The sequence below is a fragment of the Chaetura pelagica genome, unplaced genomic scaffold (genome assembly GCF_000747805.2).
Source record: "Chaetura pelagica isolate M959 unplaced genomic scaffold, ChaPel_1.0 scaffold125, whole genome shotgun sequence".
NCBI classification, from domain to species: domain Eukaryota; kingdom Metazoa; phylum Chordata; class Aves; order Apodiformes; family Apodidae; genus Chaetura; species Chaetura pelagica.
Window position 1 is genome coordinate 110,284 of NW_009953392.1, and position 51,353 is coordinate 161,636.

The following is a 51,353-nucleotide window of genomic DNA, read 5'->3' on the forward strand; positions in this document are numbered from 1 at the left end:
GGCGGGGGGGCGTGGCTTAAGGGGAGAAGGGGGCGTGGCCACAAGCAGAGGGAGGCGTGTCCGTAAGAATGAAGGGGGCGTGTCCCCCAGCCAAGCCCCGCCCCCCCATGGTCAATCAATCAATCACTCCCCATAAAAACCTGCAGACTCTTTTTATTAAATTCTCCCGTTTTCATCTGTACAGAAAAGAAGAAAAAAAAAAACAACAAACCGAACAAAAAAACGAAACAATGCACATTATTATGTTCAGCATCTCGGTAACAGCTCAAAATTACACAGCGTGGGCGTGTAAAAAAAGAAACAACAAAACAACCCCCAAACAAGGATTTATACACAGAAACAATTTACAAAACCAACAAAAAAAAGCCTCGTTAATGTCACGTTTGGAAATAAAACCCAACGGAGACTAAAAGTTGAACCAGCTGCTGCTGTACAAGGGGAATGTGCTGGGGCTGCCTGAGGCGGGTGGGACACGTGGAGCCTGGTTTGGGTCCCTCCGAGCAGGGCAGGTCTGGCCCCAGCAAGGACCCTGCACCAAGATCAGTTCCTGGGAGAGGCCTCTGAGATGTTCAGCCTCATCCTGAGGAACATCCTGAACACCAGGGCAGCCGTGGGAGTGCACAGAGATCTGGTTTTAAATAGGGACAGAAGCGAAAGGCTCTGGGGTTCACACTCAACGCACTCGCACACCTCAAAACTAAACCTTTTCTTTTTAAAAAGAACAAAACTAATAAAGCAAAAATCAAAAAAAAAAAAAAAGGTACGAAACCTTCTCTCGACTAAATGATAAAGTTGTGTTTTAACAGAAGTCACCATCCAACTTGAACACAGCTTCTCTATGACGTGACGGGATCCGAGCGATCCCCCCTGGCTCGTCCCATCCCTCCACACCCACCCTGCAGTTTTCTGATCTTGGAGACATTCACTCTTATTATTTTTCACTGTGGACTCTTTCAGAACAAGAAGCATGGATTTATAAGTGTCAGATTCCAGGTGAAATGCTTTAGTTTTGTTACAGAACTATTTGAACTTCACAAGGGCCTTTCCAGCGACACAGACACACGGGTCCTCAGCTCGCTGGACAGTACCTGAAGTGCCAGGAATTTTGTTCCTACCCAGAGGAATTCATCCAGCAGGTGAGGCAAGAGAATCCCAAGTGGAAACTCAGCAAAAGATCACACCCACTAGGCAAACAATAAATAAGCTTATTAAGGTCAACAAGGATGAACACTAAGGGGCCAGCAGAAGTAACAAGGTACATGTCACGCGTGGTCCCACTTAGCCATGTCATCCAAACATGGGCCATCATTTAGGAAACAACTCGTTCATCAGCAGCAGGAGGGAAACTGGGAGCTGCCTGCCCTGCTGCCTCCCAGCCACCTACCCCTTCCATCCATCCCCAGGAGCTCGCCAAGAGAAGGTTTTGTGATGACAAGGAGAAAAACCACCCCACCTCCCGACTTGCATCGGGCAGACTTCTCCACCAAGAGCCACGAAGAGGAAGGGGCACCCCAGGTTTTGTCACACCAAGACTCTTCTCTTGGCTGATCACAGCTATTTTTAGTGCTCCTGATGAGATCAGAGAGGTTAAAAAGGCTTCCTCAAGTTCAAGGCAACTGCAGTGTTTCTTACAACCGTTTCCTTCTTTCCCCCCCCGAACAGAAAATGGTCGCCTGCAGGCAGGAGGTTGCGTTGGCAACAGCACAAGCAGGTTATTTTTGGAAGAGTAGTTGTCTGAGCTTCTGTGCTATTGAGACCTCTAGATTTTTAGGTATTAAAGGAGGAGGCCATTTCAAGACTGGGTCTGGTAGATTTCTAGTCTGGTCATCAGCAGTGGCAGGAGGCCCCGTTTTAAAATGTGAAGGAAGAGAGGGTCATGATGAATGACAAAATGGCCTGGGCCCTTTGTCAGCATCACACCTTTAAAATGCAGGACCATGCCCTTACAGTGACAAAGGACACCTGAGGGAATCATGAAGAAATGTATTTAGGATCTGCTTTTGCTTCAGAGGGCCTCCAGACACACCCCTGTGCCACCATCCCAGAGCACACACACCGCAACCGAGTTCCCAGGCACAGCAGCACCACTGCCCAACACCACCACAGGCCACACAACTCCTGACCAGACAACCTTAACCTCCTCCAAATCAAAACAAACAAACCAAAAAACAACCCAGAAAGCCTTATCTCTGAAAGTAAAGCCACCTTCAGAGCTAATCAGGGTTTACATTCAGAACTATGGCTACAAACCTACAACTTTCACTGCACTGTCATTTGGGATTTAGTGGAAGATGCTATTTCTAGACAATAAACCATCTAAATAGGCTTTTCAAGCTAATCAGGTTACAAAACGCCTTTCCAGAAAGTGGCAACAGTTCAAAAACAACAACAAAAAAAAAGCCCTCTGATGGCAATTTCATGACACCTGATAGACACTGTGAGAAGCAGAATTGGCGCCAAGCAAGAAAGGCTGCAGAGATCCTGCCTCCCTGCCAACACACCCATCTCTACAGCAGCCATTCCTGCCCTCTGTCAAGTGGAACAATACACACCTACAACTGCCAAACTAACATTTGTGATGTTAGACACCTGTGCTACCTCAAGAGACACAAAACTGTTCCTCTTCTGCTCCACTTGGCACTACCAGAGGGCCAGAAGCTCCTTTAGCACCACAGGAAAAGGGGTGTGAGAGAGAGAGAATTCAGGCTTGATTTCTGCTCTACCACTTCACTGCCATCTTACCACACACCAATTCTCCACCAAACCTTCAAGGCTCAGACATCCCCTACTGCTTGCCTCGTGTTCATGGTACTTGGGACATAAAACCAGAAGAGTTTGTGAAGGACTCACTAGCACAGGAAGTCTAAGACTGTATCGCAGCAAAAGCAACAGTCCGTTGTGTTTGCCATCCTGCACCCAGAACTGGCTGGTCCACACTCAAAACCACCTCCCCTGTTCTTCTAGAGAACAAGGTGGAGAACTTGAGTGTCAGGTCTTCCCCAGCAGGGCACTACCCGGGCAAATAAAGTCAAGGCTCAAGCAACAGCCCAAGTTGGACAGTTTCAGGCACGGGAATTCACAGCAGCACAGGCAGGTGAGCACATTTAGAAAATGAGTTAATCCCACTGCACACAGGAACTGCTGTGCAGTTACCTCTGGAGTTCACCAACATGCTCACTGTTCCAGCACCTGGCTTAGGACCTCCTTGCCCCCTTGGACTTAAGGAATTAAGATGATGAAGAGGCCACAACTACCAGTGCAGCTTTTCTAAACCACGTCCTTTAGGCTCTCTGTGCAAGTATCACGGTCTGGGAGTGTCAGGACATCCAGTGTGAGTGCACACACTGATGGTAACCATGTGAAAACTACTTCCCTTAAAGATCTGGACATTTCTGCCTCTCATACAACACTTCCATCCTCCCATCCACATGTGCTTGGCCTTCTGGACCAGCACCTGGGTAAAACATCCCATAAAAGTTCCAGCTGCTACCCCTTGTAGCCTTGGAAAGGAAGAACACTCTCCAGTGCTACCTTTCAAACCCTGAAGACCCAGACAGGCCAGTTACAAACCACCACACTAGCCCACCAGTCACCATTGAGCAGACAGAGCATGTTGAGTGTTGAGCTGCTTTCTGCACCCCTGACAAGAGCACTGGGCTGCCAACCTGCCAACACCACCTGCAGACAGTCCATTCAGAAGGGTGACAGCTCAGCAGCAGCCAAGGTCAAACAAAAGGAGTGTTAAAAGAGTTTTTACTGCATTGTTGCTAAGAAAAAAAAGCTCAGCCAGTGACTGATCAGGGCACTTGGTGCCTCCTGGCAGCAGCACTGGACACTACTGACAGGCTCTAGGTGCCTACACTGCTTTCATCTACCAAACACAAGGTGTACAGCTCGTGAATACTGGATCCTGGTCAGTGCTTTATTCTAGAGTGGCAGAGGAAGAAAGGGAGGACACCTTTGCAGCCAAAAAAATCCACAGTAACACAAGCAGGATATTCACTAGGTGGGTGACACCACTGACTGGTGTCCTCAGGTTGTCCAAGCCTATGCTCTGAAGATGCTTTACAGAAGATGAGCAAGATGTCCAAAACAAGGCCAACTGTGGTGTTAAGATGCAATTTACCCATTAATTTCCTGCCTCAACTTCAGCCAGCCACAGAGGATGACTAGATTTCAGTAGGAACCAAATCATAAGAGTCAAGTGTGTCTTCCTTTAAAAATTGACTTAAAAACTCCTTGAGCTGCAGGTCACAATCAGTCTGGTTTGGAGAGTGAAGGCAGTTCCAACAGTACAACAGAGACTTGTCTACAGGCAGGTCAACAAGAGTCTGCTAACAAAGGGGTAACCAAAGCTGCTGGCTGGGCTGCCAATGTTGCACACAAACTTTCATAGGATGAAGATGCTGTGGATGAGATCCAGGATGGGAAAACTGAGCCAACACCTGCTGCTGTTCTAATTATTTTTTTTGTTTGTTTTTGTTTTTATTCTCCTCTCACAAGAAGGGGTGGGTAGACTATACAGAGGAGGAGGGCTGTACAAAACTGGGCACTAGGCAGGCATTTCTTCAGCAGGCAATCCAGGCTCTACCTGTCCTTGAGCTCTCTTGTCACCCGCTTGGTGATGCGTCCACACATCAGGCCGATGAGGAAGAGTACACAGATGCCAACTGTGATGACTGACAGGATGTAATTCTTGGATGGAGAGGTCATAACTTGCATGGCAAGGTCAGAAAAGCCTTCTGCTGGAGCAACCTGGGGGTGAGAAAGGAATAAATGAGCCAAGCTGCACCTCCACAGAATCATTCTGGTTGGAAAAGACCTTTAAGATCATTGAGCCCAACCATAACCCAGCTCTACCAACCACTAACCCAGCTCTACCAAGTCCAATGCTAACCCATGTCCCTCAGCATAACATCTACACAGCTCTGAAACACCTCCAGGGATGGGGATTCAACCACCTCCCTGGGCAGCCTGGGCCAGTGTTTAATGACCCTTTCAGTAAAGAAATTTCTTCTAATATCTAATTTAAACCTCCCCTGGGCAACTTGAGTCCATTTCCTCTTGTCCAGATAACTCCCACCTCCTTTTTCCTTCATCCCTCAGAGCAGGAACTAGTGCCCTGCTTGATGGCACACATACAGCAGGACACAAAGTCAACTCTTTCTCTCAAATCTTTCTCTCTCACCCCTGTGACCTGTTTAAGTGCTCCACATCCCACCTCCAACATGTCCTAACAAGTCAGGAAGCTTTTGCAACCTCAGCTCTAGGTTTCCACGTGAGCCTCAGTGTTTATCAGGTTTAGTCTCTGGTACTGCTGTTGCCTCCTGCCATCACCAGGCTCAGCCTGAACCACAAACCAGCAGTTCTGCAAGGACTCATCTGAAGAACTGCTGCTCAGCAGGACAGTGTCACCACAGGAAGTTGTGCTCACCCTGTTTCCTTGCCTCAGACCTTCTCTAGAGGAGGCCAAGCCCTGTGTGCAGAACAGTTCCAGTGACAGTTTCACTCTGCACTGCTCAGAATGCATCCCAGACACTGAGAGACACGACACACAAGTTTTTTTAAAAAAAGACCAGATTTCAATTTTCCAGCACGTTGAACGTCAGTGACAGGAACTCCCTGAGAGTGGGGAGTTTTTCAGAGGCAACATGAAGCTCCAGTGCTAACGAAGGAGGAAGCAGTTCCCCCAAACCCTGCAGAGACTCACCTTGGCAGCATAGCTCCACATTTCAATACGATCATTAAGGCGTTTCTTGCACTCAGGCTGCAGCCTCACCCTCTTGTCTTCCAGAGCTTCCATTAAACAGGACATTTCTGTAGGGTGCAGAAGATGGTGTGAGAAAACAAAACATGCCATGGAAAGGCCGCTGGAAACACATACTAAAATTCTACTGGTGGTTACACAGCTTCCTGAACAGCCAGTCTGGCAGACTAACTGCCCTTTGAAGGTAGCAATTTCACTAAGACTTGAGATTTAATGCTGTGGTTTGAGGTGCACAGAATTTTGAACTCCAAAAATACAGCATATATCCAAAATGCAATTCATGTGATCTTACAAAGGCTTCTAAATTTGCACCTTCAGTGAGCTGTACTCATCAATTCCATGTCACTGCCCTTGAGGGAGAAGTAAGATCCAATTCAGCTCAGGAAAAAAAAACAACAACACACCATATCTTCTCAGGCTTGTTAGGAGTTTCTTTTGATCAACAAAATGTTTTGGAAAGATTTAACTTCCTGAGTTTTCAGAGTCCTGTGCAAAGGAAATGGGAACACAATGCTCTGGGTGCCCATGGAGAGCCTTGGCTAATTCATCAACTCTTTTATAGGCTCATAGGAGACACTGATACAACATTTTGCATTTTCTACTTACACTGCCTTACTTGAATGATCCCTAATTGGATCCTTGCAGTGCAGAGTTATTTTCTTCAGAGCAAACAGGCTGCAAACTTTACACTAACTCCAGACTTTTTAAACACAACTGTCAGTTCAAACACTGGGAGGCAGATCCCTCTCTAAGCTGCAGACTTCTGAGTGCAAACATCTTGGAACACACATCAAAAGAATGAGGACAAAACAGGAATAAATAAAGGATATCCAGAACTTCAGGAAGGCATTTAGTAACCAGATAATGATCAGGAAAATACTTGGTTGCTATTTTTAATGCCAGATAAACTCAGAAAGATGGGAAAGTTCAGAGCTTTTTCCCCACTAGCTTTCCTCAAACAGCCACACACACAATCCAACATACAACAGTAACAAAGTGCAGGAGCTTGACCTCAAACAGGAAAGGAATGAGTTAGGAAATGTTTAAATAAATGATGTTTCAAGTGGTTTGAACCTGGTGAACTCAGTCTTAGGGGACTTGGAACAGCTAATGAAAGTCTCCAAGCCTCTAGCTGCTATGTGAACTTAGAAAATGTAGTAAAGATTACCTAGCCTCTGGGAAAGAAAAAACTGGTGTATTTAAGCAGAGAAGAAAAAAAGGAGGATCAAAGGACCTGAGTTTAATTTTGGCTGTCAAAAGTCCTGAAACAATGAAGCTAACCATGGACAAAGACTGACATAAAGAAAGAAGGACCAAGGGATTAGCTAAGAATTAATCTTGTGAAACCAAATTGATTTGCCTCTGTAAGAGAAGCAGCTTGAGCTCCAGGGAAACTCTTGATGCAGACTGATAGAAAACCACCTGGTTTACCACCAAGCTGTATCTTGGGTGAAGCTGACACAGGGTGGGAGTGAAACCTCACCAAAAAACTGGTCCATCTACTTCAGCCTGTGTGTATTAAAAGCTTGTTTTCAACAGGATTGATATCTGAGGAGGGATTTTACAGAAGGATTCTGGACCTGGGATCACAGACAATTGTCACCAATCACCTGAATGATGGAATATAAAATATTCAATCTGCAAGGATATTGTACCAAGATTGAAGAATTGGTCCCACTTTGGACACAAGGAAAGACTTCTTGATAGCCACCTTCTAGTGGCATCTACCACCTCTGCAACCATTCCACTTCATCACCCACAGAGAAGTGGTGGAAAGGTCTGGTACTTAAGCTGCATTCTCTTCCCAGCATGAAAGCCCTCACAGCTCAGAGGTTACACAGGCAAAGCACAAGCACTTACGGCGTCCTCTCCCTGGTGGAATGGCAGCACAGTGGTGTTTGATGTCCAGGGCACAGGCTGTGTGGAGCACTGGGTCAACAAATATATCTGCTTTGCTTTCTTTCAGCATGTTGAGCACCTCCTGGGGAGAGGGGAATGACAAGAACATCTCAAAACAAAGGAGAGAGGACAAAACTCGTGCTGCTCATTGTTTCTGAAAGGTGCATTATCTTTTTAAGTCCAGGCTCATGAGAAAAACACTGTACCTGGAGGAGGATTAAATGTTCTGGTTTATAAAGGTTACCATAGTTGTGGCCATTAAAATACCTGTATTAATCTAAAATACAAAGTCAATATGACAGGGTTAGTTCAGTCAGAACTGAAATAAGGTGCCAGAGCCACAGGGGTAATTCATACAGCCCTTGCTCATAGCTTGGCCACAGCCAGCACGTGGAGAGCCTGCAATGGAGACAGCAACCCAAAGCAGATTACTAACAAGAAACCTGAGGAAGCATAATCAAGAAAGGATTGAAGCCTGGAATTGTAAAGGAGGCATTGGCAGCCCAATCTGCACTGGGAAATGGAAACTGAATTGAATTGCTGCAGGTCAGAACTGAGATGGGTACGGAAAGGTGCAGAGTTTTGGCTTCTCACTAGCTGGAATGTGGCCTGGGCTGTGATCTGTAAAAATGACTGATTTCTGCAGGGACAGGAGGGTTTTTCAGAGCACGTTCAATTCCTCTCCTTTACCTTCTTGCACATTTCTGTTTTTATTTTCAGCAGGTTCACTTTCAGACATTCTTCCACCTGCCCAGTCTGCTCCTGAGCTGCTGCTTCTTCCGCACACAAGTTGGAAATCTATTTTGAGAGAGGCATTTTAACCATAAGTAGCTCACCACAATTATTCTGCCTTTCAGCACATTTAGATGTCAACACATCAGTTCATCACGGGGTTGCAGGGGGAGAACACACCATGCAAATCTTTCCCTCCCTGAATCCCCAGAGCCAAAGGCAGCCTGGCTCATGCAATATGCATACCCTTCCCAACCCAGCAGCAAGAAGTCAGTATCACTGTACTGAGGGGAAAGCAGGGAGAAAAACAGCCCAGAAATTATGTTAATAAGAAAGAAGCAATACTTGAGACACAGCTGGTTCAGCCATTAGAAGTGAAAGCTCAAAATCCAGCTGTATATTCCAGTGAAGGCTGATAAGACCAGAGAACTGGCACGTTTTTTTTTCCAAAAAGAAAAGCAGTATTTTTCCCTAGCACTGATGAGATCCCAGATGAAAAAATTCACTTATTTTAGCACTGGACAGGAAACTGTAAATCTTAACACACTGGACAACAATCCCAAGCAGAGAACCCGCCTGGCTAGAAGCTGGTTTTGCTAATTTCAATGATCAGGCTAAATTCTGTTTTAAGAAACAAAACCTGTTTCCCAAAGGGAGTTTTCATCCTGCTGAGCTACTTCTCCTACCTCCTCAGAGCAGTGCATCTGAAGTTGGGGATCCAGCCGATAATCTAGAGCTGATTCTTGGATTATCACTCGGATTTGGTCCTCACAGTCTGGAGAGAGACGCTACGAAGCAGAGAAAGTCACTGACCCACTCAGTCACCTCCCTTCTCCCAAATCAATCACCTTAACTTCTGCATCCTTTAATACTTGCACAGAAGCATGAAAACTCATTATGTGCAGCCTGTTCCACACACTCAACATGCCACAGGTGCATCCAGTGCCTGTTGCTCAGCACAACCCTGCCCAGCCCCTCGTTCGGATGCCCCAGCTCAACTCACCTGGTCTGCGTATTTCAACTTCAGGCACGAGATGACTTGTCCTTCCAACTCTGTGTCATCCTTGGCCCTGTTCAGGATATTTTGGCAGAATTTTGGGATGTCTGCTTTGCATGCCTTCCTGAGCACTGGATTGAGGCGGTAATCTAAGCAGGAAAGATGACAGAACCTCACTGGAGCACACACCTCTGCAGGTCACAGAACACAACACTCCGAAAAAGACCGGACAGAAACTTCCCGGGTGACATTTTTAACCACCACTATATTCAATTTTGGGGAAACCCGGTATTTTTTCACACCCAAATTTTAACTTCAGGGCTTAAGTGGAGGCAATAACACATGCTGACCCTCAAGAACTTGGCTGCATAAAGTCAGTGTGTGCCCTAAAAACCATGAAGGAGACTAAAACCAAGTGAATATTCTTCCAGCCATGCAGCCCATTCCACAGGCAGGGAAGTTTTTCCCAGCTCAGGCAGGGAAGTTGTTTTTTCCAGAAGAAGGTACCTGTGTTCTGTGTAATCTGGCGCTTGGTAATCATCTGCTTGCACTTAGGATCCATCACTTCACTGTTCTTGTTCTGTTTCAAACACTGCAGCATGTTTTTGGAGTCTGCCTCTGGGCAAAACCGCTAGGAAAAAAAGAGCCCAAACCCCCAATTTCATCAACTTGAAGCAAAAACCAAGAATAACCCAACTATAATTATGGAAGAAAATCACCTGCCCAACCCAGGGGAATACAGACCCATTCCTTAGCCCAAACAGATCCTACTAAAGAGTGCAACATGAGCTGAGCACTGAGCTGACACTCCTGACTGGTTTCAAGGCACCAGTTTGTGCTGGCAGCACCAAAAGCAACTTGCTTCTATTTTCTGTTCTTCAGCCACAGCACACTTGGTAAGAAGTACCCACCAAATCAGGTCTCATCCACAACTACTTTCATTCCCCTTTTATTTTAGAAACTAAAAAGGAAACCTGAAGTCTAGACACACCCTGCTGGTTTATGGACAAAGTGACAGGTGAAGACTTCAACAGGAACACTCAGGACAAAGTAAGACCAGAAGAAGAGAGAACAGCTCACTGAGCCTGATTTGCCCATTCCTGCCCTGAATTAGACAACAAATTATAACAATTATAACTCTTACAAAAAAATTACAGTTCTTGTACTATAAGAATTAGAAGAAAAGTGAAGCAGTTTATCCAAAATTCAGGCCAAGGGACCGATTTCTTTTGTTAAAACAAATTCTGTGAGTGTGAGATGAGGCTGCTGCATCTTCTAAGCCTCACCATTTTGGTGAGATAAGTTTTTCTTATGAAAGCATGAGTCTGTACTGGAGAGCAAGGAGTTCTCCAGATGTTCTGCTCTGGCCACAATATGGAGGAATCAAGGCACACAGACCACACACATCTCAGTGCTCCAGGCCTTGCCATTCTGTCTTAATGTGCAGAAGTGTCTTGTATTAACATTCCCTTCTGCTCTTCACATGGGACCACTTGAATCCAGCATTTCTAATTTGTAGTTTTGCATAATCTTGCCTGCTGGAGCAGCTTGAGGAAAGCCTGAGTGCCCCAGGTCAGCAGTGAGCTGAAGAGGTGACTCCTCTCTGTAATCACAACTTCTTCACCTTTGCTAGAAGCCAACCCAAATCCAAAATGATCAGTGAAAACGTTAGTAGAAGCCTCAGCACAGATTTCCTCCTCAATCTGCTGTCAGCTGGGAAGAAATGTACTAGTGCACAGGCTTTGATGAGATACTTGGAGGAAGTTGAAAGAGAAGAGCCCAGAGGAAACCTCAGCCTGCCTCAGAGTTAAGAAGTGGATTACTTGGCAAAAAAGCAATCCTGCTTCCAAAACAACACAGCAGCGTTGTAACAAACCTTTAGGGGAAGCTCAAAAAAAGCTTAGATCCCAAGCTCACCCTCTTATATCAGTACACTACCATTATTACCTTGATCATCTGCTTGCAGACTCTCATGAGAGTGTAGTCCAGTTCTGGATCCATCATCTCTGTCTCTTGCAGTTTGAACACCTTCTGGTGGCACCGGGTACTCAACTGCTTCTTGACTTCCTTCAGGCATTCAATGATCTGCAACAGCATGACACTGGTTTGTGAGTCACGGAGTGGTTCAGGTTGGAAGGGACCTTCAAGATCATCCAGTTCCAACCCCCTGCATGGGCAGGGACACCTCCCACCAGCCCAGGTTGCTCCAAGCCCCATCCAACCTGCCCTTCAACACTGCCAGGGATGGGGCAGCCACAGCTTCCCTGGGCAACCTGGGCCAGGCTCTCACCACTCTCACAACAAAGAATTTCCTCCAATGTTCAACCTAAATCTCCCTCTTCCAGTTTTAATCCTTTCCCCCTTGTCCTCTCCCTCCCTGCCCTTGTCCCAAGTCCCTCCCCAGCTTTCCTGGAGTCCCTTCAGGTACTGGAAGCTGCCCTAAGGTCTCCCTGGACCTTCTCTTCTCCAGGCTGAACCCCCCAACTCTCCCAGCCTGTCTCCAGAGCAGAGATGCTCCAGCCCTTGGATCATCTCTGTGGCCTCTTCTGGACTTTCTCCAGGAGCTCCATATCCTTATGTTGGGGGCTTGTGGACGTGATAGTCACATGCTGCTCAAAATGCACTGCTATATGTTGCCCTGCAGCCACCTTCACCTGATTCCTGCAGTTCAGTTCTCAATACCTGCATTTTATCAAAAATCATTATCAAAGCTTATTTCCAGGACTTGTTTTAAGCTGTTCATCTCCTACAAAGACTTAATGAACTAAGAAGGGCCACCTGGACTTGCTCCAAACCCCCAAACTTCATCTTGCAGACATCATGGCTAAGAAATTTTGAACAACATTCACGGTGACCAGCTGCTAACAGCTTAAAACTAGGATTAACCAGGGAATGAACTGCTCCCAGCCTTGCAGATACCCAGCACGAGTGCTTGTTAACCAGTGGGGGAAAAAAAATGTGCTCCTAAACACCAACAAAGTATTTCAGGAGTGGCAAAATGAAAATCTAACACTGCAATCAGAGGGGCAAAGGTGTTCCTCAAAGCTGTTCTGAAATCCAGGTACAAATGAAATTGTAAATTATTAATAAAATCCATTACCTGAGCATTGCCATAGGGCACGTTTTGGCAGTGATTCTTGATGTCACTTTTACAAGCCTCATACAGTTCTGGCTCAAGCCTGATATCCTCTGTCTGCAGGAGAAATTACAGTAGGAACTTTTAAATAGGACTCTCAAGACTAGTTCACTTTGGCAACCTATTAACTAGAATCCTCTACTCACAAAAAGCAACTCCCAGGTCAGTTTCTTTGAATTAAAGGGCCAACACCAAGTGGTGTTGAGTGGGAGATCCACTGAATGGATTTCAAAGTTGATCAGCTGGCTTTTTACACTGAAGAAAGGCATTAAACTGAATTCTAGACCTGGCAAATTGTTTCCACTGTTCCTCCTGAAAGAGCATCATCACAAGTGTCCAAGACAGCTAAAATAATTTCATGTGAAAGCTAAAGGACATACTCATAACCACTCATCTTTTGGGTGATCTGGAGGATGTGAAGGAGGATTTCTGCCTTAGCAATGCCCAGCATCTGAATTCCTTTATACAAAGGCAGAAGTGCTGCACTTTCTGCTATGAGCCTACTTAAGGTGAAGCTGTAACACTCAATATCTACTGGACAAAGACCTCCTGAGTTCATCCCTGCAAGCACTGCAGCAGGAAGCTGAGAGGCAACCTTGTCTACCAGAACAAAAACTGCTCTTATTTATCCACTGCGCAACTTGGGGCAGCTGGAGTCAAGTTGCTTCATCTCCGTTTGTTTCCTCAGTTTGTAAAATGATGCTTTTATTCTCTCCTGGAGGACTTCAAGGATATCAGCATGTGTAGCACATTGGTATCTAACACTAAACATAATCACTTAGAGCTGAAATTCCCATGAACATTTAGCTTGCCTTAGCCTCCATAGGGCTGTACTTAAGCAGAGAATTATCACTTTCATCACGAAGGACGATTGAGCCTCGTGTTCTAAGACGAGTGGGGAAGAAAATCCCAAATTAGATCCATCTAAAAATGAGCTTCCTTTTTTTTCTTCCCCAAGGTGGGCATATCAGGAAGCTTTAATTCAAGGACCTGGCTAGAAGAGCAGGGAAATGAAGAGTTTTCTGCACGTTTACCATTTCTAGCTCCTCAACACGCAGCTGCTTGCGGCACTTCAGAGACACCCTGTGCTCCTTGGCGTCCTGCAAGGTGTCGTTGCGCACAGTTGTGCTCAGGCAGATCACCACATCCACCCTGCAGGGAAGGAAACAGCTCTTGACTCACACACCCTCCCCTCAGACCAACCAAAACTGGTGTTGGGTCACCACATCAGGAGGGTTTGACCCCAAGAATCCAAACGTAACCAAGTTCCGTGCTTACTGGGTCCAGCTCTGCGATCCCAATTAAAAGCTATAAGTGATGCTGGCTAATTGGGAGTCTAGAGCAGCAGAGCAGTCTCACCACACCCCTGCTCAGCAAAACCTCTGCTCTTTAAATCATGTGGGTACTTCAGAAAAGCTTTACTTTATCTCAGAAATAGATGAAGGCGGCATGAGAATCACGGAATGTGTGAGGTTGGAAGGGACCTTGAAGGGTCACCTAGTCCAGTCCCCACCCATCAAACGATCCTTTTGCCTTATGAGAAGGGCATTTCTATCATAAAATGCAAATAACTCTTGCTATCCACTAACAGGACTGACCTTGTGTGTAATTCAGCCCTGCATCATTGCTGTAGCCCATTAAAAACCCCTTTATTTTGAAATTAATAAAACCAGTTGCAACAAGTGGGATATGTGCCCTTCCCAGATCAGCAACTGGAACAGTTGGGAGCCTGCATCTTAGAAGACAACGAATCCAGCAAGGATATAAAACATAACAGGACATGCAGTGCCATTAATTATCATTATTAGCTATTTTCAGGGCAAGGAAAATAAAGAGGACAGGCAAGAGTCAAGCAGAAGTCATTTTCAAGAGGCAGATAATGCCTCTGCCTTAAGCATCTGTAGAACACCAAGGGAAACCACCCAAAACAATCAGTCTTTGAAGGAAGTCCAGCATTTTCTGTCCTTCCATGACATATCCCATAACTTTACTACACATTTATACAATCCAATTGCTGGTTGGTCAAGTGTTACATACTTCTTTTTGATGTTGGGGCAAAGTTTCAGCACATCCTCCTTGCAAGCCATTTTGAACTTGTATGAGAACCTAAAATCTTTCATTTGAACCTGGAAGAGAGAAATGAGGGGGAGGGGGGAAAACCAAACACCTTTGGTCACTTGTAGGAAAAGAAATAAATTACAAGTGTGGCCCAAAAGAACATTTGTTGAATCATAAAACCAGCAAATGCTTTTGTCCACTAGTGATTAATGTGGAAACAAAGGGGGATGCTGAAGTGCTGGAGAAGCTGGGACTTGATATGCCAGGAAGGCAGGAGGGCCTGGAAATCAATCATCTCCAGAAGTGACCAGTTATGACCAGACATGCAATTATAACTGTCTAAATTCACAAAATAACAGTGGGAAATCCATCTCCAAGAAGGAGGGGTTTCATAATGAGCTAATTCCTGTCAACACCCTCAAGGAACAGGAGAGGCTTCCACTGTTAGTGCAGGAAAGTGCTGCTTACCAGCTGGAAATGAGTAACTCCGATCGCACATTTTTCATTCATTTCCTTCTGGTGTTTGTTCTGTATTAGACACTCCATCAGGTCCCCAGAATCAATCTGGTTATCTGCAACCTCCTGAAAAAGAGAGGGAAAGGCTGACAAATGACCTACTCTTAACAAGTCATGGTTTCCATGCTCCTCTAGCCCAGAGTGACCAGGAAATACGAGAACTTACAGTCCCACGAACGGACCACGGAAAGTTGTACCAGGAATATTTACAGCTATAGCCCAGAAAAGAATCCTCTCCCTGGCACGTGCACAGTTCAGACTCAGAGCACACACTGCAGACACTCACTGCTTACACATTGCAGTGAGATGCCTTCCCTGCTATGTAACTTACTCAGCCCTGAAGCAAACCAGGCAGTTATCTCAGCCATGCTGAGCAGCTGCACAGAGGTGGGGCTGGAAGCCCTGCCTGCAGGCAAGGGGGAGGGCAGAAAAGGTTTAGCTTTTCACCCACTGGAAAGAGCAATTTTTCCAATTACAGGGCAATTTCCACCTTCAAATTCTAGCTTTTAGCTGAAGGCTCTGACAACAGCAGAGTTATGAGATGGAACTAAGGATTTTTGGTTTATGGTGGCTTTTTTTTTTCTTTATGAGTGACTTTTCTAACTGCTTACACCTGGACTTTTGAAGTGTGGCAAGTACAGCAAGAACTCATCCCTAAAAAACTCCAACCTTTCCCATACTGTGTTTATTTCCCCCCAGAGCTATTCACACTATCCCACAGTACTCACATGGCAGAATGTCTGGATAATGGGCTCACATGCCCTCATCAGCAAGGCTTCAATTTGGATGTCCTGCAAAAAACATGCAAGATTTCATTCTCACAGGGAACGGCCAAGAAAAAAAGGCCCTGAAAAAACCCCCATGATAACAAGTTAAACTCAAGACAGTTAACAGGGTTTCAAAATTGCAATCCAGCCAGCTTTGTCTTTCAGTTCTGGAAATCCTAGGATTCCTTTTTGTCAACAATGTGGCAAAGAGAAGCCTTACAGCTCCAGGGAAGAGCCAGGTCTCCAAAGAAACCATTGCTTGGTTATTTCAGCCAACCTTCTCCAAACTGGATGCTAAAGCACTAGAAATCACCTTGTGCCCAGGCAGGAGTTAAGGATGAATCATCATTCTGAACAAATAATTTTGTAGCCAGTAAAAGGAAGCTTTCCCTAGGGCACAGTGTAAGTTTTAAGAGGTATGGGGAACAATCTAGGGCAAGGCAGTCAAATATACAGCTTCATAAAATAAGCCAAGCTGCTGACCTCACTGAAAACCTCTCATGATGCACCTGACACTTACTTCTTACTAATTTTTTGGGACAGGGGGAGGGAAGTTGCAATGTGGTACTCAAAACTACCTGCAAGCAAGACCAAAAAAATTGAAGTTCTGTGAAAGATTTTGATTTGTACTAAAGGTACCTGGGTTACCTGGATAAAAAAGCTTCTGTGCCAGAAGTTATTTTAAGCAAGAGAAATGTCAAGAACAGCCTAAAATCCTGAATCACTGTTCAATTCTCTTCCTCAGAAACCCCACAAGAAAACTTGCAGTGTAAGATGGTCTCTGACCCCAGAGAGCTGCATTTCTGCAGCTGCTCTAGCCTCCCTTTTTTTCCATCACTATCAGGATGACATGGTAACTAGACATGCCCAACTATTCCTTTTATTCCAGGCTGAAAACCACTCACCTCAGACTCCAGCTCAGTGAGGTTCCCAACTATGTCTCTGCAGTCAGACACCAAGTCATCAAGATGGTCCTGCAGGCATTCCAGCTCCTACAAAACCAGACATTTCACTGTGTGATCCAAGAACCCAACTGGATAATTTGAGCTTGAAATACTCTAACCTAGGTGAAACTGCCCTCCTCCTTGTAAAGTCCTAAATCTCATTTAATCCCACTCCTCTACTGGCACTCCTAAAACACATAGCAGTGATTGAGAATGTTGGTCTAGGAAGTCACCCCTTGCTCTCAAAAGCTGCATGATGTGCCTTCACTTCTGGAATATCACATTTACTTTGCCCTTCACATAACCATAATCAGAGGTTAATTACCCCAACTACAACCTAGATAGATACCTCAAAATGGTGGATGTCCTACTGCATTTGCTGCTGAATGGCTCCTCCCCTCCAGCCACTCTGGGGCAGAGCAAATTAACATGAGAGTATTTGTTGCAACTTTGTTAAGTAGTAGCAGATGTTAGTTCAGTTCTGTAGAAACACAGGAAGCCTGGCAGCACTTGCCAAATGGAAATGGGATAAAGTTTATGTGGGAAATGTCAAGCTTATAACAAATTCACAAATAAGAGCAAGGGTGGGGTTGCTTCATTAATGTCTCCTTCTTGTTAACTATCTCCTTTCCTCCTTCTCATTCTGCTACACAGGTGGCTGCCCCATCCCTGGCAGTGTGGAAGGGCAGGTTGGATGGGGCTTGGAGCAACCTGGGCTGCTGGGAGGTGTCCCTGCCCATGCAGGGGGGTTGGAACTAGCTGATCTTTAAGGTCCCTTCCAACCCAAACCAGTCTGTGATTTTATGATATTGAAGCCATGCAAAGCTTCTTTGTATCACCTCCAGCTCTCAGTCTAGGAGATTATGTTTCAACCTGCATGAGTTGTTAACATATTCTCAGAGGGTAAAAAATGTTCCTTTAACCCCTTTTTTTTTGCCCTTCCCTGTATCTGAGCAGTGTTCCTGTGTCCAGTACCTGCCCCGTCTCAGTTTTCTCACTGCACCACTTCCCCAGGTCAGTCATGCACTTGTCCTGCAGGGCTGGGTCCAGCTTCACATCCATGGCACGCTGGTGGAGGATCCTCTGCACCTCTGCTCTGCACTCCCGGGATAGCTGCCAAGAAAGCCAAGAGCATTTACCAGGTGGAGTCTTGAAATCTGCCCAACTTTTGTGGTTACTCTCACCACCTCACCTGTCGTTGATGCTGATGTGTCGAGAGTGACCACAAATGCCATCAGCACTTGCAGAAAGCTCAGAATTCACCCCCACCACAAGCCACCTGGGCTCCAAGAGAGTTTGGAGCTCTGTAATTTCATGTAGAGGAAGGTTCCTTTCATTCCACTAAAATAAACCTTATGATCTTTAAACCTTCAACTTTTGCTTTTGAAATGAGATGTCCAAGCAGCTGCCATGGATTATCTTCTTCTGGGGAAGAAAATCACAACAGCCCAAGCTCTCAAGACCAAAAGGGAGGCCCAGAATAAGGCAACACAGACCACCTGTAATTTCACCTCAGCAATCCCCAGCATTTGCAAAGGCTGAGGGAGAAACAAATTGTAGGAAATCAAGGGATACTGACACGGTGCTTGTCCAACCTGAAGCTTAAAACTTCTCACATTTAAAAATGCAACCCCCTGGAAGTCACCTGGCATTTTGTGGGCAGCATTGGAAAAAGAAAAAGTACAGATCTAACCTCTAATGAGTCTGCTTTTCACACACTGAATTTCAAAATGGCAGCTGCTCTCTTAGCCTACTTTCCACAAGAAAAGCACATTGAAGAGCCTTTTCTCCCTCTGATAGACTATTTGCAGGTTGCCTATTGATTTCTTTGGTCAGCACTAACAGAAAATGGAATTTAAAAGTCTCAACTCAGCAGACTGAGAAGCTGCATTAAAAAAAAAAAAATCCCTAAAAGAAAGATGCTTTCAATCAATACTTGACCTCTGCCACAAAAGACCTTTTAAATCAAGCTGTAGAAATTAATTTTTAAGGGAGGCCATTGTGACAACTCACCAGCTCCTAGGGCTGTGTACACTACAGTGCCAAAGAAAAGGAACCAAGCACCCAGCTGCTTTCAGGGGGGTGCCAGGATAGAGGCAAAAGGGCAGGAAACTTGGAAAAAGGTAGCTCTGAACCAAACAAATGTCATGATGGTGGATCTCCAGATTGCAAGGCAGCAAGTCAGATCCCTACTGCCTTCCATGCAGCATAACCACAATCACCAGTAGAGTGTGCTCCAAAGAATTAGAAAGATGCTGTAAATCAATAGGAAGAATATAATGGGTTATAATCAGAAGTACCCAAATCCAAAATGAATGAGGAACAGCCTAGAAAAGCTGGGCTTGGAACTCCTTTTTGCATAAAACCCATTTTGCAGCTATGCTAGCTGTCTACAAGGAATCACATTCCTCGTTGGAAAGACAAGGAGGAGGATCTGCACTAGATCTAAACAGAAAAGAGTCATAGAGCAGTCAGGGCTGGAAGGGATCTCTGAAGGTCCTCTAGTCCAACTCCCCTGTAGAGCAGGATCACAAACAGTAGATCCCACAGGAACATGTCCAGGTGGATTTGGAATGCCTCCAGAGAAGGAGGCTCCAAAACCCCTCTGAGCAGCCTGTGCCAGGGCTCTGTAACTCTTGTTAGATATACCCAAGGTGTTGTCAGCACATAGTTCCCCCTGCAGGCAACTACTGTCACACCTTGACGTGGCTATTTTGCCTCACCAGAACACCACAAACCTTCCAGGCACACTTGAGGAGGACAACCAAAGCAGTCAAGTACCACCTGCTTCAAGTGCTTTCCAGCAGCTTTGGTGAGTTCTTGTGGTTTGAGCGCAGTCATGTCCAACCTCCCAGCGTAGGTTCAACCCTCCTGCCAGAGATCAAAGAGCAGCAGTTGCTCTCCAGCACTTACCCTCCTCCCTTGCTCCTCTGTACGGTAGGCATGCCTGTACAAGCAGGAGAAAACAGCCCCTGGAGGCATCAGATCACTCATCATGGTCTCATTCCAGCCACGGGTATGGCAGAGGCGGGAGGCGTCTCCCTGGCACTTGCGGTACAGGACGGTATCCAGCCTGCAGACAGAGAGGTCCTCACTAGCACCTCATCCAAACCTCCAACCTGCCTCATATTCTGAAATGCTTTTGAGGCAGAGAAACCCAATTGCAGTTCCATGCACCACCCACTTCAGCTAACCAACAGGTGGCAAAACACTTGCCACTCCATTTGGAATCAACTCCCTAACGCTGCACAAATACACAAAGATCTTTCATTACAGGTTCCACCTTCAACACTTCTTGAAGCCCCTCCCGTGTTCTCCTGCAGCACACCAGCCAAATGCTGACTCAGGAAAAAGAGAAATCAGCCCCTTGATGTCCCTAAAGCAGCAGGAAGGGAGGCAAGTACCACGTTTTGCTTGTATGACATTCTCCATGCATTTTGTGCTGCTGCCATTTTGAAACGCCAGTTTCACAAAAATCTGGCTTAATTATGGGCTGCCCTGGGTCTGAGCTAACTGAAGACTCAGCACCCTTTGTGTTTTTGCACACCAGAAAACTGCAGAACCTTTCAGATGATGTCTAATTACATTGAAGCTAAGTGAGATTATTGCCAACTTTTCAAAATGGAAGCGTCGTTTTCCACCACACTTTAGAAGACAAACACCAAGTGGCATCAGTGGACACAATTACACAGAGAACGATAAAAAAGTCAGAAGAAATCCCTCCCTCCTCCATTCATCTGTGCTAGGCACACATTTATGCAACAGTTTTTGTAAGGCAGTTTTAGGGAACAGTGGTTAAACAAGAAAAATGAGCCAATGTTGCCCAGCCCGCAACATGAATGAGAATTATCTTTATTCCCAGCAAAATGAAAATACTCAGCCTTCCTTCTTCCCATCACTTAAGTTTGGTGAAATCAATTAATTACCTGTTGGAAATATGACACAAGCAGGAGTGAAGGGAAACAGGAAGAGAAGGGAAAAAGCAAACAACCTAGAGGGTTTTTATCTCCCTATGGAGGCAGTTGTTGAGATGACTAAACAGTCACAAAGCCCTGAACTCTGGTCATGGATTTGAAAAGCAGAAGGTTCACAGGGCATGTCAGCTCTTAATTCCTGGCCATGCTGCCCAGAAATGAGTCAGATCTTCCTCATGTTTGATTGGAATACCCTTTGCAGTAACCTTGCCTTGCACTCCCTGTGGTCACCAAGAACCATTATTCCACTTCTTGAAGTAACCCTGTTTGATGGATCCTCTTTCCTCACCTCTCAGTCTTCTCCAGAAGAAAATCCCAAAACTTATTCTTTCCTCACTGGTCCTGTTAATCAAATTTATCCTCTCCTCATCTGAATCCATCCAGATACAGGCTCTGTATATATTTTAAACCAAGCAGTGCCACCTTTGGATGAGAAAGCTGGCAAAGCAGTGCTCCAAAGGGCATCACACCTGCTCTCCTGGCTGGAATCACATCTAGAGAGTCTGAAAACAGGCAGAAATGGAAGCAGGGATCCTCTCACACAATGGCTCTTTGTTATATTCAGTAGCTTGGCTTTCTTAACTCCCATATTGTAGCACTTAGAGCAGATAAAACCAGCCGCCACCTGCACAGAAAGTGACCTTCAACTTCAGTAAGGCCAGAGAAACTTATTTTCATTAAAGATGCATTGAATTTGAGACATCAAACTGGAGATGCTCTGTAGAGCTGCATGACTGGTGCACATCACACTTCAGTTTTTCTAAGCAGCTTTTGATCCTACTATCCCAGAGAGTCATTAATGCCTACAGACCTGCTTAAAAGTCCTCTTTTGAACACATATGCCCAAGGAACTGTTTATGGATACAAACACCAAACACAAGCACCAAGTGAGGATAAAATCATCCTTTCCAGTACTCACTTCCAATCACGAGATATAAAATACTGGAGCTCCAGGAGCCTATGCTCACAGTCCTCCACCATCTTCTCAGTGTACAAGTGCTCCATCAGGCAAGACAGAATCCTGCAAATAGAAGAAAAAACCAAAAGTTAGGACGTGGTGTTATAGCCATGCTGGGCTTCCTTGGAACAGTGCTCCAGATCAGCCTTTCCACTGCACCATAACTAAGGTGTTCAAACACAGTGAAGCTGTCTCTCATCCTTCAAAAAGATTACACCTAAACCACCTGTACACCACATCTCTACCCTCTTGAACTCTAGTGTTCTAGTTATGTCAGCAAGGCTGATATATGACAAAATAATCATCATCATCATAGAATCAACACAGACTGGTTTGGGTTGGAAGGGACCTTCAAGATCATCTATCTCCAAACCACTGTATGGGCAGGGACACCTCCCACCAGCCCAGGCTGCTCCAAGCCCCATCCAACCTGCCCTTCAACACTGCCAGGGATGGGGCAGCCACAGCTTCCCTGGGCAACCTGGCCCAGGCTCTCACCACCCTCACACCAAACAATTTCCTCCTCATGTCCAACCTCAATCTCCCTCTTCCAGTTTTCATCCCTTCCCCATTGTTCTCTCCCTCCCTGCCCTTGTCCCAGGTCCCTCCCCAACTTTTTGGAGCCCCTTTAGGTATTGGAAGGCTGCTAGGAGGAATATTTAATAATAAGCAATGTTGTATAATCAGGAATATTTTCTATAAAATCTGTGTCAGGATACAGTATCTATCAGACCTGAAGACAAAGAAGACACTTGTCTCTGCAACATGAGTTTATGTGGCCTTTTAAGGCTTGTTACTTTGCTAAAGACTTCTGTAGTAAGAGAAATGAGCACATTAAATGTTACAAATTTAATCCCAAGTGCCTGAGATAGCTACATCCTTCACTGCCCTGTTAAAAACAAACTAGCCTGCTGATGCTGCAAAAAGGAATCATAGAAGGGACCACAGAAGGTTGGAAGGGACCTCGAAGATCATCAAGCCCAACCATAACCCAGAGCTCAGCGAACACCTCTGCAAGACTTGTGAGTTCGGAGTCTGTTCTTTATGGATGGCTTTTATTACCTACACTGGTCAGTCAAGACAACCTTCATGGGTGCCCCAAGAGAAGCAAAGCTCCACTGCACCCCAGAGCCACCTACATGGGGTCCCCAGAGCGGATGTGCTTGCAGGCAGTCTGGATCACCGACTCGCAGGCCTCGTTCAGCGCCCGGTCGATGCGGTAATCGGCGCCGGGGTCCGTCTCCTGAATCAGGGTTTGGAGCTGGAAGAAAAGAAATTGTTGTGGATAGGAAAGCAAATTTGTAAGCATCCAAAGTGAGCATGCTTGCAATCAGTGTGGCTATTCTATGGCATGAATCACACGAGGTAGGGACTGGAGGCTGAGGGAACTGAGAACTTCTTGTTCTCTACAACTCTCCAAGAGGAGGTCGGAGCAAGTGGAGTCTCTTCTCCCTAGTGACAAGCAACAGAACAAGAGGAAATGGGCTCAAGTTGCACCAGGGAAGGTTCAGATTAGGTATCAGAAGTTTCTTCATTGAAAGGGTCATTAAAGATTCAGATTAGGTATCAGAAGAAGTTTCTTCATTGAAAGGGTCATTAAAGACTGGCCTAGGCTGCCCAGGGAGGTGGTGGAATCCACATCCCTGGACGTGTTTTAAAGCCACGTAGATCTGATGCTGAGGGACATGGGTTAGCACTGGACTTGGTAGAGCTGGGGTAATGGCTGGGTGAGGTGGGATCTTTCCCAACCAGGGCAGTTCTGTGACTCTGAGGTGCAGGGTGCTCTGTGTGCTGGGCAGAGGGCAAGGAACTGGCACACCTGGGCACACCATGGATCTGACTGTCCTCAGCTGTGCCTGTCCCTGCCAGAGCAGACACGGATGAATGGTGCAACACCAGGCAATAAGCTCTGAACCCTCATTATCCTCAGGAAGCAGCCCAGGAACGTTGGGCAAGACCAGTTGCACACCAAAGATCAACTGTACACCTGGACCACTTGTATTCCAGTTGACAAAATGGAACTGGCAAAATCTGAATACTATATTTCTGACCCATCCTCATCCCATATGGCTGATGATAAACCTGGAAATTTGTCCCACTTCCATGAAGATGACCTGCTGTTCTACACTGAAACCCAAATCAGTGTTTAAAGACCAGTCGCCCAACTACAAACAAAGCTTAAAACCATGTTTTAATTGTCTGGAAGGGACACAAAAGTTCTGTTGAAATACAGGATAAAATGGCCCATTCTGCTGGCCCAGGGAATCCCAATTCCTCAGGATATGCCTGGTCTAGCTTTTGGAAGCAAGGGCAACCAGAATTTGGTCTATATTAAACAACTTTTAATATGTAAAAAGATAAAACTATGTGATGATTACATATAATTTTAAAACTATATAAAACATCATATATATATGACCCAGTCTGGCTTTCAAAGAACCCACATCACAAGGCAACATGTTTAGAGAGAAATCAGTGCTCCTACCCCCCCTCCCAGCAGCCAAGGGAGAGAAAAGCTTCTTACTGCCTGCTGACAGGTGAGCCCCACGTTGCCCTTTTCTCCCCGGACGACCTTCATCAGGCAGTGCAGGGTGCGGCCCTTGCGGTGCAGGCCCGAGCAGTGGTGCTCGATCTCCCCTCGGCAGCTCAGGATGATCTCTGGGCTCAAGGAGAAGTCCTCCATCAGCATCCTTCGGTAATCCAGCATCTCCCCCTGGCACTCACTGCTCACCTGGCGGCCTGAGCAGAGAGGAGACAAAAGGAGTTGATATTTATGCTTTGCAGAGTTCTACTCGACACGTGGCACCATCCCGCTGGTTGAAGAGGGATGATGTCCCCATCCCTGGCAGTGTTGAAGGGCAGGTTGGATGGGGCTTGGAGCAACCTGGGCTAGTGGGAGGTGTCCCTGCCCATGCAGGGGAGTTGGAACTACATGATCTTGAAGGTCCTTTCCAACGCAAACCATTCTATGGCCACACTCTGGACAACATCAGACTGCAAAACATGTTCTGGAGCAGATGTACTGGGATTAACTCAGTTGTTATGTGGAGTAATGTGTCCAGTTCTGGAGCCTCCAACATAAGAAGGACATGGAGCTGTTGGAGTGAGTCCAGAGGAAGCCATGGAGATGATGGGAAGGCTGGAGCAGCTCTGCTCTGAAGACAGGCTGGGAGAGTTGGGGTTTCAGCCTGGAGAAGACAAGGCTCCAGGGAGAACTTAGAGCACCTTCCAGTGCCTGAAGGGGCTCCAGGAAAGATGGGGAGGGACTTGGGACAAGGGCAGGGAGGGAGAGGACAAGGGGGAAGGGATTAAAACTGGAAGAGGGAGATTGAGGTTGGACATGAGGAGGAAATTGTTTGGTGTGAGGGTGGTGAGAGCCTGGCCCAGGTTGCCCAGGGAAGCTGTGGCTGCCCCATCCCTGGCAGTGTTGAAGGGCAGGTTGGATGGGGCTTGAAGCAGCCTGGGCTGATGGGAGGTGTCCCTGCCCATGCAGTGTTCCTCCCAGGCTCTGACTCCTGCACGAGCCACGTGCTGCAGAACCTGTCTCACCGTGAAAGTGGAAGTTAATCCCAGCAGTTTTCTGCGTGTAACTCAGGGAAAACACTTGCCTGACTGCAGGGAGAAGGAAAACCAAAACCCAACCAACCCACAACCAGCACACAGAATTTCCACATCAATGAGAGTTAGTCAAGCTCACAGACACACTGACTGTGTGCCCTGGAAGCTTGTCCCTTTGGTGCCAAGGCTATGCAGTCCTGCTGCTGAACTCCACCCCATCCAGCTGCACACCAAGGGGGAACACAAACAGCTGTCCAGTGCAGCTCTAGAGGATCTAAGGCGTTGTTTTACTTGTTATGGTTATTTCAGAGAGAATCTTTAGCATGGTCCTATCATAGAAGACCCTCTAATGTCTTTAGGATAGCTGCTGTTGTTAGGACATCTCCAGCTTACACCAACTTAAATGAAGAAATACAATATTCCCACCTTTACTGTCCTTCTATATGAGAAAAACTGGAGTTAAAGAAATTAAGGCATTTACCCACGTTACTGGAACTGCAAGGAAGGAGCATGACTTACAAGAGGCAGAGACTGAGTATCCCTGGTGTGATGATGAACAGGTTCTCTATTCTGCATTTTAACCTAGTAGCATATTTAATGCTTACTACACAAAGGAGGAAAAAAGCTGCTTGAATTCAGAGTGAACTGAAGGATTTGCAATTACAAACCATCAATCCAAGTGGGATTTGCTCTTCTGCATTTTAAACACCTTGCCCCCACAACAGGAATCAGTGTCAGAGGTTTACTCAGCTGTTCTGATCCTCAAAAACAAAGGTGATGGAAGTGTTATGATGAGGAAATCTGCCTCTGGAGCAAAGTTTGGAAAAGGCTATTGGAGAAGGGGACTATAAATGCAAGTTGAAGCTGAAGATCCAACAGAAACCTTAGAAAGAGCAACCAAGCTGGTGAAGGGTTTAAAGAACAAATCCTGTCAGGAGAGGCTGAGGGAACTAGGATTGTTTAGTTTGGAGAAGAGAAGGCTGAGGGGAGACCTCATTGCTCTCTATAGCTCCCTGAAAGGAGGCTGGAGTGAGGAGGCATTGGGCCTCTTCTCCCAAGTGACTAATGACAGGACCAGAAGTTGCACCATGGGAGGTTTAGACTGGATATAAGGAAGAATTGATTTACTGAAAGAGCAGTCAGACCCTGGCACAGGCTGCCCAGGGAGGTGGTGGAGTCACCATCCCTAGAGATAACCAAGGAATGTGGCACTTTAGGACATGATCTAGTGGACATGGTGGGTCTTCTGTGGGTTGTGTGGTGTTGGGTTTGTGAGGTGTGTGGCTGTGGGTTGTTTTTATGTTGTTGTTGTTTGTTTGGGTGGGATGTGTTGTTCCTTCCTCCTCCCATTGGATGGACGGTTGGACTAGGTGATCTTAAGGGGCCTTTTCCAACCATGACAGTTGTGTGATTCTGTGAAATCAAGGTCCCAGCAAGTCAACACAGCTCTTGATTGAGCTCCACTTACCTCTGTGCACAGCAGACTCCAAGCACATCAGGAGGTAGGAGAGCCTGGCTTCCCGAGACCGGGGAAGGTTCTCCACGTTGCAGCGGTACTTCTTCAAATCGCTTTTACACGACTTGGCCAGAGAGTAACTGACTTTGTAGTCTTGGGCAATCAGCTTCTGGCGGGTTGTCAGAGCATCACGACACTGCAAGGGACACATTGGGATGGCTGAAGGAGCTTCCACGTGCTGTTGGCAAAGAGCTAGACCTGCTGCTGCTACGTTTTCAAGCTGTCTTTCCAAAGAGGACTTGGCGCTTTCAGATTTTTGGGTTTAAGCTGGAGTGAAACTTCACTGGTCTCAGAGAAACCACAGAGCTAACAATGCACACTGAGGTCAGCAGATCAAGGGGTTTCAAAGGCAGCAGCTCTCTGCAGAGCACTTCTTAAAACTGCACATTCATCCAGCTTTTTGTGCAGAGCTACAGCTGAGAGCGTGACTCATGCCTGGTAACCAGGATCAGTTGCTGACATTTATCCCAGCTGTGGAACACACCCCATGCCCTCAAGAAACAACTTTTCCCAGCCACATGTACCAAAGTGGGTGTTCTTTGGATCTTTCTGCAATGTGCCCAGCAGATGACAGCAGATGAAGCAGGCTAACAATGGGATTTTCTAGCTATTTTCCACTCATGAGGATGCACTGTGGCCAAACCCAAACCCAGCAGCTGCAAGAGCAAGCCTTTCAATTGCAGCCAAAAAAGGGCCTGTAAAGACACTGCTCATGCTGCTCAGCTTTTGGTTTAAATTAAATGAAAATTAAATCTGAGGATGGCAGATAATTCTGAATAGGCTCAGGCTAATATGGCTATTCTCAGCCTATTTGAAAGGAAGAAAAACTGCATAGGGAGAACAGGGAGCAATCTTGGAACAAGCTCTCTCCCCTTCCCTACATCAGGGTTATGATTTTTCTCCCCCTCCTTCCCATAACTACTCAGGGACATGGAAAGCCCCAGCCCAAGATATTCCCACCTGTTCCTCCATGGTCCTATCTCTGTATCATGACTGAGACCTTGGGACTGCACAGAATTTAAGCTCCAGACACACAGAGCTACGGGCTCACAAACCCCAAAGCAGGGGAAGGTGGGATAGGGCCAGGAAGCCCAGCCTGGTGAGCAGGTTTGGATCACACAAGGGAAGACACCCACCAGGCAGCTCTTGGTGGCCATGTGTATGTGTGTGCAGCAGCTGCTGCTGCCAGCAAGGAGGGGGTTTTGACTGGGAAACAGCTTCCACAAAACCTGTGACCTTGCAGGTGGTCCAACCTTGGCAGCCACAAGAGTCAGAACCAGCTCTTGTGTTCCTCCTGCTCTGCAAACTGTGTCCTCACAGCATTCCTTCCCCTCTGCCTACTAAGTCTTTGCTACAGCTTTGTCTAACTTCTCAGCATCTCACATTGGCATCTCAGACAGCTGACCATGGAGAAGACCTTTCAAAACCCACTACAACCAAAAACAGGTTAAGCAAAGCCTATTTCAGCAATGAGTCTGTACAACTGAAGCCTTGTTTCAGGCCCTTGGGGATCACTCTCAGTTTTGAATTTGTTAATTGGAACTAAGCTCTCAGATAGCTAATTCATTTAAAGAGAAGGAAATCAGTCTGATCCCTCCAGGCCTCTGAATCAAGCTCCCTTCAGCAGAGCTTCTCAGAGAAGGGCTTTACAGATACCCATCTTTGTATCCTTGCAGACAGATGATGTAATTCCACATAATCCCAAACACTGTGATGCTGCTTCCAAAACTCACTGAAGCCATTGCTGCCTTCCCAAAACACCTACACCAAATACAAACTCTTTTCAGGACTGGCTTTCCAGAACAACTTTTTTTCCCTGTGGCTGCAAACACCATCCTTCAGGAAATAAAAAGGAGGAAAACTGTGGTAACTAACTATGCAACTTTCCCATAGAATTTGCTGTGTCATAGTCAGACAATCACAGCCTTGAAAACAAAAGTGCAACACACACAGCTTCCTGTGCTGGGGCACGTGGCTATTTTGTTTCTCATCTGTGTGTTATGACAGCATTTATCCAAGGCTTACCCCAGCATGGATGGTATCACTCCATCACAGTGCCACTACTTGAGCTCTACTTCTGCCTTTCCAAATTACTCATCCCCAAGCTTTGATTTATTTCAGTCCTTAACTTTAAATGCTCTAACTTGAGTACAATTAATTCAAGCCCTCAGCACGTAGCTGGAAACACAAACATATCAAAGTAAAAGCATCTGTTCAAGCAGTCAGTTATCCCAGCACGTAGGTGATGGATTCTCCTCAGCACTGGAAAAGAAGAATGTAGCCTGGACTGATGAATGATGAAGGATGTGTCTCACCAAGACAGATACCCACCTTTTCACTCATTGATTCTTCAAACTTGTGATTAAAGAGGCACTTGTAGACTCGGCCTTCCCCAGCCTGAGTCTGTGGAACAGAAAAGTAACAGTTACCATTAAAGATAAGCAGCATGATGCTTAATGAGCATCACACCTGAAGAGATTTCTTTTTTAAAATAGAAATATATCAAAGTTAGTATTTCAAATGAGTAATAGCTTCTCTACCATAAAAGTCTTTTACATTTTACTGCATTAAAAAAAAAAAAGTGGTTGTGTTCATCACCCTTTCAGTGAGAAGAAGTTCAGTTGATACAACTGACCCATAGAGCTTCCCAGCTCCTTGCTGCTCCAGGGTCACGGACACATCAGGCTAACCTGGAGCAACAGCTTTACAGCTGCAAGAGGCAGCAGCATGTACCTTTGGTGTCCCTTCTCCATCATCTCACTCCCTGTCACACCAGCTCTGCTGTCCATTAAACCATTTATGCCAATTCAGTTCACTAACCCACTGGGAAAAAAATGCTTGTTTATTGAGTGAATTGAAGACCAGATTTCTTGCAAAGTAACAGCCCTGAGGCCTCTGTTTTCAGTCCTACACAACCTTGCTCAGGCTCCAACCTCCTGTTTCATTCTCTTAACAATGGGGTTTTGGTTTCTGAATGGATTGGTGTAGAAGAGAAGGCAAGAGAAAACTACTCACATTTTCACAGAACCGTTCTCTGTCATCTCTGCAGGCAAAGTAGAGATGCCTGTCCAGGTGGAAGTCATCTGAAGAGAGTTCAGCCACACGAAGGATTGCTTTCTTACACTGATCAGAAACCTGAACTCGAGGGTCATTCTCCTCTGCCTCTTTTACCAGGCCTTTCTCCAGACATGCCACCACTTCTCCTTGGGAGTGGGCATCCTAGATGAGAAGAACACGGCACCATCTGTAACCAAGCACTTCCCTAACCAAGTGGTGTGTGACTCTGGATAAGCACCACAGAAATTAAGCACCACAGAAATTAAGCCCCAAACTGTCTGTACTTAGACTTCCAAAACCCATCCTAAACTGCATTTATTTTCAGAGGAGAGAACAGTTAGTAACTGTAGCCACACACTTCATACATCACCATCCTGCTGATGGTCTCTGTGAAACCCCCCTTCCCTTCAATGCTCTGGGTCTGTTTTAATGTGGCTTTAATTAGATTATCACTACTTAGCCACACTGCTCAAAGCAGTTTACCAAAATGGTCAAATTATCTTTAATCTGACATAGCTCTCTTTGCACCATGGCAACAGCATCACATTGAGAACATACTTGGGGGAGAGAAAAATCATAGTTCCTCCATGCAGAGACAAGCCTTCAGTTGGGGTGGTGATAATTAGTGATGGTAAAAAGGCTGCAAAGGATCTTTGACCCATGTTGGCTTCTCAGTGCTAACTGATCCATTAAGAGACTAATAAAAAGTCACAGCATTCAAGGGTAAGTGAAGCCTCAAAGTGATTCTGTTCCAGTACTGTGCACCACTTTCACTGTCCTACCAGCCTGAAGACAACTTTAGATTATGGCCATCAAATCTAGGGAGCCTGTGCTGTGTATGAAAGCCTGGAAGAGGCAGGGTGAAGCTGATCAAAGCTCCATTTAGTTTCCTACACCCTTCTCATATGTTTAGAATCCCCTCTGTAGACGATCTGATTCCCCTAATAAGCAAGAACTCTTCTGGGACAGACCTCCCAAGGCTTCTGGCAAGCTTCTCCTCTGAAGACAACCTTAATTTATGCTGCAAGAGGATATTGCTACTGAACTTGTATCAGACTACGTGGAGTATACAACAAGGAATCATCCATCTGAATTCACTCAACCTGACATCTGCAGGTGTCAGAGTTGTGGGGGTCAAAAGGGACCTCTGGAGATCATCTAGTCAACCCCCTGCCAGAGCAAGATCACCTACAGTAGATCCCACAGGGACACATCCAGGCAGGTTTGGAATGCTGCCTGCATTAGCTATGCTGAGGTAGACAGGGAAAGACAGTGCCTTGAAAATCACAGAATGGTTTCAACTGGAAGGGACCTTCAAGATCATCTAGATCCAACCCACCTGCATGGGCAGGGACACCTCCCACCAGACCAGGTTACTCCAAGCTCCATCCAACCTGCCCTTCCAACAGTTCCAGGGATGGGGAAGCCATCTTTCTTGAGAAAGAGACTCCACCAACCTCTCTGGGCAGCCTGTTCCAGGGCTCTGTTACCCTCACAGGAGCCTGTGTCAAGTAGGTTCATCCACTGCTGCTGCAGCAGAGTGAGTGAGAGAGCAGCCTCCATAAAACACAACTATGACTATTCAAAGCCATGCAACCCTTCCAAATCTCTTTGTTCTGACATGTCTCCTCTGTCAGGCAGCCTTTCATTCCTGTCTTAACTCTGCTACGCTTGGAGCACAAGAAGAATGGGACCATTACAAAGCTGTGAAGGCAACCCAGAGGTATAATCAGTTTAAAAGGGCTAAAAATAGTCTTATCCTTGAAAAAAAGGCAAAAAACTCCAAACTCACACACCCCAAACCTCCTGATTTTGGTTTGCTCTTTCCTTGGAGTGGGAACTGGCCAAATCCACACGCTGGCCAGATTATCAGCATCTTTGAAGAAACAGAATTAAATATCAACAGCTCCTCAGGACTGACCCCAGAAAGTATCTGAGGAGTACTAGTTAGCAGTGTGTGTTCACCACATGACTGAAAGTTGCCATTTACCCATAACCATGCCAAACACAAACACCGTTCCACAAATCCCCATGGTCAGGAGTTACAAATGAGGAGATGACAAGCAGAAATTCTGGAAAACAACCATTTTAAAGTTCCTCTGGCAGTTTTTTTGCTCCAGCCTAGGTAAGATTGCAGCTGGGAGGCAGGGCAGACCAAGAGTCCTCTCACTCACCTGCAGCCTCCCCTTGCAAGCCAGCGAGGAGGGCACAAGGCAAGCTTTTCCTGCTAGAAAAATCAGAAGTGTCCTGGTTTCTTGCAGAGTGGGTCTAGATTCCTGATCAGAGTAACACAATCTATGAAAGTAAATGTCTTTTTAACAGTCTAGTGAAAGCAGATTTCCATATGCTGAGTGCTGAATGTTTACTGCTGCATTTCAGGGACACAACATGAAATGACTCATTTATTGCTTTGCAAATAAAATGCTTACATTTGGGTAGATCATCCTGCAGTGCTGGCTACTCTGCTGCCCTGTGCTAGAGCAATCTTAGAACATGTCAGACTTCACAGAAACACCCACAGGCCAACAGAGCTGGCTCCTGAAGGATGCAGTCCTGCCCTTTCCTCCTAGCACCAAGCATTTCCATGTGGTGCCATCAGTGCTCCTGTGCCCACTTGACACTGTTTGGGAGATTTACTGACCTAATCTGGGCTTCATTTTTGGGCAGATCAGGCCCCTAAGTGCTGGCACTGACTAGTTAAGCCAGCTTAAGGAGGTCCTTACTCATCCTTCCTACAAAATAGCACAAAGGCAGCCAAACTACTGGCCCAACAGAGCATAGATGGGACCTTGTGAATGTGGTTTAGAGAAATATCACTTCAAGTTTTAATTACAGGCCAACACCTGCTGCATTTCAGGTTGCACAATCTCTTACTGCAGACTGGAGAGGAAAAGAGACATGTGCATAGCTGCACCCCCATCTTTTTCCAAAGCAGCTGGCAATCCAGAGTTTGACAAGCTTTTCCTAAGGATGGCAGGACAGCATTGACACACCTTTATGCTACCTGCTTTCCACATGCCACCAGCCCCATGGGGCCAGCTCAGCTTTGGAGGCACCAAAGCCTAGGGTTGGCATCCCACAGCATGAGCTCTCCCTCTTCTTCCAGCACCAGCTGCCTAGGAGCCTCCCATGGCTCTGCTGTGGAATGAATCCCAACAAACCTTCTTCCTCTATCTTGCACCCTGTTGGAAAACCTCCACCTTAGAGCTGAAGGCCTGTAAGTTCACTCCACAAGTCAGAACTTCCCACAACTGCTGCAGGGGCAGACACAGAGTCTAGGTCTCATTTCTCCAAAAGATTACATCTAAAAATCACACACACTCCTTGGAATTGTTGCCTCACCAGCACTATCAATCTTAAAGGAAGAATTTCAATTGAATATTGCAAAGATCTGTTAAACATACCTAGACTGCAGTGCCTGGAACCTCTGCACAGTTTTAGGAAAGGATACATTTAGATCCACCAAGGATACAAGCAGCTTTCCAGTACTGCCCTAAGGCACTTGGAGTCACAGAGAAACAGAACTAAGGTCTAAACATGCCCAAGCAAATGCCCTTCAGCACAACACTGGGAAAATTTCATTTCTATGACCAAAATTCAAGCTCCAGGCACTTGGCTTTAGGCTAAGACTGAATTTTAAAAACCTTTTCCTTAGAATTTGTTTTCCATCAGAGATTCCACTCACCCCAGTATAGTTTAGGCTTTGCAATTCTTGTTTATTTTTATGGTCATTTTCAGAAGCTTCCTGAGAAAGGACTTTATTCTGTCTGAAACCTGACATGCTTCAAGTTCATGGCTGTTCAAGCTGCAGACTTGCAGAGAGAAGCTAGAAAAGTAGACAGATAAGAGTCAAAAGTAGACAGGAGGGCAAAACCTAACCTGTCTTACCAGCACAGCACCTTACACCAAAGGGCCATGCTGACTTGCTGGAGCCAGAGCAGACAGGTGATGGAAAACCCCAAGTAGATCTATCACAGTTTGGCACTCACCCAGCTCACATGGTTACTGGGATGGCTCTTGGATAAGCTAATTCCCAGTACTTTGGCTGATAGTGTAGCATTCCAGCAGTGTACTAAGTAAACAGACTGAGCTGAATGTTACCATCTCTTCACATTTAGACTCATTCACCCTCTGTGTCCAGTATGAAAATAGGGAAAGGATGAGAGCAACTGTACTCAGAGCACTTAGGGGTGAAAAAAAGCAATAAAATAATGGTCTCTTAATGTGCCCTTTTTTCAGGAATCTAAAAGTACTATTCTCTGGTAAAGCAGTACAACAGATGTGCAGCTGACACTTATGGAGCCTTCATTATGGCAAATAATGAGCTCCAGTTTGGATGTGGTGGCTAAATCTAGCACCCAGGCAACTATACACTACTCACTGGTTTGATACAATCCTGGACATCCTGGAGATGGGGAAAGCAGCTGATTCTGACAGGCAGCCCAAGAAGAAAAGCCATGTTGCAATTACCAATTTCAATTTCAAATTAGATCCCTATTGCAAGAAGACAAAGCAAGCTTTAAAATACCAGGAGACCAAATTCACTCTGAAGCACAACAGTCAACTGGAAAAGTGACTGAAACTACTATTAAATATTTCTTCATTAACTGGAAGAAAAAAAAAAAAAGGGAAGACAACAACAAAAAAACAACCCAACTCCACAACAGAGGCATATTACCAAACTTAATGCTTTCAAATGACAGATCTGAAGCCTTTCTGCTCTATGCAGCAAAACTAAGTCCACAGGCAGATCAAGACTTTTAAGCCGAACTTTATTGCTCTTACAGAGCAGAAAAGCAACAGGAGCCGGTGGAAAGAAAGCACAGAAAACACCACATCAGAAGCATCAAACCCAGCAGGAACAGAATTCAATTAGGAAGCAGAAAGCAAGCTAAAACAAAAAAAAGGAAGTATGGAAAAGGAAACCAGTTAGCTAGCCAAGGGGCTTCAAGAGGCAGTGTAATTCCAGAAAGCCTAAAGTGCCTTTTAAGTTAAAAATGCCAGTTTATCCCAGTTACTGTGATGAAGCTATCATACTGCAACCTACTAGCTGCCTGATGTGGCTGGATTTAGTGGTCTAGCAGTGCCTATTTCCATAAAAAAGGAGAGAGATGAATCTCTTCCCCATCTTCCTCCTCAGGTGTCCAGGTCCTATTTATTAAATTCACAGTTACATTCAGTCACACAAAAGGGTAATGACTGTTTCTCTACAGGCAACTCTCAGAAGCTGCAGCGTGGAAATAAAACCTGAACTAGCACCTGATGGGAATAAATTAGATGAGATTTCTCCAAAGCAGAATAAAGGAAAGAAGAGAACATCAACAAAAGGAATGCCTGCACAGCCATTTATAGCTGTTTCCATAGCAGTGTAAAACACTTCAGTTGCTCTAAGTGCAAAAGCTGACAGGGTAACAAAAGACATCATAGGAGAGGCTTTTCACCAAAACATTCTGGGGTGGGTACCAAGAAAGTGAGGGATGTGCATTAACTGCACTAAACCCCACAGCAGCTTGGTTAGTGACTCAGGTTTTGTCCCACACAAGGCTGCTGGCCCAAAGATGGTATTTGTTTTCCCCCCCTAGTCATCCTCACACCTCACCCACCCAAACCTCTGTGGCCAGCAGGGTGAGTTATGCAGAGTTAAGCCAGCACTGCTCTCACTTCTATAATTTAAAAAGCAGTTAGAAGTTGAGAGGCTCATTTTAACTTTACCCCCAACCACAGCAGTGTGCTAGGCTAACAGCTGGACTTCATGATCTCAAAGATCTCTTCCAACCAATATGATTCTATACAAACATACAGTAAAAGAAACCACTCGTTACTGCAGCACCAATAACTGCTGCCTGTGCTGTGCTGAGCTAGACAGGGAAAGACAGTGCCTTGAAAAACACAGAATGGTTTCAATTAGAAGGAACCTTATAGCTCCTCCAGATCCAACCCCCTGCATGGGCTTGGACACCTCCCACCAGCCCAGGTTGCTTCAAGCCCCATCCATCCTGCCCTTCAACACTGCCAGGGATGGGGCAGCCACAGCTTCACAGCTTCTCTGGGCAACCTGGGCCAGTGTTTCACCACCCTCACACTAAAGAATTTCCTCCTCATGTCCAACCTCAATCTCCCTCTTCCAGTTTTAATCCATTACCCCCATCCATTCCTCCGTTGCCCTCTCCCTCCCTGCCCTTGTCCAGCTTTCCTGGAGCCCCTTCAGGTACTGGAAGGTACTCTAATATCTCTCCAGAAATTAATGCCACATTTAGTCACCACAAATTCTTGTTTGCAACCTCTGCTCAAATCTCATCTGACAAAAAATGATGGGTTTAGTAAAACCAGCACAACATTAGGAAGTATGTACTACTAAAATGTGACACTTGGTACCACGTGCCCTTCAACTGCTTTTGGGTGGGCAGGGTAAAGAGGAAGCAAACAGATAACAGTTCTTGATAGCCTGAGAAAGCAGAAATTGCCAGCACAGGCCACATCACCTTGATAACCTTGCTGTGTCAGCCCTGGCCAAAGAAGCCCAGCAAGACGGGGCCTGAAACATGAATTGTATTCATTCTATTGAGTCAAGTCCAACAGAGCGTGATCAAAAAGACAAGAACCTACCAGAGCACCTGTAGTGCAGTGAGGGAAGAGAAATGAAAGTTGTCCCTGAATTGCAGTGCCTCCTAAGAGGAACAAACATGCATTAAAAGGGAACTGCAAGAATCAGGATGTTTCCCTTTTCAGACAGATGAGACGCGCCACGGATTTCCTCGGTCGCAAAAAGACAATCACACTATCTTAGAGTCTCACTGAATTTTCCTTAAGTGAATGACTTTTACCAGTCCATTGACAATTTACATGCTCTCTGGATACCTTTTCTCCAGGTCGAATGCTGCCACATTTCAGGAGATTGATGTCAGCCTTGCAGTCATCCATGAAGCCACAGATCAACCGGTAATCGCTGAAGATAATGGCTGTCATTTTAGTGATGTACTGATGGCACTGGTACTCGGTGATGTTGCCCCTGTGATCCACCAAACACGACACCAAGAAGCCTTTACCCACTGGTTCATCTGCACACTCCTTGATCTGTTAAAAAAGAAAAATACAGGGGTTGCAGCTAAAAATTCAACTTTTCTTACTTAAAAAATAAATCCTCAAAGAAACCTGCATTGATGGCTTCAAAATCTGCAGGTAAAGAAACTCTCTGGGCTTTAGTTTGAAACTCTTTGGGCTTTAGTTTCATTTTCAGTCAAGTCAGAATGCTTGAAATTATTTCAGAAATGAGAAATACCTCATGTGTGCCACTATCTGAAGAAAGCAAACACAACGACCTTGAGGATTATAAAGCCTCTTGCTCAATAATTATCTTTCATAATAATCACATGGAACCCCTGAAATCAAGTGGATGTGTAGGGACAACATCACTGAATCACACTTGGATCACCCTTTAGCCATCTGACCTCCTACAATATAATACTAGAAGTGAGACTGATTCAAAAGTCAACACAATATTTACTGAACTGTTTATAACTTGCTGGAAGCTGAATATTAGTATAAAGGAAAATCCTCATCAAATTCATTTTTATCAGGCTCTTACAGGAACTGATTGCTGGTACTAAACTACTTTGCTCAAAAAAAACCCCAAATCACAGCTAACAAAAGCTGAAAGCTGTGCAGGGATCCATGGGAGATCCATGGTAATCAATAATCCAGGAGGGTTCAGATACCAAGCCAGGGCAGGGAATCATTTTATCAGTTCTCACACACCAAGCTTGAATCTGTATACTGGAAATTAAAACAATTTAAACGGAGAGCCATGTCTAGAAAGATATTCAAACAGGAATTCAAACAGGAATTAACTCAGGGCATCCTGTGACAATCTCCTACAGGTCAGATTAGATGAATAAAACAGATCTTTCTCTGCCTCACCTTGGGAGGCCAATACTCTCCATATAACAAATCCAACACACAACACTTCAAACACCATTATTTGAAGACAGATAAAGGCTTGTAGAACGTTTTGTATCTCATCTATAGCCTTTAGAAAACCATAGTTACCAGGGTCAACACCATTGTTATAAATAAGGCATAAAATACATTTTACAGCAAACACATGGATGATTCATTGCAGGGTGAAAGGGAGAGAGTCGAGCAAGGTTTCTCTGAGAAAGCTGCATCTTTGCTTTGGCTCCATTTCAGCTCCAGTACCAGGAGCCAAACCAGTGCACAACAGTAATGTGCTGATTTTGGAAGAGCCTGGCTTTGGAAACAGCCCCAGAGCTCCACGGCCTGAGCCAGTGAACTACATAAAAGACCAAATCATCATGTTACTGCCTGGCCACTCCAGCAACAACCACCATTATCTGGTAGCCAACTCTTAAGTCTAGATCAACATTATTGCCAGGACACATAAAATTGGAGCAGTAGAGGAAAAAGTTGGTATTTACATCTATGTTTAGCTGATAAAATTAAAGGTGGACTTTTCAGAATGTACCTGGCTGGGACAGTCACCAATTCCCCAAATGACTTCTACTAAAATCAGAGCTCAGTCTCCAGCAAGAGAACATTTCTTAGTGGGAATTAAAGTATTATTAGGCTAATACTTTCTGTTAGCAGCACATTCCCACTATGTGTTAGTTCTAAGGAGTGTTTTGGAAACACTTAAAAATGGGTGGAATAGCTGATGCACCTGCCTCAGTATTAAGTGTCAGAAGATGAAACACATGAGATTGCTACTTAGGCACCTTTTGTTTTCTTTAAACAAAAAACACTAACAAAAGCTGAAAAAAATGATTAATCAAGTAATCTTTGAGCTCAAGGCACAGAGAACTAACTCCTAGTGCAACCTAAAAAGAGGGAGGTCTTAACAGAAAGTCCTTGGAGTAATTAAACTTTGAGTCTGGAAGAAAGTTGATCCATCATTTGATGTCTGTGTGATCATCCTCTCTGCTAGTAAGCAACAACCCAAACCTTATGCTAAATTCAGTGGAACCCTTCTAACCAACACTGTCCAGCACTTAACCAAGAGAAGACAACCCAATCCAATCAGGGAAGAGCTCCTGGACTGTTAAGTTTATCATTTCTTTCCCCCACCCCTTTGCCTGGCACCACAAGGAGCTCTAATGAATCGTGCCTGGTCATTTGGTATTTAAGACTAGAGCTTCCCCAAACCCAAATCATTCCCACACAAATTCACTATCAGAAAGAAATGATCCAAACCTTAGTGCCACAAGAGCAGCTGTGCCCTTTTTCTAGCTTACCTCTGCAATAGTGGACTTGCAGACTTCTCTGGCCACGGATTCAAACTTTGGATCTGTAGTTAGGTTCAGCTTGTAGTTCCACAGGAGCTACGGAGACAGCATTTGTAGAAGAAAGGGGGTTTATAAGAGCTTCCCATCAAGAATGACAGATATTTTTTTGCTTAAGAATGAAACATTATTTAATCCCCATCTGCATCATCATCCTTCTACAGTGCAACACTCAATGCAAAGTCTCCTTGACAACAACTTTGTCCCTTCACTTCTGCAATAATTTTCTCATCTGAAAAAATTCAGAACAAATTCAGACTGATAAAAATCTCTCCATAAGGTCATGAGCTGACTCATTAGAAGGAAATATGCCTAATGAAGACAACTTCATCACTGAAAGGATAAAAACAATGAAAGCTGTAAATTGCTACCTGCTGCAGGTTTAGCAATGACAGGGTTGGAAGGGACCTTAAAGACCATCCAGTTCCAACCCCCTGCATGGGCAGGGACACCTCCCATCAGACCAGGTTGCTCCAAGCTCCATCCAACCTGCCCTTCAACACTGCCAGGGATGGGGCAGTCACAGCTCCCCTGGGCAACCTGGGCCAGGGTCTCACCACCCTCAGACTAAAGAATGAGGTCCAACACCATAAGAATACAACTCTGCATTTGTAATCTCCTTGGAGAGTCCTGAGATGAGATGCTCTCCAAAGGAACCTTCCCACAACCAAAAGGAAGGCTAAACTTGCAGTTTAAAAATCCAGATTTTAGTGCTAGGCAGTATTTTCCCAGGAGATGATCAGCAGTTGTACTACCAAAGACTGCAGAGGGAGGCAAAGAAGACATTTGGACATGAGATGCCTCTCTGTGGTCTAGTTTTTGATCACTCCCCTTCAGTTTTTGCCCACACTTCCTATTCCTGAAAGGTTTCTGGAAGCCACAGCAGCCTGACATCTGCCTGGAGGCAGAGACCCTGTCATTTCATCCAACAGAGGAAAGGTCCAACCTTTGACTTCTAGAATTCTCAACTACATCTTCATTCAGGTAACTTCTGCTGGCACATTTAAATGTCAGGCAGAAATGTTTTAATTACTGAAGGTTTTTCCTCTTTTTCAAAAAAAGGCAAGACTTAAACTGAAACACGATGTGCCCCTTCATCTGATTCAACCCTCCAGAACAGAGAATTGCAGCTGCCATGAAGTCAGGCAGTGCAGTGCTAAAGGTTAATTTATAAACACAGTTGGAAATTACTAGTTGTACAGCATGGCTGGGTTTCATTTCTGGAATATATCTTCCAATAATTAACTAAATAACAGCTTCTCAAGCATATGAAACCAAGACAGACATTGAGACATGCACTTGTCTGTCTGTATCCAGGGCTAACCAAACAATTAAGGATCTTGAGATGGTCTATTCTAACAGAATGCAAATGAGAGAAGCCAAAGGAAATCTAATACCAACCTTAGCTCTGATGATTTTAATTATTTTTATTATTTTTTTAGAGTCTTGGGATTTGAAGAGTCAGCTTGACAGCCTGAAAACTGGCTAACAGTTTGCTCACTGTTAAAAACACAGTGCTGAGAGGAAATCTGTTCTAAAACCAGCCAAGTGGTTCAAACTGCCTCCAGATATCACACCCCCACAGCATTTTCCAAGTGAGTTTAAGAATTTAGCAGCTGTGAACGTAATACTGAAGGTTTCAACAGCTGAAATTCAGTTGCAATTTGGTGCTGCTTTCCCAAAAAGGAGCACATCATATTGCTCTTATTAACTCACAGGAACCACCCCCCCAACTGTAAAATAGGAAAGGTTTCTGGCCAGCCTCCTCTGGTATAGATATGCAAGGTATCTTAGATATGTTCCACTCTGAAGTCTTCAGTAAGACCATATTGGTTAGACTGGGATAAAGAAGTTGCCTTGTGCTCTCCCTCCACAGGCCAGTCCAGGAACCCAAATGTCCCAATTAAGGCCGCTTGCAATCTACCAAATTGCAAAACACCTGAGGTTGATAAGGCAGATAAGGTGAAAATACCCCAACTAGAGACTGAAAGAAACAAAGCAATACTTACATGATTGCAGTCTGAGGAGATTTCATTATCTGGCTGAAAAGAGAAGAGAGAAGTGTCAGTTCACTGGTGCTGTGACACGTTTAACATCCGGAAACGTGTAACTTCCAACATATTGCCAACACATTTTCCTTCTAACAAACAACTTGACAAAAGCAATAGGACATTTTAAAACCTGCATAATAAGAGTGATGATATCTAAGCACCAGAAAGATGGAAATAACAGAATGCTGTGTTAACTCCACAAAGCATAAATGGCACACGAGTAGCAGCATTTATGTTGACGCTGCAAAAACATGAGGAATGAGCTTGTGTTTGGCCCAATTGCCCAAGCCAAATAAAACTCAGCACCTGTGGGAAAACAAAGATGTGAGAGTAAAGTTTTAATGGAAAATAAGTCTTGTGCATACAACTGAAGGAGAAAATTAGGACTCACTTCCCTCCCCTGGATCGAAGGGTTCGTATTTCCCAACACCTCTAAAGCCGTACATCAAAGCAGCCCTGAGATTTACACCTTCAACCATGAGACACTGGTAACATCCAATGTTCACACCTCAAAATATTTGCCATATTCTTTTTGTTTATATTAATGAAGGTTCTGCTATGTTCTGATGACAATGCCACTGACAATTCCTCAGGTACAGCCTCCACCAGACCGGTTGGTGTCTGCAGAGGGAAGACTCACACTCCACAGCAAGTTGTGATGAAGAACTTCCAATCACCCTGACCTCCCTTCCAGTTCCAGTTGCTCTCCCAATGGAGAGCTCCTTGAAAAAGTTCAGACAAATCCATACAGCATTTCCGTGGCAAAACAAAAATCACCTGCCCATCATACCCACAGGAAAAATCAACCCTGACTCACAAAGTACCTGCTTCCACTGACGCTGAAGAGGCCAAACATGCTCTGAGAGCCACAGACACTCAAACCCACTCGAAGCTTGAACACGTCATGGAAACAAACACATTAAACCTCAAATATTGGACAGGAAAGAACCAGCACTTTACCGGTTTGGAGAGCAAGCAGCCTACATCCCAAAGATGTAGGCTACCCCCAGAGAGTTTTCCAGTGCAACCATTTGCTGCTGCACAACATGTTCTGCCAACACTTGCTCCACTGCTGCTTTGCAGAGCACAAACACAAGTTTATGGGAAGAAGAGAGCATGGGGAATGTTTCTAACTCCTTAATTACAGCCATTATTAACTCAAGCACTTTTCTTTTGTATAGCAGGAAGTGGCAGAAATTACCTCTCCACTTAGAACATAAAACAGTACCTGAAGGATCACAGTAATTAATTGCAGTTCGGTCAGACTGACACCATCTAAAACCACAGCTCCCAAAGTAACCATAAATTTGAAAATTAGGATCTCTGCTTTTGGTGGTTGTTTTGGTTTTTTTTTTTAAAGGCTAGCAGATGCTGGCTTGTTATCCTCAGACTGCAGATCTGATTCTCACAACTGAAAACTAAGACAACATCCAAATGATGCCATTTTAAAGCAGATTCAAAGGCCACCACTACCGTGGCTCACAAGGCGGGTTTCCCTTCACTTTCTGCACCCAACCTCATCATTCTGCAACAGAGGGAGGTTTTAGACTAAGCTGATTTCAAAAGCTGAGGGTCAGGGTGCCCTCCACTGAAATTGCTGTCTCAGTCTTTTAGCAGTTTCTTTATGAAAATGTATAGGTTGGCACTGTAATCCTCCTTCAGAGGACAGGACACACAAATTCTTCTGCTTGCAGGTGTGTTAGCAAGAGCCAGAGAGCAATGTCCCCAAACCCCTCTTGGTTGCTTCACTTGTTTTTGCTGCCTCTATCCTGTTTCAGATCCACCATTAAAGCTCAGAGTTGTTTTTTCTGGAAAGATAAGCCCAAGAAGATAACGGACTGGTTCTCACTGACTGGGGAAGCTTAAGCAAGCTTATCTTGAAACACATGACATTTAAATACTGCACAATGAAACACCAGCCTTCCCTGGGCTCTGCAGTGACCCTCAGCTCTGACAAATTTACTGGGCTTGTAGGATGAGGGGGAATAGATTAAAACTGGAAGAGGGGAGATTTAGGTTGTACATGAGGAAGAAATTCTTCACTATGAGGGTGGTGAGACACTGCAACAGGCTGCCCAGAGATGTTGTGGGACTCCATCCCTGGAAGGGGATGAAAAAACTCCCCAGCACAACCCGCATCAGTTCTAGCTTTTTCTGGAGACAGTCTGGTCCTCTCTTGGGTAGAGGTGGTGGAGAAACTTTCCAAACAAGAGCAGTTTCAGAACAAAACCATGTGTTTTGTTGTGTAGTAAGAGTAATGAAAAAAAGCTTAAGTTTCAAATTACCACTAAGGCAAATTGAGAAGCAAGAAAAGCTGCATCGTGGCATTCCCACTGGGTGAGCTCAAGGAACATGGATGCTCAAGAGACCCCTGGGACAGGGGAAAGGAGAGCAGCCCAAACCGGGTCCATGTGCTGGTTGAGGCATTTTAGGAGAAGCTGGGGGCAAGGAGAATGTTCCACCGACCAGTGAGGGAGAAGGACTCCTCTCACATCTCCTAATTGAAGGACTAAAACCAGACTTCACAGAAAGTACTTGTGCCTCTGGGCTCACAGAAGCTTTTGCTGTTTAGCTGCTTCAGTGGGAATTTATTGCCTCCCTTGGCAATTCTCTAAAAAGCACTCCTTCCTGAACTAACATATTCTGGACTATGAACACCACTTCCTACCTCCCAGGAAAAGCAGACTTTAGAACAAGTACCAGCTAGAAGAAACCTGAACAACAAAAGCATTTCCTTCCACTCAACCACACAGAGCAGACCCCAATCATACTACCTTCCCATTGTGAACCCTATGGAGAAATCCAAAGGTTTGTATGAAGTCACATCACTCCCAGTCCATGAGGTCCTCAATATCCTTGTGTTTCAAAGTATTGGTGATCAGGAAGTGAGGTGGATTAGGAACTGGTTGAAAGGAAGGAGCCAGAGAGTTGTAGTCAATGGGGCAGAATCTGGTTGGAGGTGTGTGACTAGTGGAGTCCCACAGGGGTCGGTACTGGGACCGGTGTTGTTCAATATCTTCATCAACGACCTGGATGAGGGTATAGAATGTACCCTCAGCAAGTTTGCTGATGACACTAAGCTGGGAGGAGTGGCTGACACACCAGAAGGCTGTGCTGCCATTCAGAGAGACTTAGACAGGCTGGAGAGTTGGGCGGGGAGAAACATGATGAAATTCAACAAGGGGAAGTGCAGAGTTTTACATTTGGGGAAGAACAACACCATGTCCCAGTACAGGTTGGGGTCTGAACTGCTGGAGAGTAGTGTAGGTGAAAGAGACCTGGGGGTCCTGGTAGACAGGAGGATGACCATGAGCCAGTAATGTGCCCTTGTGGCCAAGAAGGCCAATGGCATCCTGGGGTGCATTAGAAAGGGTGTGGTTAGTAGGTCAAGAGAGGTTCTCCTCCCCCTCTATTCTGCATTGGTGAGGCCACATCTGGAGTATTGTGTCCAGTTCTGGGCCCCTCAGTTCAAGAAGGACAGGGAACTGCTTGAAAGAGTCCAGCGCAGAGCTACGAAGATGATTAAGGGAGTGGAACATCTCCCTTATGAGGAAAGGCTGAGGGAGCTGGGTCTCTTTAGCTTGGAGAAAAGGAGACTGAGGGGTGACCTCATCAATGTTTACAAATATGTAAGGGGTGAGTGTCAGGGGGACGGAGTTAGGCTTTTCTCAGTGATTACCAGTGATAGGACAAGGGGTAATGCGTGTAAATTGGAGCATAGGAGGTTCAAGGTGAATATCCGAAAAAATTTTTTTACTGTGAGAGTGACAGAGCACTGGAACAGACTGCCCAGGGAGGTTGTGGAGTCTCCCTCACTGGAGACATTCAAAACCCACCTGGATGAGTTCCTGTGTGATGTACTCTAGGTGACCCTGCTCTGGCAGGGGGGTTGGACTAGATGATCTCTCGAGGTCCCTTCCAGCCCCTAAGATTCTATGATTCTATGAAAGTGCCCTTTCTCATCCACCAGATTTCAACTCCCTGCAAGAAGTGACAGCCAGCCCTTCCTGAATCTCTCTGCTTCAGCAGCTGTATAAAACTAGGTCAGAACTATACAGCACCCACCAGCACTCCCCAGGCTTGAGGAGGCATGAGGCTTTGGTGTTTTAGCTTCAGAAAGGAACCATTATGGTGCTGGTTTCCAGCAATAGTTATGTAGTCCTAGGTACAGCATGAACTGGGGTCATGCATCATTATCAAGTAAAGAGCAGACTGCCTGGGGTGCAATTACTGTCACCCCCCCAGCTTGAGTCAGTGTCCCTTTCAGCTGTGTGTACCAGACTGGATTTGGTCTCCTTTCATCACTTCCTAAAAAAATTAATTCACACCACTGGATTCTGAAAAGCAAGGTAAGAATCCTGAGCAACTACTGTGGATGGAACTCAGGTCTTGGAAGAACTCTCTGCAGGGATTATTTTAATCACCAGCAGCTGCTTGACCTTTCTTCCCTTTGCTTCCTTGCAAGTGTCATGCAAACAGAAGAGCCTGAAGTGAGCTGCACAAGTGCCTTTATTCCCAGATTTTAATCCCTCCTTGGAGCAGCACAGGGGATGACAGCAGACTTTTCCGCTATTCTTTTAAGGCAAGAGTGGCAGCACACCTGCTGAAAATCAAGGACCGGGCATATCTCAAACACTATGGATGATCTTCAGGCATTGAAGACAACAGGTCCTGGACCTGGCTCAAGCAAAAACTACCAAGAACCTGCAGCAAACCAGCAAAATAAAAAGGCAATTGGCTTGTGATGGGAGGAATCCAGTAGATGTTCTTCCCCTACATTCAGGAAGAGATTGTGAAAAGAGCACACAAGTCAATCAGGAAAGGATGTGATGTTAAAACCAAAATCCCATGAAAGAGAGAGCATGCAGGAGTCCAGCCAGACCAGAGGTGTTCCTCAGGTTATTGCACTGTCACACATAGGACATACTACTCATAGAATAGTCTGGGTTAGAAGAGACCTTCAAGATAATCTAGAACCAACCCCCCTGCATGGGCAGGGACACCTCCCACCAGCCCAGGTTGCTCCAAGCCCCTGCCAACCTGCCCTTCAACACTGCCAGGGATGGGGCAGCCACAGCTTCCCTGGGCAACCTGGGCCAGGCTCTCACCACCCTCACACCAAACAATTTCCACCTCATGTCCAACCTCAATCTCCCTCTTGCAGTTTTAATCCCTTCCCCCTTGTCCTCTCCCTCCCTGCCCTTGTCCCAAGTCCCTCCCCAGCTTTCCTGGAGCCCCTTCAGGCACTGGAAGGTGCTCTAAGGTCTCCCTGGACCTTCTCTTCTCCAGGCTGAACACCCCAACTCTCCCAGTCTGTCTCCTGAGCAGAGCTGCTCCAGATCATCTCCTATGGGTTCTCTCAAGCAGTTCCATGTCCTTCTTGTGCTCTAGCAGTGAAGTGATTCCACCTGCAGAGATCAAGCCAGTTGGACTTCTGACACCAGAAAACAGCACAGGCTAAATGCAAGATAGCAATCAAGGAGAGACCTGGGGAAGCAAACCTGATCCCCTCCCAAGGCAACCATTAGAAATTATTTTGCAGAAGGATCTGTGCAACAAGAGCAGGTACAGCAGTCTAGGCAGAAATCAACACAGCTTTTGTAAAAGTAGAAAAAAAACACTCATCACAGAACCACTTGTGCTTCAAGCCTACTGAAACATCCTGGAGTCCTGGGCCAATAAGCATATGGCTACAGTAAAACATTTTCACAAGCCTGCAATCCTGGAAGAGTCATGTGTGATTAAAAAAAAGTTCAAACCAGTGATAATTTAAGTTCAAAACAGATGAGAAGACGTCATAATTCAATTGCATGTTTAGTGAGCAGTAAGTTAAACTTGTTAAGCTGAGCTTGAAATATTCTCTCATGCCAGGGAACTGCTAATACTAAAAACAAATCCAGTGTTGTCACGTCAGCAAAAAACTCCACACAGTTTGAAGCAGGGTATTGTGCATATATCATGCCAAGTTATCCAGCTCCTGGCTTCCATATCCTTTGCTTATTTCACATAACTAATTTTTTCCAAAATACAAACAAAGCATCAAAGTTTACAACTCTGCAAAGCCTTTGACCAAATATTTATTTCCAGGTGGATTAGGCACTTAGTTTATGCAAGCTTAACATTACAAGTTATACACAAACACCTAAAAATTGCATCCAAAACATACACACAAAACATACACTCCAAAACTTTGCCTGTGAAACTCAAAGTATTAGGACCTGCAGCAATTTCTTTAGCCACCTGGCACACAAAGCACAAGCAGCACATGCCATCTTTTTCACTGTTCTAACCAAATTCTAGATTCTATGAACTTTTCTGCCCATTTATATCCTCCATGCGTATGACACCAATCAGACAAGTATGCTGTTTCAGAAAAGACCTCATAAAGCAAGATCAAAAAACCCCAGCACAACATGTTGTGTGTCCTTCTGGCCCAGCAGCCAGAGAATAAGGAACCAAGGTCCAGGGTTCAGCATCTGCTTCAAACACCAAGAAAGTGGAGCAGGTCTTACCCTTCCTTATGTATCTTGGTAAGAAGTCAAGAGAATTTTAGTAATTGTCATGTTTTGCTTGTTTGACATTTCCTTGGCAGTAAGTAAAGTCTTCAGCAGGCTATGTGTGCCTTTCCCCCACAGCCAAGACTCCTCCCTCTGCAAACACCATTGACAGCAAAAGGCCAGAAAACACTCCAGTTGCATTTCTGATGCATCAAAAGTGACCACAGATCATTGTGCAATTACAGGAAACTCACCAACTCCACTCTAACAAACCGACTGTCTTTGCTAGTTATTTCTCAACAGCAGATCACCTTCTCCCAACTAGCTGCTCCTGTGCAAAGCTGCAGAGTGAGTGCTCAGAGGCTTGGGGCTGCAGAGCTGCTCCTGCTGGATGTGCCACACCCTGTGAAGAACAACCCACTTGCACAAGCTCTTCTTGCCCCTGCTGCTTCTGTCCCCTTGTGTGGGGGACCCTCAAGGCCCTAAGCCCTCTTTACAGGGACCTTTCCCACTTCAACGTTGATCCACACACATGTTCTAACATGCAGCATGATCAAAGTTGTCCCAGATACTTGTTTCTTCTTTCCCAAGTCCCTTCTCTTCTTCCTCATGGATTTTCCAGCCAGCCTTGACGCATCATGGAGCAAAACAGACCCTGAAATGATGCGTTTGCCACAGAAGTTTGGCAGGACTGCCACCAGATAATAATGTTTCCCATGACACTCCTCCACAACAGAGCTCTGCTACTAAGCTTAGCACTGACACTGAGCTGCAGATCTAGCCAAGTTTCAGGATTTGCTCCTGGAAAGCTCTCTCACAACGCTGGCAAAAAAAATCTGGGAGATCCAAAGGCAGGTAAGGATGCTGGAAGTGTCAGAAGAGAGGAGGAAAGGAGAAGCAGAACTGTTAGAAAGTGCAAAGTGAAAGCACAGCAGGCTGCTTAACCAACCTGATATCCCACCGATCCAGGTGGCTGGGGAGCCTGTTGTCTTCCTTGCCCCTGCCACTGCCTTCAGTTCATGGCAGAGTCCAAAACTCAGCAAACCAAGAGAAAAGCTGATTATAGTTTTTGGTTTTTACCAGGCTAGTATGAATGGCCTTGTAAAGGAGTCCCACCAGCTATAGTTAGGTGACTGGGAAAGCACAGTGGCACCTCCACCTGCAGCATCAGCCAGCCCATAAGTTCCTTTAAGATCTTTTGAGACAACTACATCCGAACATCCCTTCCTGAATGGCTCTTTGCCTTAAGCCCAACCAGATACACCCCAGGATAAGTCAAGAGTGTTCCAGGAGAGAGGCAAAATCCACAGCATAGGTTTTGGCAGTGCAGCACAGTGCCTGCTGGGGGATGCAGAAGAGAAATGAGTGAAGAAGGAATGGAGGCCCAAACAAATAATTCCAGTGCAACAAGTAATGAAAAAGCTTTTACTAAATACGATCATCGTCTCTCAGTAGGTTTGGATGCACATGGCCTGGAATGAGAGAAAACCTTTCTGGATCTCTGAACAGAAGCTCAGGAAGAAGTTCCTACCACAAGCTCTGCAACCCGAGGCACATGAAAGCACAGAACTGAAGCCTGAGTTTCAGCACAAACGCTCTTACTCATCTCCCCACTCCCACAACTTACTGAAGTGTCACACTGCAAAGCAATCAAGCTCCAATATTCCCCACTTGCAGGCAGCTCTGTGACATTGTCCATGGCCTGGACAATTCCTTAATCATAACCAGGCTCCCTCACCAAGGGCTCTTCTTTCATTCAGCATAAACAGCGAACAATGCTCTAAACACTCAACCAGCCAATATTCATATTTGCCTTTTGTTACTCAACGTGTGGGCTTATGACTCCCATTTTCCACGCTGAAAGCCAGAGCTCCCAAAGATCCCTCCCTGAGAAGATTCTTCTGCTGTCCTTTCAACAAGGCACACGTGTCTCATCAATCAGGGCTCCCATTCTCACCCAGGCACAATCAGCACCTTGTGCCCATCGTTCAGGGGCACAAGCAGCGCTGCTTTAATCCTGATGATTTGCAGGCACATTCCAACTCTGAACCAAAATAAGATGAGCATCCAAACAGGTGGGAAGCAGACTCGGTTATTTTTAACTCCTGCCAGCTATTCTACTTAGAGGCAATAAAAATCAAATACCTCAAAGAAGCCACTCCAGCCCTAACCACAAACCACAAGAACAATCATTTAATTTTGAATGTTCTGTACTTCCTTCAGGACAGTGGTGAAAGCCCTAGTCCTCCCCCCAACCTGCCCCTTTTTTTAAGGATAGAAACAAAATAAACCTTGAGTTACCTCCAGCCCAGATGTCAGTACTTCAGATCAGAGAAGTGGAGGCACAACTACACTTAACATTGGCACTTCTACAAAGTGCTGGACATTGCACGTGGGTAAACAGGCTGCAGGTTCTTGCACAATACCCAGCACCAGCCCCTTGCTGTTACAAGAACAGGATTGTTTGAGCTTTTCAGGTGGCTTATGTCCTCCTGAATTCCCACTCTGTGCTTTCACCTCCTTGTTACAGCTGACCATCTCCCAGAGGAGGTCCAGGATGTACCAAGGGACCCCACATGCCACCTCTGTCGGTGCTATTACCCAGCAAGAGCACAAAGTCTCCTGGACCTTGGCTGCCAGTCTAGCTCCCTCCCTGAGAGATGGGGAAGTGTTCCTCAAAAGCAACAGCAGTCTTAGCTGCCACACACAGGCAGCATTCAACATTCAGCCACTTTTAACAGCTGGATTTGAAATAAAACACTGCAATTGTCTTCAGAACATCCACAGGGTCCCAACGCATCACTCACTCCTTCCCCACAGTAAAGGGCAGGTAAAGAATGAGAGCCCTGAGATGGGCAACTCCCTGCTGCTAAAATAAACCATTTCAGATCTTCTCATGCTCCAGAGCTAACCACAATCACCAACCTTATCACCCCCTGTGTCAATTTTATCACAGTGCTAATCCAAAACATGAAAATAATACCCAACTCAGCAATCATGCTCAACCACCACCCTCAGCTGCATCCATCCTCTCTCCTTTACAACACTCTCAAGCTCACTGAAAAAGCTGTAGGTATCACACAGCAGCCAGGAGGACATCGTGGTGACCCGAGGTTCCCTGGTGCTAGGGTGACAACAATTAAAACCTTGTTGGGACATGTTCCAGCCTAAATTCATTGTATCTAACAAGGGAGCTGAGAAGAGCCATGCTGCATGCAAGCTCTTGACCACTTAAAAGGGCCAGAAATCAGGATTTTAAACTACTTTAAGAGATCAGCCTAAATGAGGAAAAAAGCTGGACTTTCTACGTTATTCATTCTCCAGTTCTCCCCAAGAAATTTCTCTGTTGAAAACCTTCTGGTTATTCAAAATAGGACTAGAAAGGCAAAAGTCACAGAGAGAGGCTGTCGTAAATCCACTTAAAGAACAGCACTGCCTCTGTACACAGTGGGAATACGTGCAAATAAGCACAAAGTGTTACGGTCTAGGGCACAGCTCACAGGGGCAGCTCACAAGCAGTGTCACTGCCACAGGGAATGAGGACACTGCCTAGGCAGGCCAGAGGACCTCAACAGCCTTCTACAAGATTCCCCCATGAGATCTGTTTTGCTGGATTCTCACCATCACCTG

General features: G+C 45.5%; 1 protein-coding gene across 1 annotated transcript; it reads right to left on the reverse strand.

Annotated features, from left to right (window-relative positions):
• Positions 1–4,482: 4,482 nt before the first annotated feature.
• GLG1 (golgi glycoprotein 1) lies at positions 4,483–42,082 on the reverse strand. Its single transcript, XM_009998312.1, has 26 exons — positions 42,044–42,082; positions 41,185–41,217; positions 39,128–39,214; positions 36,738–36,953; positions 29,838–30,041; positions 29,154–29,225; positions 26,775–26,958; positions 24,273–24,487; positions 22,888–23,009; positions 21,710–21,811; positions 19,730–19,889; positions 17,792–17,929; positions 16,778–16,864; positions 15,834–15,896; positions 15,058–15,171; positions 14,569–14,657; positions 13,566–13,683; positions 12,496–12,588; positions 11,343–11,480; positions 9,903–10,026; positions 9,402–9,544; positions 9,085–9,186; positions 8,357–8,464; positions 7,628–7,748; positions 5,711–5,817; positions 4,483–4,755 (listed from the first exon to the last, which is right to left on the reverse strand). Exons 1-26 carry the CDS (start codon positions 42,080–42,082, stop codon positions 4,588–4,590), a joined length of 3,147 nt encoding a protein of 1,048 aa, XP_009996614.1. The 3' UTR covers positions 4,483–4,587.
• Between the last annotated feature and the right edge of the window lie 9,271 nt (positions 42,083–51,353).

Bases quoted from the DNA above. Each gene is read 5' to 3' on its own strand.
- GLG1 (XM_009998312.1), bottom strand. From the start codon at position 42,082: ATGTTTGGCCTCTTCAGCGTCAGTGGAAGCAGGTACTTT. The intron at 26,959-29,153 runs GTGGGTATCTGT...TGTCCCTTGCAG, and splicing joins AAGAATCAATGAGTGAAAAG to TGTCGTGATGCTCTGACAAC. The intron at 21,812-22,887 runs GTAGGTGGCTCT...TTCTATTTGCAG, and splicing joins ATCCGCTCTGGGGACCCCAT to GATTCTGTCTTGCCTGATGG.